The 72,089-nt window shown below is 38.6% G+C and overlaps 2 protein-coding genes across 2 annotated transcripts; both read right to left on the minus strand.

Moving 5' to 3' along the window:
• Positions 1-6,004: 6,004 nt before the first annotated feature.
• Positions 6,005-8,613, minus strand: LOC121980555 (tubulin beta chain-like). Its single transcript, XM_042532642.1, has 3 exons — positions 8,124-8,613; positions 7,341-7,610; positions 6,005-6,870 (listed from the first exon to the last, which is right to left on the minus strand). Exons 1-3 carry the CDS (start codon positions 8,515-8,517, stop codon positions 6,194-6,196), a joined length of 1,341 nt encoding a protein of 446 aa, XP_042388576.1. The 5' UTR covers positions 8,518-8,613; the 3' UTR covers positions 6,005-6,193.
• A 2,429-nt stretch (positions 8,614-11,042) lies between these two features.
• LOC121979618 lies at positions 11,043-11,577 on the minus strand. Its single transcript, XM_042531613.1, has 2 exons — positions 11,485-11,577; positions 11,043-11,384 (listed from the first exon to the last, which is right to left on the minus strand). The coding sequence occupies exons 1-2, from the start codon at positions 11,575-11,577 to the stop codon at positions 11,043-11,045; spliced, it is 435 nt and encodes a 144-aa protein (XP_042387547.1).
• Between the last annotated feature and the right edge of the window lie 60,512 nt (positions 11,578-72,089).

Here is a 72,089-nt window from a genome sequence, read left to right on the forward strand (position 1 = left end):
TTATAGTTATCCTCATATAATTGTTCTCTATTATTGAGTTTAACTATGATGTTCTTATTTGTCATGATCTAACATAAATAAACATATTATTTAATATTCAGTGTAATTCATATGCATGCAATTTATAATTGACTCAATATTAATTTGAGTTGGTTTACAAAATCAAGTGATAACTACGTTTCTACTTATCATTTGTATGGTCCAATCAAATCAATATTGATCAATACTATTACATACATCCCAACAAATGAACTAATCATCGTTCTATCATGATTTCTATAATTAAATGAACTAATCATTTAATAAAATGAATTTATCATTTTTCATGTATCATGTAGAGTAATCAACATATGAATGAACATATCATTCATATAAATATACCGTATATTGTGAACATATAACAAATGGACATGAATTAAATGGACTAATACTGTTCATACATAATGACAATAATAATAATAAAACTCTTACAAACTAAATAGGCTGACACCACTCCCACTAGGACAAACATTAATGCAGTAACCAACATAATCCCCTTCAACCTGGACTCATTTGAGGCAATCTCAGATAGACCAACTTCAAGATTTTCCATTCGATCTATTATCGAAACTTCTTCAAAATCCTCTTTACATTCTTCAGGATCCTCCTCTAGATTCTTTTCAAATTCTTCAGGATCTTCCTCTAGAAACTTATGGTGAAGTAGCTCCACACACAACTATGCATATAAGGTTCTTCCTTTGGAGAGCCTCTATATTTAGTGTGCTACCACTTTAGTATTCTCCGGCAATGAACGAATAAACGCCCAGATCCTGTAATTATCTAGGATTGGAAACTCTTCTTATTCGAGTTTTCAGGACTGGTAATCATTCGTGTCATCTTTAAATTGAAATTAAATAAGTTAGTACAAAACCAACTAACCAGTAAAAAATTAGCTTAATTTAATTTATATAGGCATAGCATCAACATTATTAATCAAGAAAAATAAATCTTCTTGATTTTCAGGAGTCTAAATCGACTGATCTATTTGATCGGTTGATTCGGAATCTAGATCTGAATTCTGTCCAATGTTCTCATTAGAACTAATCTAACTAGACTGAGATTTCTTACTTATGTTCTATTAATCTAAGCCTATTTAAGTCAATCTCTGACTTATTGATCAAACTTAGGTCTATTTGATCAAATCAATATCTATTAGATTAAGTTTGGCCCATTAGAACCAATGTAATTAGTTTAGTTAAACCAACTAATGGTTTAAACTAGATTGGGCTCTAATTAGACCAAAAGATTAGTCTAGTTAAACTAACCTAGTCGGTCTGGTTCAGTGAACCAGATCCAATTTAAATTTGACCAAAAAGTTTAAACTCATCCTAATTAAATCAATAATAAATTGATCTGGTTAAACTAACCAATAGTTTGAACTAGATCTTGGTATTATTGAATCAAAATGATCTGATTAAACCAACCAATGGTTTGAACTAGATTGAGATCCTCATAGACCAACCCAATTTGATATGGTCTATTTCCAATTAACTAGACCGATCTAGTTTGGACCATTAAATAGTCATGCAAATTCAAATACAAGAATTATTAATTGAAAAATTAAAAACACAAAGTTTTAATTTTCAATCAATTTTTGTTAAAAAAAATAACCTTCATTATTGTATTTTTTTTACATGACGTAGCTTTCATTTTTTTTTAATTTAAAAAAAATTCTTTTGACGACCGTAACCAATACTGTTCATCTTACTCAGTTTAATCGATTCCTTGATATTTGAATCGATTAAATTTTCAAAATGACTAACTTTAATTGATTACAAATATGTTTTAATCGATTACCCAGATCGATTAAAAATCTATTTGAATCGATTACACCTGTGCTTGAATCGATTACACAGATTTACTATACTTCAGTTTAATTGATTACACAGATTTTGAATCGATTAAGATCTATTTAAATTGATTAATTCAATCGATTAAACTTCTTCTTCTCTTCTCTGTCGTGACCATGACAGTCTCATCTTCTGCCGCGACGAATGCGATCGTTGGTCTGCCAACGTGGTCACTAGCACTCTCTGGCCATGGAAGTCGATAGCCAACAACTTCTCAGGGCTCGACAATTACGGCAAATAGCGATCCAGTCGCAATCTTGCCTGGCGACGGTGGCAGAGATATTTTTTCAACGAAGAGACAAGTTTCATGTAGTTTTAGAACTAAGACACTACTCTGATACCATTGTTGATAGTTCTAAAACATGAAAAAAAAATAAACACTTACAGTGATCTCCCACAGATCTGCAATCAGCGCCGGCAAGACTTGCTGACGAGAGAACGATTACATAATGAGAAACTTCTTCATGGTTCACAAACCAAATCCCTCTTGTAAGATTGTATAAACCAATCTTGAATGTTCTTCTTTGCTCACCGTCGACTCCGCTGTGCACACACTGATCACCTTCTTCCTTCTTCCGATTGCTCTTGGACGCTTCATTATATAGGAAGAAAGCATTGATTTGTAATCGATACTTTGATAACATATAATGGAGGAAGATGAAGGTGAATGAGCACCCCCTTCATTTTCCTAACGTTACAACTAATGCAACGCCCAACAGATACACTTGGACTTTATCTTTATCAACTCCTTATTAGACTTTCAACTACTAAGTCTTTGATTAACCATGCCCACTTAGGTTTCATCTTGTTAATTTTCTATTGGACTTCTTTTAACTTCCTATTGGACTTCCTTATAAGTGTGACTAGTTTAACGTTTTGCTTCTGCTGTTAATTGTGTTTGTGTTTGACCTTACTAATTCTTTAGCAAGAATATTAGAATCGTATTTGTAGCTGCTAATCACTATTCCATCCCTTCTATCCTGATGCACTAATCCTAACGTTAGGTCCATCTAACAATTTTGACCGAAACTGTTAAATGACCTTTTAAAGACTAAAACAATAGAAATAAAAGCCACTATAAAAAAACTATCATTTAGGGACGAAAATTTAGGACGAATAATATTCGTTGTAAATTTGTGACTGATTTTGCAACGAAAACCTAATTCATCACAAATTAGCAACGAAAATAGAAACAAAAACAATTCGTTGCAAATTAGCAACAAATATATTTTCGTTGCAAAATTCGTTGCCAATCTCCGTCAAAAAATAAATTTCGTTGGGAAATTTATAAAATTTGCGACGAAAAAATTTGTTCATCACAAAAACTAAGATAAATAGATAAATTTTTGCGACAAATCTATGATTTCATCGCAAATTGACAACGAATATATATTCGTCGCCATTATCGTCACAAATTAGGGATGAATTTCCGAGTTCGTCACAAAATTTTTGTTTTTTAAGTGATACTTTAAAAATTTGGAAGATGATCCTAGAGAGTTCGGATTGACACGAAACAAGTTTCTATGAGTTCGTATCGTTCTCCTCATCTTACTAGTGGGCCCAAACAAAATTTTTAACCAATATTCAGATGTTTATAAATTTTCTAAAGGTTCTAGTGAAAAAAATGATTAGGTGATCAGTTTAATCCTATGGAAATTTTTCATCGGTCGTTAGGATAGATCAGAAAGTGCTTATGGTGGATAACCCAAAAGTCCAATATCTCTTGGTTGCAAGACTCATTTGGAGAAAAAATTTCTATAAATACGTCATAGTTGAGAATCAAACCGTTGATATATAAGTGACAACTGAACATCCTTCCACTGTACCATAGCTCCGAGGGCCTAAAGATTCTAGTGAATACAATAGAGAGATCAATTTTGAGATTTGACAAACTTATATCTTTCTAATAATTTTGGATAAACTTCCTCTATGATTTAAACAACAAAACTAAGATTATAGAAACTTCAAGGAAACATAATAGACGAATCATCAAACTCTTTATGAGCTTGAGAGAATCTTGTCGGTCAATATCTAAATAAACAAGGATTGGAAATTAAGTGTAAACGGTTTCTAAGAATAGGTGTAATTGATGAAGGCATATGTAGATTTGGCAGACGAGTTAAACTAATAAGAAAACAATAAGAAAAAAATATATATAATTTTAAAGTAATTCTTTATGAAAAGAAACAAGGTCCTACGAAGAAATGAGATCTTCATATCTAATGCTACAATTGTATAGATTAAAAAAAAAAAATAGCGTAGTTGAAGTAGCAGCAAGGTTTAATATACATATTCAAATATTTACCAACAAACCTCTCATTTTTCTTTCAAATGTTTTTAAATGCTTTTTCAGATAGTTAGTAGACACCCCTTTTTTTTATCAAATGTTTTCAACTAACAGAGGAAGGTACTAACTAGGTCAGTTGGCAAGAACACTACAAATAATTACCAAAGTCTTGAGCTATCTTTAAAACAAAAGAAATTACTATGGGAAGCCATCTTGCTTTATTATGGTCCGATGTGATCATGAGTTTTAATGATTTGGATAAAAAGTTTAAGTTAGATTTATCATTATATTTGATAAGTGTATTTGAGTTATGTAGATTTATAGGATACATATATGACTCATCTTGATGACTTCAGGTCCGGTGAAGAATGGAGCATTCGAGGGACCATGGATAAGGCAACAAGCACAAGAGCCGAGGGAAGCACACTTCGAGGCATACGCGAAGGATGATATTGGGACAAGCCATGGGCTTGAATGCATCCGAGGGATGAAAGCTAAAGAATGAAGATTTGAAGGTAATAGATCAAGGCTACGAAGAAAAGTCAAGTGAGTCGTGAGTAAAGGTGTAATCGAGCCAAGCCAGCTAAACTCTTGAATGTTTGAGTTTAGCTTGTTTATAATCGAGCCGAGCTCAAGCTTTATTTAACGAATATATTTATAACCCAGGAGATTATTTGAACTTTTATCGATCATAAACGAGCTTAATAAATATAAATTATAAATTTAAATATTTATTAAAAATTAAATTATATATTTAGAGAAATTATAATATTCTTATTAAAATTTATAATTTTATTCTAATAAATAAATAAATTTAATAAATTTATCTATATTTTTCATAATTAGAGTGTAAAATCTATAAATTTAATTTTAAAACTATTTTTTTCATATAAAAGTTTATTCATAAGCTTACTAACGAATGTTCATGAGCTAACGAGCCGAGTATTGTGAAGCTTAAACTTGATTTGTTTATCTTAACGAGCCTCATTAAACGAGCTCAAACGAGCTTTTATTGAATCGAGCTTCGAATAGCTCATGAGCAACTTGGTTCATTTACACGCATAGTTGTGAGGGTTCGAGTGCTGAGATATTGTATTCGAGGTAAAACCCTAGGTTTAGGGGTTGTTAGTCGACTGGTGTAGTCGATGACTGCGTAGTCGACGACTGCGTAGTCGACTGGGAGCGAACAGAATGCTTTTATTCGCTCAGCCAATGTGGAACAGTCGATTAGTATCGAGTCGTTGGGATGTAATGATCAAATTTTCACAGAGGGCAGTTGACTGGTATACGTAGCAGTCGATTGGTAGGTGGAGTTTTTCAATTCATGACATATATAACCAAGGCTTTGAAGCTTGATTTAAGATTGACGAAATAGAGGTGGTTAACCCCTATTAGTAGTCTTTCACGTGCCTAGCATCTCAAGTGTTCTTGTGAGAGTTGTGGTGAGATTTCTCCACCTACAAGGAGCTACGTGAGTTAGCCGGAGGTTTTTCGAGGAGTCATCCATCGATGGATCGAGAGCGTCCGTCTTACGGACAATCGTAGAGTAGAAGCTTATTTCTGAGCCATATAAATCGACGTGTTAGCGATTTGGTGTTCTTCCTTATTGTTTAGCTTTGTTTATTTATGTTTCCGCTGTGCAACTAACACGTGTAGAAAGAAAGAATCATGAATTAGGGACACCGACTATTCAACGCCCTTCTAGCTGACTATCGATCCTCAACAAATACACCATTAGAGAATTTTGTGATCAATTTTTCTTCTCAAAACCCCATAGCAAATGACTTAATATCCCAATTAGTAGTGTTTTATGGAAACAAAAGTGCCATTTCTCAAATAAACATTATGTAGCTCAATATTAATATCAAGTCACAGCTCTTAGAACACAAGTCATACCTTAGAAGGGTATCCTCATGTCTTTCATGACAGAAGCACAACTAATATCTCACATCAAGATGGAATTATATTTATAAGAGCAATAATAACCATTACTATAGATAGAAGAAACTCAAGCTTCCTAGCCGACCTCTTCTTCTTCCTCTTCCTCTCCTTCATAATCTTCCGCATCAGCTGTTGCATCCTGGTATTGTTGGTACTCAGCCACCAAATCATTCATGTTGCTCTCTGCCTCAGTGAACTCCATCTCATTCATTCCCTCGCCTGTATACCAGTGTAAGAAAGCCTTCCTCCTGAACATGGCAGTGAACTGCTCACTGACCCTGCGGAACATCTCCTGGATCGATGTTGAGTTGCCGATGAATGTTGAAGCCATCTTCAGCCCCTTGGGTGGAATGTCACACACGCTTGATTTTACATTATTTGGAATCCACTCGACAAAGTAGGAAGAGTTCTTATTCTGTACGTTGATCATCTGTTCGTCAACCTCCTTTGTGCTCATCTTACCACGGAACATGGCTGAGGCAGTTAGATACCGTCCATGTCGAGGATCAGCAGCACACATCATGTTCTTGGCATCCCACATCTGTTGAGTCAACTCGGGGACAGTGAGAGCACTGTATTGCTGGGATCCCCTCGATGTCAAGGGTGCAAACCCTACCATGAAGAAGTGGAGGCGAGGGAAAGGAATCAAATTCACAGCGAGCTTTCGAAGATCAGAGTTAAGCTGACCAGGGAAACGGAGGCAGCATGTGACACCACTCATTGTAGCAGAGATCAGATGGTTCAGATCACCAACTGGAGCAGAAAAGAAACAATGAACAAACAGAACAAGATAATAACTATTTACTAATCGGGAGATTGACATCTGCAATTATGACGGTTTGGAACATTGAGAAAATTACATATCCACCATAATTCTAATTACCATTTATTAAATTTAGACACATAATGACTGTGAAATGGAGCTACATTTACGCCATGTCCAAAGAAAAGAAGAACAAATGGGGTAACCAATTTTAAAAAATGGTTTAAGGGATTAGCACTAATTTAGGACGCTGTCAGCAACAGGAGACGATTTAACAAGAGAAAAGTACTATTGTAGCAAGGAGGGATCAAAGGACATGCAACTAATAGTATGACTAACACTAGTAGCTCTTGAAGTTGAAATGGAATCAGAGTATGTTACAACGATTGAAGACTGTAGTAAAGCTATGAGATTTGAATTAGACAATTAAAGAATTTTAAAAAATGTTGTTTTCACTTACATGTAGGAGTTGCAAGCTTCAGTGTGCGGAAGCAAATGTCATAGAGTGCTTCATTGTCCAGAACCATACATTCGTCAGCATTCTCCACAAGCTGATGTACCGAAAGAGTAGCATTATATGGCTCCACAACTGTATCAGAAACTTTCGGCGATGGAAAAACAGAGAAAGTAAGCATCATACGATCAGGGTACTCCTCTCTGATTTTGGATATAAGGAGGGTGCCCATGCCAGAACCAGTTCCACCTCCCAAGGAATGGCAGACCTGAAATCCTGCAGATTAAAAACCAAGATTTACTAACAGATAGATCAACCTCGAGGGAGTAAACAGGGTATAATTTCACAGATTTGTGCCCAATTGAAGAGTTAAGACTACAGATCTGATCTGGGCTCTTCCTTAGCACACATGGTAGATCTTTCAAATGTGAGAGCAAAAATATAATGCAACTATAACACGCAGATATACTACACTAGGCTACATAGAATCACACAGAACAGAGGAAAGAAAAAGACATGCCTGGCAGTGATGTTTGTTTTACCGCCGATTAAAGAAATGAATTACAAGAGCCGTTTGCAAAATCTCATCTTTGTTTACAGATGTTGCACCTTTAAGAGAAACCTAACGTAGAAGACACATAAATCCGCCAAAGAGAAGCCAACATTACAAGATCAAAAAATGCAATACTGCCCAGATCTATTGATTTATTCACGAAAAAAAAAATCATTTTTCTTAGAGACTAAGAATACCTACACGCAAAATCCAGCAATTATACCCAAAAACCATACCTTGTAAGCAATCACAGTTCTCGGCCTCCTTCCTCACCACATCAAGCACCGAATCAATAAGCTCTGCTCCCTCGGTGTAGTGCCCCTTCGCCCAGTTGTTCCCAGCACCGGACTGCCCGAAGACGAACTTATCCGGCCTAAAGATCTGGCCAAATGAGCCAGATCTGATGGAATCCATAGTGCCGGGTTCCAGATCCATGAGAACAGCTCGTGGAACGTAGCGGCCTCCACTGGACTCATTGTAATACACATTGATCCGCTCAAGCTGGAGGTCGGAGTCGCCGCCGTACCTGCCGGTGCCGTCAATGCCGTGCTCGTCACAGATCACTTCCCAGAACTTAGCGCCGATCTGGTTCCCGCATTGCCCGCCCTGTACGTGCAAGATCTCTCTCATCTTCGTTTCTTTGGAGACCTAAGCTCGAACGAGGCGTTTCGGTTTCCTAGATAACGACGGAGGACAAATGCGCAAGAAGCGGAGGAGACACGAGCCACGAGCCACGAGCCGCGAGCCGCGAGCCAAATTATGAATTACGGGAGACAGCTCGTGTAAAATTATTATTATTATTATTATTATTATTATTTTTATGTTTAATAATTTAGGTGTTCAACTGTCCGATTAATTTTAAACATAGAGTCTTCCCTTAATATGCCTATAAGTAAATTTAAATATTCATTATTTAGTTCAACTAAAAAGATGAGCATGAAAAATGCAAATTTGTTGATTAGATAGAAAATACATGCGCCAAACTAAGTTCATTAAGTTTATTCATATTGATTTATTTATCAAATTTATATATATATATAATCCTGGACACCAAGTTTATTCGAGAATATTCTATTCATTTACTGTCCAAGTAAATAAATTTTAAAGCTAAACTAATATTTTATTAATTGATGTATGATTAATTTTTTTCTTTTTTTTTAAAGTTTTTGATTGTACTAATAGAATTTTGCCAATAAAATTTAGAAGTTAGATTGAAATATTAAATCAAAAAATAAACGAATTTTTTTTAGATGTGGGGTATATTATAGGACTTCTAAAAGAATTTTTATAAAAAGAAATTTCTATATAAGTATCTTGGTATTTTACGTGGGATGTATTCTAATCAAAATAACAAAACACCAATATAGTTCAAAATATCTAATTATATTTTATTAAAAAACAAATGTTTCCTTTACTTGCCATAACAACACATTAATAACAATTTAAAAGGAGACCGGATTAGGGATGACAATTTTCCCCGCGGGTTTAGGGCCCCGCGGGGAAAACCTGAAATGGGGATGAGGATTCCCCATTTTTCGGGGATGGGGCGGGTATGGGAATACTATCCCCATCTCCGAACCCGCCCCGAATATTATTATTATTAATATTAATAAATAATAATATGATTTTTTTTAAAAATATTAATAAGTGTTAATATTAATATTAAATTTTTTGAAAATATTATTAATAATAATATTATTGATATTGATATTAATATTAATATTATCATTAATAATTATTATTAAATAATAATAATAATAATATAAATTAATTTAGAAATGGGGCGGGGATGGGGAATCCCCGAACCCGTGGGTTCAGGTTCGGGGAATCCCCCAACCCAAAAAAATGAAAACGGGGTGGGGATGGGAATGGCGAACCCGCCCCCGCTCCGCCCCGTTGCCATCCCTAGACCGGATCCTCTTATCCAATGTTTTTATAGATCAGGATTGGAGATGGTCTACAATGCAATTACGATCGGATTGTGGCCATGATTTGATCATAATTAGTTATGATTTCTCCCTGTGTTCATCTTTCCATTCAGATTATAGTTTGGGTCGAGATGGACGGTCGAAGGTCGCTCCTCGCTCGATAAACGGTAGCCTGGCCACCCACCCACGCCCGAAGGCCTCTAGGCGCCCTCCGACTGCTTATCCCAATCCAAACTATAATTTTGATGGGAAGGTGAACTTAGAGAAGAATTGTAATTAATTATGATCGAATCATAGCCACGATCTATCTATGATTATATTATAAACTTTCCCCTAATCTATAAAAAATTGACCAAAGGGTCCTCACTCCTTTTAAATAATATGACAAATTCTCAAAGGCTCCACTTCAATTTTAATTTTACCCAAAAGGCAGACTCAAATTTTACTCTTTAGACCATCTCTAACTGGTGCCTTTTTACATCATTTTAATGTAAAAGGGATACTAAATCTCCTCCAATGGAGATCCCAAAATTTACACTAAAATTATGCAAGTACGGATTTTTTAAATATAATATATTATAATATTTAATTTATATTTAAAATATTCTTAAATATTATAAATTAATATTATTTAATTTAATTTAATTTATTATGTAAATTTTATATATTATAAATTTATATTAGTTATTAACTTAAATAATTAATATTTAAAATATTTGTTATATTACTAAGATTATAAATATATTAAAATTTATAATATTGGTAATTTCATAACAAACACACAATTAAACATTTAAAATTTTAAAATACATAACATATAATCCATCATATAATTTAAAGATGCCACAAACACTAAAGTAAACATACATTTAAATAACTACAATAACATTACAATACTAAACAAATCAATGTTTAATATTATGGAAAATCATCTCCTAATAAACCACCGAAATAATCATAAAATTTACCGGAACCATTCAAAGGATCTTGAGATCCTTGTCATTCTTCTTGAGATGAATTGATCCTAGATCCTTCTCCTTGATGTGGAATTGATTGAGATTTTTGGTTTTCAGTTCTCTTTTGCATAATTTTGACTTGTTCACTACAAATAAATTCACACATTATCGGATCAACAATGGTATTCAAATCTTTGAATAAAATTTTATTCTCTTCCTTGAACATAGCAACATTGGTACTTCGATCCAATGCCGCAACAAGTTCGTCATTCTATGATACCATTTTACTGAATTGTTGTTCATTCTTTCTCTTCAGTTTTTCTTTCTTCACCCCAATAAGTCGTTTAGTTGAAGTACCACCATTGTCTGAATCAGCGATGTTAAGATTAAACGAAGAGACATGTGGAGATGAAGGTGAATAAACATCTTTCTCGAGATTATATGATTGAGAATAATCAGCTTGAGCAGTTTGTCGTTGCACTCTCATAGATGCAGCTTTGACGTTGTCACTATTGAATTTCTCAATACCTTGAAGAATGCTCCACACATGTCCAAATTTGAAGCCCTTTGAGCAATTAGGGTCTTGTACTAATAACATTTGAGCACGATTCATCTGTAAGAAAATAATACAATTATGAAACAAAATTAATAACTAAATTAGATATTGAAAGCAACTTAGATAGTCTACAAAAGAAATAATGAAAACAACTTACAATATCTTCCTCTGATGCTCCACTTGGATTCAATTCTTCGATTTGTCGTATGCAACCCTTCAATTTGGAAACAACAGCAATGATAGTATTCATTCTTTTTTGTAATGATCTTCTCGGTCGTTCTGAATTTTTAAAATTTGAATCTTGATTATACTCTATCTCAACTCTTGCCAGATCAATTTTGGTTGATTCCTATGATTGGATTTTGAGAAATATGAAGATAAACATGACATAAATGTTTATCTTCTTCAACTAAGTAGGATGATGAACGGGAATTCGAACTCATGTTTTTAAAGAGTAAAGGTGCATTATGATGGTCATGTCTAGTATGCCATTATATAGGAAAAAAAAATTATATACATTGTATAAGATTTGTGTGTGCATTGTGATGTCCCGTCACCTTTAAAGATAATAGTGTTATGTGTGCATTGTGATGTCCCATCTTCTGAAATAATTATAATAGTGTGTGCATTGTGATGCCCCATCATCTACAAAAATAATAGTGTTGTGTGTTTATTGTAATGCCCCATCTCCTGAAATAATTATCATGGTGTGTGCATTGTGATGTCCCGTCGCTTGTAAAAATAATAATGTTGTGTGTGCATTGTGATGTCCCATCTCCTAAAATAATAATAATGGTGTGCGCATTGTGATGCCCTTTCATCTGTAAAAATAATAATATTATGTGTGCATTGTGATGTCCCATCTCCTAAAAAAATAATAGTGTTGTGTGTTCATTGTAATGCCCCATCTTCTGAAATAATTATAATAGTGTGTGCATTGTGATGCCCCATTACCTGCAAAAATAATAGTGTTGTCTGTTCATTGTAATGTCCTATCTCCTGAAATAATTATCATGGTGTGTGCATTGTGATGTCCCGTCGCCTGCAAAAATAATAATGTTGTGTATGCATTGTGATGTCTCATCTTCTGAAATAATAATAGTGTGTGCATTGTGATGTCCCTTCATCTGCAAAAATAATAATGTTGTGTGTGCATTGTGATGTCCCATCTCCTAAAAAAAATGATATTGTTGTATGTTTATTGTAATGTCCCATCTTCTGAAATAATTATAATAGTGTGTGCATTGTGATGTCCTATCACCTGCAAAAATAATAGTGTTGTGTATATATTATAAATACATACCATAACTAAAAACAATTCAATCACATTCTTATCTCAAAAAATGAGTGCTAGATATGAAGGTACATCAAATTTATCATCCTCAAGTTATGAAGATGATGATATATTTGAAGCACACAGAAGGATTATCACTCAAGCGATCTACCGAAACAATCAGGTCATTTTGAAACATCTGAGTGAAGACAACAACAAAGGCAAACATCAAGGATCTATTCCTAGTCACATAGTGATCAATCGTAATAGAGAAGTTGCTGATCGTAATCTATTCAATGATTACTTTGCCGAAAATCCTACATATAATGCTATAATGTTTCAAAGAAGATTCCGAATGAGAAGAAATTTATTTATGTGTATTTTTAATGAGGTTAGTAATCATGATAATTATTTTGTGTAGAAAAGAGACGGAGTTGGAGAACTTGGTTTGTCAGGTTTACAAAAAATGACAGTTGCATTTTGAATATTGGCATAAGGTGTACCGGTAGACGCTACTGATGAGTACATCAAAATAGGAGAATCAACTGCCATAGAAAGTGTGAAAAGATTTTATCGTGCTGTTGTTGAAGTATTTGGAGGATAGTACCTACGATCACCCAATGCTAATGATGTTGCCAGGCTTCTTCATATTGGTGAGCAGCGTGGTTTTCTTGGTATGTTGGGTAGTCTAGATTGCATGCATTGGAGGTGGAAAAATTGCCCAACAGCATGGGTTGGGTAATATTCTGGTCGCAGTGGAAAGCCAACAATTATTCTAGAAGTTATAGCTAATTATGATCTTTGGATATGGCATGCATATTTCGGTTTACTTAGATCTAACAATGACATTAATATATTGGAGTCTTCTCATCTTTTTTTCTAACCTTGCTCAAGGTATTGCTCCCCCTGCTTGTTATGTCATTCAAGGAAAAGAGTACAACATGGGTTACTATTTAGCTGATGGTATATACCCAAAATGGTCTACACTTGTTCAAACAATTCAAGATCCATGGAGTACAAAGAATAAGTTGTTTTCAATGAAACAAGAGACATGTAGAAAAGATGTTGAGCGAGCATTTGGAGTGATCCAATCACGCTTTGCAATTGTTGCAGGACCTTCACATTTTTGGCAGAAAAATATTTTGCATGATATAATGACTTCATGTATTATTATGCATAATATGATAATTGAAGATGAGCGCGATATGAATACCTCAATTGTTGATCAAGGTGAAGTCTCGTCGGCTGCAGATGTTAATACAACAGTAGATGACAATACCCAATTTCAAGAGTTTCTTGCTAGATATGAAGGAATAAAAAATAAAAATGCTCACTTTGCCCTTAGAAATGCATTAATTGAGCATTTGAGGGAACAATTTAGTAATTCTGATAATTAAGGTTCATAATGATGTATTATTGATGAAGTATTATTTGTTTTGTGAAAATATTTTAAAAAAATATCTAAATTGTTTATGATTGCGTATTATATATCTTTAAATATTAAATATTAGTATGTTTATTAAATTATTTCTAGCAAAATTACAAAATACTAATTTTAATTTTCTTGTAACTAAAAACATAATATCATAAAAATTAGTTATCATGTACAATAAATTTTTTAATTTTAATAGAAATTATTATCGTAATAAAAATATTTAACAAATTAATATGTATGTTGAATAATAAATTATAAGATGGAAAAATAGAATATTCTAAAGAATATTCCTTTTAGTGTAGGAAATGGTGTGTATTGGTTGGAGTTGGAAACATTTTTGACGGTCAAATGACACCAAATTGATGTTGAATGTGTACCAAATAGGTTTTGTGGTTGGAGATGGTCTTACAAAAGATACTTGATTTCAAGTTTACCCCTGATAACTTTTCACATTTTTTTATCTTTCCTCTCTCATTTACCAGTAACATTTAATTAATCCCTTCTCATTCATCTCTCCTAATTTTCCTCTTTTATCTTTCTTCAAAAATTAATTTAAACACTCTAAATTTATTTATTTTTAATTTTAATTTTAAAACTTTAATAAATATTTTAAAAAATATAAATAAAATTAATAAACCATCAAATAATATTTTTTTTCTATTTTTAATATTTTCTACCGAAAGAATTTAGATATCTATATAATGGTATGATATTACCCACTTTGGATCTAAGTCCTCGTGATTTTAATTTTGAGCTTTACTTAAAAGATCTCATACTAATAGAGATATTGTAGGATCGAAAAAAATTTAGATATCTCCACAATTGCATGATATTGTCCACTTTGGGCCTAAGCCCTCATGGTTTTGCTCTTGGGCTCTACCCAAAAGGTCTCATGCCAATGGAGATATATTTTCTCTTATAAAACTATGATCTTTCCCATGTGTTTTCAATGTGGGACTATGTTTGCAACCTTGCAACCCCAACAATCCCCCCTCAAACAAAGGATCACAGGCTTCCCCCGTCTGATCCTCGACCCACCAGATCTTCTTGCCCTTGGTCCGCCCGACCTACTAAGACTTCCTTGCCTAGCCACAACTAGGACTTCCTGCCTGGTGTCTGGTCCTCTTGATTTGAACATAGAAGCCCTCACTTTCTTTATTCAAGGTCAATATTGTACTCACATGGCTCAATCAGACCATAGCTCTTGTGCACAGTCGGCAGTTAAACCTTCTGGCAGTCCGGGCTCTGATACTAATTGTAGGATCGAAAAGAATTTAGATATCTCCACAATTGCATGATATTGTCCACTTTGGGCCTAAGCCCTCATGGTTTTACTCTTGGGCTCTACCCGAAAGGCCTCATGCCAATGGAGATATCTTTTCGCTTATAAACCCATGATCTTTCCCATATGTTTTCAATGTGGGACTATGCTTGCAACCTTGCAACCCCAACAGATATATCTTTCTCTTATAAGCTTATGATCTTTCTCAATTATTTTTAATATGGAACTTTGTTTGTAAACTTACAACCCCAACAATCCCCCCTCAAATGAATGACCACAAGCCCCTCTCAAGTGGAAAGTCTATTTGTTTGACGTTCGATCCTCGATCCACCAGGTCTTCCTAACCCTCAGTCCAACTAACCTAATAGGTCAACTAGAACTTCCTTGCCTCACATAACTCAATTAGACCATAGCATTTGTGCACAGTCGACAATTAGACATTCTAGTAGTCCAAGCTCTAATACCAATTGTTATGATCGAAAGAATTTATATATCTTTACAATGGTATAATATTGTTCACTTTGGGCCTAATCCCTTATGATTTTATTTTTGAACTTTACCCAAAAAATCTTATACCAATGGAGATATCTTTCCCTTATAAGCTCATAATTTTCCCATGTATTTTTAATGTGGGGTTGTATTTGCAACCTCAACAGGAATGAGTCTGACCAAAATCCATTGACGGACCTAGAGGACTCAGATTTCTAAAAACTTATAATGAGATAGAAGAGATGAGTGTGTAGAAGGGAGATATGGTGAGAAATCATAGTCCTGAGTCTCCTACACAAAGTTATAGACTTGTGCTAATTGGCACAAAGTATGAAACTTTTTAAACCTTTTGAGCAATATTGGAAATCTTTTATGATGATAACGAAGGACACCCTTGGACTCTAGGGTACTACAGAAACCTATAAGAGTTGGAATGAGTCCGATAAAAGTTCTCTAGATCTATCAATAGATTTTGATTAAAATCCATTGATGGACCTAGATGACTTGGATTTTTAAATTTTTATAATGAGATGGAAGTGTAGAGTATATAGAAGGTAGATATGGTGAGAAATCTTAGTTCTAAGTCTCTTATATAAAGTTATATGCTTGTATCAATTGTCACAAAGTCTGAAATCTTCTAAACTTTCTGAGAAATATTGAGAATCTTTTATGATAATAACGGAGAACACCCATGAACTTCAGGGAACTGTAGAAACTATAGGAGTTGGAATGAGTCCAATCATAACTCTCTAAGTCCATCACTATAAATTCATTGATGAACCCAGACAGCTTAAATTTTTAAAATTTTATAATAAGATGGAAGTGTGGAGTGTGTAGAAGCTATATATGGTATCCAATCTTGGTCTTAATATACATAGACAAAGTTATGATCGCATGTCAATTAGCACAGTCTATGGTGCTGGTCTTCAAAAACCAACACCATAGTCTGTATGCACTAGCATACGATCATAACTTTGTTTATGTGTATTCGGACTATGATTGGACACCATATATATCTTCTACCTGTTGGATTTTTCGGGCCGCGAAAACTGCTTTTTCGCGTCGCGGAAACCCCGAAACCCCCTAGCCATTGGATCCGTGCAAAGAAAATTTTTGAAAAGTACGAGTACATGTTTCAAACTTCGATCTACAGTAGATCTAAAAAGGAAAAACATTTTTATACCTTCGATGCGTGCCCTTCATAATCCCGCAAGTCCAAGGTACGCCGGATCTCGAAGTTGTCAACGTAGACAACTCTCTAGTGATATCCACACGAACAAGAAGTATTCTCTAACACTCAAGGATGGAGAAGAGAGTACCCCAAGTGTGCTAGCACTTTCTAGGGCTCTCGGGTAGGATTTGAAAGGAAGAAAAAGAGAGGATGCAAAAAGAAATCTCATACACTCAAGAAGTAGTATCCTCCTTTGTGACCTTCACCCTTCCTTATTCTTTTGGACTCACTCAACCACCTTCTCCTTTGATGAAAGCTCACGGCAACCACAGCAAGGAGGAAGAAAGGCCAAGGAAGAAGATGATAGAATGAATGCACACATCAATACACAAATTCAAAAACTTCCACACTACATTAGTGTGGCCAGCCACACCATGTAACCTCCCTCATTAATGTGGCCGGCCACATTAAATGGCATGAGATGTGTAACCTCCATTAGGTGGCATACCTCATGAGGTGGAGATGATGTGGCAATGTTAGTCATGCCATGTAGGATGAGTCAACCTTCATGATGTGGCAATGCATCAAGTCAAACTTGATGTTTCAACTTCCATTTGGTCAAGTCAAAATTGACCAATTTTCTTCCTTGTTGAGTTAAATCCAACCTTTGATTCAAGTCAATTTTAATTTAATGAATCTCAATTCATTAATATAAATTGACTCAATGAATCAAATTTAAATTAGACTCATTAAACAATTGAATCTAATTGAGTCTAACTCAATAAGTCTAATTTGAATCCAATCTTTGGTGCATCATATGAACCTAATCCAATTGGTTCATCATATGAACCCAATCTCCATCCACTTGTTCTTTGTGTGTGACCCAATAGGTTCTTGTAATGTTGGCAATGTTTCTAAACTCCTTTAGAAACATAAGCAATGAGCGGCATCTAGCAATACATCATTGCTACCCAAGTTACAAGAAATGTTGAGATCCAACATCACCTTGTGACTACTAATTGTGACTCCTCACAAAATACGACAAGTGTCCTTCTATCCTAGACATCTAGATTGATCAATGTGAGGCATAGACCGTGTCATCCTCTGATCAATCTAAATCTTGAACTCCAAGTAGACTCACTAAATCAAATGAGCTCAATATCTTATATTGACTCATTTGGGCATGGCCATGCACTTCGTAGTCTTACTCTATCAAGAATACCGATGTCTCTCCCGTCATATAGGAGGGATAGATCCCATCTACATCACTCACATCCCTCCGCATAATTTGTTACATACCCAGTAATCGCCTTTATAGTCCACCCAGTTACGGGTGACGTTTGACGAAACTAAAGTACATAACTCCTTATGTAGGGAACCATGGTGACTTCAGGTCTAAGGACTAGTAGTCATACTAATAGCCACATGAGAAAGTATATGACACTCATATAACGATCCATGATACTTTCTCATGGCGGGTCATTCAGTATACATTCTCTAATGCATACCCATGTGTCAACTTGATATCTCTATATCCATAACTTGTGAGATCAAGTCATCGAGTTGACCTACATGCTAGTCTTATTGCGTTAACATTGTCCCTGAATGTTAATACTCGACTAGGAATGATTTAGAGTAGTGTTCCCTATATCATCTCACTATCGATTCAACCAATCGATTGATATAGGTAAGAACCTTCTACTCAAGGATGTTATTATACTTAGTTTATTTGGCACCAATACAAGTAAGTATAATAACCAAAAACCAAATGCCTTTATTTATATAGAATATGATACAACAAGTCCAAAATACAATCATCAAATGATTGGCTCTAGGGCTCTAGCTAACACTACCCACTCTATACTTCCATCTCATTATAAAATTTTAAAATCTAAGTTATCTAGGTTCATCAATGTGTTTCGATCAAAATCCATTAATGGGTACTTAGAGAGCTCTAATCGAACTCATTCCAACTACTGCAATAACAACCCGGCCCCTCGATCTCGTGGGCGACCCAACTGGCGGCCCAACTAACGACCCCTTATGTCGTCAACCGACGACCCTCGGCCGTGCTGTTACTCACTAGGTCTTCCCACCCCTGGCCAGTAGATTTTTACCTTCCACAGGATTCGAACTCTAGACCTCCAGGCTAAGTACTAGAGTTTATGAATCCTAGTAGCCAAGTGAGCGGTTGCATGCTTGATTGTTTACTGTTTGCATTCATGTTTATACCTTCAAATTACTTATGATCATAAAGGTAATGACATACCATGCCATAGGATATACCAGGCTTATTTGATACCATATCTGACCTGTGTACCTAGATCTTTTGATATGATCCATCTATATTTTTGGTACATATTTTATGAAGGTAGATATGGTCAGGACTTCCATGCTTAGTGTCATGCATCATCTCGCATGATTGCATGCTGCACGATAGTCGGCTCCATTATTATTGAGCACATTGCTAGTTTCATGGATCTGCACACACAACCACTCATGGGTTAGTGGTATATCAGGCAGGGTGTGTGGCAGTTTGCTCTGTCAGTGATCCGCTGGTCCACTCATGGGTAGCGTGACGTAGCGTGGTAGCACGTCAGGGATCCCTCCTCTGGATTGTCTCAGGGAGATGAGAGCATTGCGCTCCCCCACTTTTGATTTGGGGTAGGAGGATAGGTGTACTCTGACAGTATCCTGTCCACTCGGTCACTCATCAGGAGCAGTGACGGTAGAGTGCACGGTTGTCACAACCCTACCCACTTGGTCTCACCGTTGTGTGTGAGACGGTTGACTGGAGAGTAGGGGTGACCAGGACATGCTATTGGCATCATACGCATTGATGCATATATTGCTTGTGTTAGCTGCATTTATTTGCTACATATTGGTTGGATGCATATGTTTGACATGTATACAGGATTTTGATACCTCTCGGTCTGACGACGTTGTTATACTTATACCTAGGTCCTGGTTAGTACAGTTCTCTCCTATTTATTTCAGTTGCATTTTATCTTTCTTATATCAGGAGAATGTACGCATGATTAGTGCTAGTTGTTATTTTCCTACTATGCATGTCAATATTACCCGCTAAGGAGTTGACTAACCCCATGGTTATTATTACTATTTCAGGTTGAGACTGTCTGGAGAGTTCCAGTCGCTAGTCCCCTGCAGGTCGCGAGGATGTGTTGTTTCAGACTTTTAGTTCTTATTTTCTTATTGCACTATCTGGACTTGTATTAGTTTACTTTATGGATGTTGTCAATGAGTTTTATTTGGATTTGTTTTACTACATGCCTGCCTGGACGGTAGAAGAGTTGAGTGGATTTTGTTTCGTTGTGTTTTGAGATTTATGGGTGTAGTTGAGTAGGGTTGTTTTTGTGAGTTTTCTTATCACTACTTTAGTTTGTTTACTATTAAATTATGTGGATGCTTGGTTGTTGCATTTTTATTATTGTTATTGTTCCGACCGTGTTGGCCAAGGTATATGTGGCCCTGAGGGTAATGTATAAAGTTTCAGATTATCACCCGTATAGGGGAGATGCTGCCGAAATTTCTTCTACCAAGGACTCTCCCGGGGTGTGACAATTTATTTGGTATCAGAGTCAAGTTGGCGATACTTGTTGTTTTTCGTGTTACAAATTTTTGAGAGTATCTGATACCAATTTATTTGGTATCAGAGCGGGTTACGAATACCTGCTTTTGGTGTTTTGGATTTTTAGGTTAGCCCAAGTTTGCCAGTAAACTTGGGTACTTATTTTCGAATTTGTATGGATTTCTGTTGGTTTTCTTGTACGGAATTTCGAGGTAACACGGGGACTGGACAGCGACGGAACATCTTCAGATAACAAATAGGTATAAAGGTAATTTTAGTAATTTTTATACTTGTAGTGATATTTGTGTTATAACTGAACAGATATGAGGAGATCTACACGAATAGCTGCGAGATGTGGTGCTGGACGGCCACGTACGAGGACTTTGGAATCTCTGGACTCGCCAGAGATCCCTACTGGGTTTGAGCCTGTCAGTTAGGGACAGACTCAGGATACTGCAGGCGCGTCGGGCTCTCAGACCCTGATGACTCCTTTAGAGGTACCTACCCACCCCTACCATATTTACGATACCACCAGGGGTACCACTGGCATACTCGACACCTGCTCCAGCAGAGCCTGCGGCGTACTCGGCACCACCGCCACTTGGACCTATCGTGTACCCGACACCAGCCGTGCCCGTGCCCCTAGTGGCTACAGTGTACACAGCAGCACCTGCACCAGCGGTACCGGTTGCTCCACATTCAGTACCACCCACCATACGTCCAGTCGTGGCCACCTATGCTGACCCTGCAGTGCCAACGGTGACATATGCCCCAGTTTATGCGGCAGCACCGGGAGTACCTCCCTCGGTCTATTCAGCGGTACCCCCTGTAGCTCCAGCTTCAGTGTTTCCGCTAGTTCCAGCAGCTATCCCTACCGACCTCCCAGCACTACAAGAAAAACCCTCATAGACATCGGTGGAACAACATCGATTTAAGCAAAAACCGATGTCTTTGAGTATTTTACACCGGTTTTTCCAAAAATTGGTGTCTATAAGCGCAAATTTTTGCTCATAGACATCGGTTTTTTAAGCCGATGTCTATGAGCGTCTTTTTTTTTGTTAATAGACATCGATTTTAACAGTGGTTTTTAAAACCCGGTGTCTATGATAAAATAAAATAATTTAATTTTCCCACCAATACTTAGTTGAAATTTGCAACACTTCACTCTTCTCTCCAAACTTAAACCTATATCGCGCCATGCACCGTATACTGTCGCGGCACCACCACCACTTTCCTCCTCCTCCCTCTTCCCCTTCTTAGATCGACGCCTCTTCCTCTCCCAATCAGGATTCACTCACGACGCATCTCCTCCACCTCCTCCCTTTGGGTAAGAAGAGGAACCCTTCGTCGCATTTCGAGAAAGGAGAGGTGACGAGTTAGTCTTGTTGTCTAGGGTTTCAGAATAGTAGCAGCGGAGGGAGGCAAGATGAAGATGACTAGGGGGAGACACTCAGAAGAAGAACATAGATTCCCCTGGGAACCCACCACCTACCTTGATTCTAGCACAGTAATATTCATCTCGGAATTCCAGAAGCCAAAGCAAAGGGTGTCTTTATCTTTTTGTTCTTTTAACTGCTGCTTCCTTTTGCTACGGTAAGTCTCTCCTCCACGGAGAAGTGTACGTCAAGTTGACCTAGGACAGGGGCATATGCCAATTTTTCTTCTATTTATATATTTTTGTTATTGTTTTTGTAATAGTTTAGTGCATTTCCCTGTTTAGGTTAGCCTTGGATTTGGTCTGAAGATCACCAAGAAAAGGAAGAACGCAAGGCACAATTTATGCACTTTATTCTCTCGCTCGCTTGCTCACTCACAAATGGATGCATTCTTTGCTGCGTTATGAGATGGGTTGAAGGTTTACAGCTTGAAGATGAGAGAGTGTCATCCCGTACATGCTGCTGCTGTTGCTGTTGCCTTCTCTTCCGCTCGTATTCTGCTGCTACTGCTATTTTGGCCCTTTAGCCTGCATTGTTCCATTGCCTTCCTCATCGGATTTTGAGCTTATTTAACTTGGCTTTGGATCGAACCGCAGATTCTGGATTGCTTTGCTTCAGGCTCATGGTTTTAGATCTCAAACCTTGTGAAGAAGGGTTAAAAGTTCCCTTTGTTTCCCTTCTGATTTGAGTAGCCGACTGTGTTAATAATGTAGTACATTCGGAAGATCATAGCACAGCTCCTTGTTATCTTCATGTTTGCCTACTTTTCTCGACGAGAATAAAGTGCACTTGTTTGCCTGCTTTTCTCCCTAGTTGTCTTCATCTTGTCAACGAGATGATTTATTTGTCTATTTGCTGGAGAAAATGATACAACAGATAGAGGACTCTCATGTAGCTTGTTGGCACTTGTTTGCCTGCTTTTCTCTCATTTTTTTTTTCTATTCCTAGCTTTCAAAGCATTTGTCTATCTTAGACTTGTTTGTTTGACAGAATCAATATGCAGTGTAGTCTGTCCATGAATGTGGCAGAAGAAAGCTGTTAGAACACATCTGCCTCACTATTTTTCAAAGAAGAAAAAAATTGCTTTAGAATTTTTACCTTATATTCTCAAGCAACATATTTGACTCCATTCTAGAATGTGTTCCTGCTCTTTCTTCTTGTTTTCACATTTGCTTTTCTGTATCTAATTCTTCTTTTTGTTATCTTCATGTTTACATTATTTCTAATCCTTTTTTATTTGTCTTATTTTTGCTTTCGACTTCTTGTTTTATCTTATTGTAATGAAAATTTCCAAAGTTTGTATAATGTGGTTTACAATTTACACTGCTGATTATGCTAAATCTTTTGCAGGTTCTATCTGTTGTTGGAATACTTCAAGATGAAGTGGATTCTATGGTTTCTATTATGAAAGTTGAAAAGGCTCCTTTGGAGTCTTATGTTGATATTGGTGGCTTAGATGCTCAAATCCAAGAAATTAAAGAAGCTGTTGAACTTCCACTTACTCATCCCGAGTTATATGAGGATATTGGAATTAGGCCTCCCAAGGGAGTAATATTATACGGTGAGCCTGGAACTTCCACACCGCATCTCCTCCAAATCCTCCCTTTGGGTGAGAAGAGGAGCCCTTCTTCGCATTCCGGTAGTTTTTCCTTCATCCATCTCCGGTCCAGCATTCACTGCCACCGCTGGAGTCCTTCTTCGCATTCCGTTAATTTTTCCTTTATCCATCGTCGCTACTAACACCCACCCTCTAGGATGAGGTTGGGGAGGCCCAACTGTTTGGACCTCATAGAGCTCAGCATGAGGCAGAGTTGGTCCGTACTATCAGACGGAGGATGTCAGAGGCGCAGGACCGCCAGAAGAGTTATGCTGATCGGAGATGTAGACCCCTGGAGTTCTCTACTGGCGACCAAATATTTTTGTGAGTTTCACCCACAAAAGGGGTGAAGAGATTTGACCTCAGAGGTAAGCTAGCTTCGTGGTACACTAGCCCTTTCCAGATCCTGGAGAGGATTGGAGCAGTAGCTTATCGGCTGGCACTACCACCGTTCCTGGTAGGCGTTCACGACGTATTCCATGTATATATGTTGAGGAGATACATACCCAACCCGACACATGTGCTGACAGATATCTCAATTCCCGTTTAGCTTGACATCACTTATGAGGAAGTTCCGATACGGATTCTGGACAGGAAAGAGCGTCAGTTGCTAAACAAGACTATCTGACTGGTTAAAGTCGGATGGCAGCATCATACCGATGAGGAGGCTACCTGGGAGCTCGAGGATATTATCCTAGCTCGATACCCCCATCTTTTCACAGAGGTATGTGGGTTATTTTTCGTTAAGCATTTATACTTTCTATCTTGTTGTTAGTACTTGCTGATGGTAGATAACGAAATTTGGGGGACCAAATTTTTATTAGTGGGGGAGAATGTAAAATACTGAAAAAAGGCGAATAACCATAAGGGAAATTTCCGGAATTTTTAGAAATTTTTCGGAAATTTTTCATAACTCGTATGGATGAGTTTACGGGGATAAAAACGGGGTCCCGGGAAAGCCTGTTTAGGCTACCCCTTTAAGCGAGGAAATGTTTATTTTCTTAATTCCTTTTCTATTTTTCTTTTCTTTATTTTTCTTTCTTCTCTTCCTCGCTGAACTCGTGGCGCTCGAGTTTTTCTTCCCCGTCGCGACCCGTGCCCTAACCGTCGACGGTTTTCCTCCTTTTATTTCTCTTCTTCTTCCCATTCATCTTCTCCTACCTGTGCCCTAAATTTGCCGCCCACTTCTCTTCTTCTACCTTCGTCGACAGCCACTTCTCGCCACCACAGCCGATCGCCGGTCGCCTCCTCTGTGCTCGTGCCCTAGCTAGCCATCGACCATTAGAATCGACGCCGACTCTCTCTGCCTAGCACTATCGGCGACCACTAGGTCCGACCCAGCGCCGATGTCGCCTGTGCCCTAGCGCCGGCAACCGATTTCACCCATGCCCTATCATTGTCGCCGGATCCTTGATCACCTCCGACCAGTGGAGAGGAAGAAGGTAAGATTGGTTGGAATTTGGTCGTTGTTTGATTTGTTATCTCCATTTCTTGATCTCAACTTGATCCGACCAGTGGGAAAGATTCCAGCAAGGAGATTGTGCTTTGTGGGGTGTTCTTGGTCCGACCCATCTTGTTCCAGTGTCAACAATGGCTAGGTAGTGAGGTAAGGAGTAGAGAATTGTATTCTGGTTGTAGATTCTGTGTTGTTTGGACTATTATGATGATAGATTTGATTTAGGTATGAGGTAATCAATTTATACTGATGTATTTCTTGATTTAACGATCCATACTCTAGGTTAACTTGAGGTGTTTGGTTTGGAACGACAGCAGGTGCCCTCGGCAGCAGCTGTGATTTTCCGGCCACAATTTCCAGCAACATCCCTGGCTGTGATTTGAGGTAAGGCATAAGGATTTGAAATATTTTGTAGGTGATTGCTAGTTATGTTAGCAAGAAGTGTTAATTTTAGGTGGGGTGAATGATCATATTGATTAGGGTTCCTGGTAAATAAGGATTTGGGTTTGGCTATTTTGTTTACAATAAAAACTTAGCTAAACCACACAATTTATTACAGGATTCGAATTCAGGATGAGCACTTCGACATAGAGGTTGATTAGCTCGATCTATATTGGAGGCGGGTACCTTGACTTATCTTTTAGATTTGTCATTTGATATGCATAGTAATGTTTTTAACAAATAGTAATGATTATGCTTTATAAATTAAAATTTTCTTATTAAAACATGTAGATGATTTCCAAAAAGGAAAGTTATCTTTAAAATTAAAATCTCCTTACAATGTACAAATAAGGAAAGATATCAAATCTTTTCTTAATCTTTTGTAGAAACTTATAAAAGGGAATATTTAATTTTAAACTCTCTTTTTAAATCATGAATATGGTTACAAAAAAGGAAAGTTTTATCAAAATTAATGTCACGCCCCGGAGGAGTCCCTGTCCGAAGAAATTTCGGTAGCATCTCCCCTGTACGACGGACAATTTGAAACTTTCTACATATCGATATACCTCAGCCACATGTGGCTGGAATAATAACAGTAAATAAACAATCACCCACGCAGTTTAATAGTAGACAAACAGAGCAGTAATAAGATGACTCGAAAACAACCCTACTCCACTACACCCATAAAACTCAAATCCGATTTTTCCTACTCCACTATACTCATAAAACACAAATCTGACAAACTCACCTCTTCTGCCGTCCAGGCAGGTATGTAGTAAAACATATCGAATAAAAATCCATCGACAAATACAATCCATAAATTATCCAAGTATCAAAATAAACCAATTCTAAACATAGTCAAATAAGAAGAAAAACTAAAAGGTCAATAAATCCTCATGGTCTGCAGGGGACCATCAACTGGAACTCTCTCCTGACAGCATCAACCTAAAAAATAACAACAATGGAGGCGGGGTGAGTCCAACACTCAGCATGTACAACTGATATGCAAAGTAGGGAAATAACATCTAGCACTAATCATGCGTACAGTCTCCTGATATAAAATGATGAAATGCAACTGAAGTAAACAGGAGAAAAACTGTACTAACCAGGACCTGGGTATAAAGACAAACAGTCCGAGTGGCATAGAAATCCTGTATGCATGTCAAACATAGGCGTCCAAACAATATACAGCATATAAATGCAGCAAGCATAAACACAAGCAATAAATACATCATGCATATGATGCCAATGATGCGTCCTGGTCACCCCTGACGCCAGTCGATCATCTCACACACAATAGTGAGGCCGAGTGGGTAAGGCTGTGACAACCGTGCACTCTGTCGTCACCGCTCCTGATGAGTGACTGAGTGGACGGGATGCTGTCGGAGTGCGCCTATCCTCCTACCCCAAATCATAAATGGGGGAGTGCAATGCTCTCAACTCCCGGTACACGATGGCTGGGAGGAATCCCTGCCGGCTACCACGTTGTGTCACACTACCCATGAGCGGACCAACGGAGCCAAACAAAGTCCCTGCTGCAACACACTCTGCCTGAATCGACCACTGACTCATGAGTGGTGGTGTGTGCAGATCCATGTAACTGGCGATGTGCTCAACAATAATGGAGCGGACTATCGCACAACATGCAATCATGCAAATGGTGCATGGCACTAACCACAAAATATCCTGAGCTAATCCATATATATATAAAAGTTCACCATAGGTCAACGAATCAAATCAAAGGTACACTGAAGGTATAAAACCTAGGTCCTGAACATGGTGAAACATGGTATTTCACTACCCCTATAAGCATGTATCAACAGGTAAGGAATACATGAGATGCCAAACAAGCAATCAACTAATCATGTAACAGGTATCGGGTAGTGATTAACCGAAACAAATAAGAGAACATAATTATTGCTACTTGTTAAATTCACTACTATGCATGTCAAAGACATAAAGTCAAAAGTACCCGCCTCCAATCGAAAAGTACAATCTGGTCCGAATACGACGTCGAGATACTCGTCTCACGTCAAAGTCCTGTGTCAAACAAATAAATCATTTTATTTAGCTACACTCCTATAAATAGCTAAACAAAAATCTCCTACACTAGGTTAGGGCAAAACCCTAATAAAAAATCACATAAACCTAACCTAGAATCCAACTCATACCAAATACAAAACATAACCTAAATTAACATTCCTTGTTGACCTATCAACCAATCATCTACAAGATGATCAATTCTTTACCTCTTACCTCAATTCACAACTGTAGTTGCTGCTGGATCTAAGGTAAACAACCACTGGATTAAATTGCTGGACCAGGAAAACCCCACAGCAAGTCACACTTCACCTCCCGATCAAAATTACAACCTTGATTGTTAATCCACAACATAAAACTTCAACTCATGGATGGGATCACTGCTAGAATCAAACTGATCAAGAAAAAGATCAAGCAGTGGAGATCACATATCATACATAACCCAACTCACCTTATTTGCTCGGATTTAGGGCACAATGCTGCTGAAGTAGATCCGGTCAAGGCAGAGGTGCTGCTCGAGTTGAGTGAGGACAACGGCGTCGACAGAGAACAATGGCCACAGCCGGTGCTAGGGCAGAGATGGAAACTTGACTGGCGCTAGGGCAGAGGAAGACGACGGTGGTGGCATCGGCTAGGGCACAGCGACTGGTACCGGACCTGTTGACCGGCGGAGGTGAATCGGCCAAGAGAAAAAAAACTTGGCTGATGGTGGCTCGGCGAATCTGGTGACCGGCGCTCGAAGAAGAGAAGGGAAAAGCAGTGGCCGCCGGCTTCAGGCTAGGGCACATCGGCGAAGAAAGGGAATAAGAAGAGGGAACTCGGGTTCGGCAATGTTCCCGTGAGTCGGCGGCGGCAGAGGAGGGCTTCGTACGCGGGGAAGGCGGCGCCGTCGGGTGGAGGACAAAGGAAATTGGGGAGAAGAGCTCGGTGAGGAAAAAGGGAAGGAGAGACGAGGGGTTTGGAACCGCCGCGTGAGAGAAGAAAAAGGGGCGGCATCGGGAAAACGAAGAAGAATAAAAGAAAAGAAAAAAACAAAAGGAAAATAAAACATTTCCTCACTTAAACGGGGTAGCCTAAACAGGCTTTTCCGGACCCCATTTTTATCCCCGTTAACTCGTCCATACGAGCTCCGAAAAGTTCCCGAAAAATTTCCAAAAATTCTGGAAAATTTCCTTATTAATATTCGCCTATTTTCGGTATTTTACAATTAAAATCTTCCTTTCAATCTACAATAAGGAAAGATATCAAATATTTTCTTAATCTTTTGTAGAAAGCTATAAAAGGAAAGATTTAAATTTTAAACTCTCTTTTAAAACAATGGAATCCACATAAGAAAAATTTTAAAAATAAAATCCTTTTAATTTTATTGTGGTCGACCACCTAAGCTTGGAGTCAAGCTAGGGCCGGCCACCACTTGGTTCATCCAAGGATTAACTTGGCCGACCCCTTGCTTGGGCTCCAAGCAAGGCTTGACCGGCCACCTTAGGATGGGTATAAAGGTGGGTATAGGTGGGTATAATACTTTATAAATAAGAGGCTACGATAGGGACCGAGAGGAGGAATTAGTTTTGGTCTTCTGATGAAATTAAGCTTACCGTGTTCGCCTCAAACACCCAACTTAATTTCATCAATAATAATTCATACCACTAAAGAATTATTATTGAACTACCGCACCAATCCCAAATTATATTTTGGGCTCCTTCTTATTATGAGTGTTTTAGTCTCCCTGTGTTTAAGATGTCGGATGTCCACTAATTAATTGAGTTACTGAGAACTCATTTTAATTAATGTCTTAGTCCAAGAGTAGTACTACTCAACCTTATCGTCATGTCAGACTAAGTCCACCTGCAGGGTTTAATATGACAATCCTTATGAACTCATCTTGGGGACATTATCAACCTAGATTACTAGGACACAGTTTCCTTCTATAATCAACAACATACACTATAAGTAATATCATTTCCTAACTTATTAGGCCTATTGATTTATTGAGCTAAATCTCACCCTTTGGTAAGTCAAAGAAATGAATACTAAATATATGTGCTTGTTATTATATTAGGATTAAGAGCACACACTTCCATAATAACTAAGGTCTTGTTCTTTTATTAAGTCAGCATAAACAGAATTTGCCTTAAATGGTCTTGCTCAATACACTCAGAGTGTACTAGTGTAATTTTATAGTTAAGATAAAATAATACCAAATTACACTACGACTATTCCAATGGTTTGTTCCTTTCCATTTTAGTCGTGAGCTACTGTTTATAATTTATAAAGAACCAATAACATGATCTTCTGTGTGTGACACCACACACCATGTTATCTACAATATAAATTAATTGAACAACTATAGTTAGCATATAAATGTAGACATTTGACCAATGTGATTCTTATTTCTAAATAAATGTTTATACAAAAAGCTAGGCTTTTAGTATACACTCTAACAATCTCCCACTTATACTAAAAGACTATGCTGTCATATACCCTGCCATACATCTGATTTCCAACCCTTTAACATGACCATCAAAAACTCTTGCCTTAAGGGCCTTAGTGAAAGGATCTCTCAGGTTATCATCTGATGCAATTTAGGCGGCAACAACTTCTCCTCGTTATACAATGTCTCTTATTGGGTGGTACTTGCGCTCTATTGTGTTTACTTACCTAATGGACTTATGGGTTTTTCGAGTTTGCTACTGCACCACTATTATTACAATAAATTGTAATAATTTTTGGACAAACCAGAAATCATATCTAAGTTCATCATGAAGTTTCTGAGCCATTCAGCTTCTATGGTTGTCTCAGAGGATGCCACATATTCAGCTTCTATGGTGGAGTCTGAAAAACATCTATGATTAACACTCCTCCATTGTTATGGTTTTACTTCCTAAAGTAAATACAGAACCCCGAGGTCAACTTACTATTGTCCCTATCTGATTGGAAGTCAAAATCTGTGTAACCCATAGGGATCAAATTATCTGCCTTGTAAACTAGCATATAATCTCTAGTCCCACTAAGGTACTTTAATATATGCTTTATGACATTCTAGTGTCCCGATCCTGGGTTACTTCGATATTTGCTAACTATGCCCTGGGCAAAACAGATATCCGAACTCGTACACAGCATTGCATACATTAGGCTTCCGATAGCTGAAGCATAAGGAACTGCCTTTATGTCCTCTATCTCCTTTGATGTCTACGGAGACATTTCTTTTGATAAAGATACTCCATGCCTGAAAGGTAGAAAGCCTTTCTTGGAGTCATGTATGTTAAAACAAGCTAGGATAGTATGAAGCTCGAGATAAGCACAACATTCTTTTCTAGTGATCCCTTTGATCCCCAGAATATGTGCGCATTCTCCCAAGTCCTTCATATCGAATTGCTTGGACAACCATACCCTTACTTCCAACAACACTTTGATATTGTTTCCAACTACCAAAAATTCCATCTACGTATAGTACAAGAAATACCACCACGTTTCCATCACACTTCTTGTATACACAAGACTCATCCGGATACTGAATAAATCCATAGATCTGGATTACTTCATTAAACCGGATGTTCCAAGACCTTGAAGCTTTGCTTCAGTCCATAAATAGATCGATTGAGCTTACATACTAGATACTCTTTGTAATTTTTAATGAACCCCTCTGGTTGCTTTATTTGGATGCTTTCTTCAAGACTTCCATTAAGGAAAGCTGTCTTGACATCCACTTGCCAAATCTCATAATCCATATGAGCAATAATAGATAAAAGAATCTGGATAGACTTAAGCATGACTACTGGTAAAAGGTTTCCTCGTAATTGATATCCTTTTTCAACAAGCCTTGCTTTAAAAGTTTCCACCTTCCCATCTGTCCTTCTTTTTCTATTGTAGACCTAATGGTTTTTACATCATTTGGTGATTCTACAAGCTCCCAAACTTTATTAGAATACATATATTCTAATTCTGTATTCATTTCTCTTTGTAAAGATGTTGCATCTTTATCTTGGAGTGCTTCATCATATGTTCGGGGATTAGGTTCATGTTCACCAGAGATCAAGTCCAAAGACTCTCCCAAAACATAAATCTTTCAGGTTGCCTAACAACCCTCCCACTATGACGAGGCATATTGTGCAATTATGTATCATTTGTGATATGTGTTACAGTTTCTTGTTATATTTCATCTTGTACAGTTGGTACTAGATTAGACGTGTCCTTTATTATTTCCTTAAGAACAAATTTGCTTATGGGCTTGTGGTTTATTACATAGTCCTCTTCTAAAAATCGAGCATTGGTGCTTACAATGACTTTCTGATTTTTAAGAACTATAAACCTCCTTTCATTTCTCTAGGATAACCCACAAACAAGTGAACTCCTGTCCAACTTATCAGTGTCTCCCTTCATCACATGTGCTGGACTACCCCAAATCCGAATATGCTTTAGACTAGGCTTACGCCCATTCTACAATTCTATGGGAATAGAGGGTTCTGACTTTAGAAGGTACTATGTTCACTTCCGTTTCCAGAGTATATCCTCAAAACGAATTTGGTAATCATTGATCTAACTATTTCCATAAGAGTCATATTCCTTCATTCTACTACACCATTCTATTGGGGTGTACCAGGTGCAGTCATTTGGGATTGAATCCCAACTTCTGATAAGTGACTCCTAAACTCTCATAAGAGGTACTTGCCACTACGATCTCACCATAGTGTTTTGATACTTTTACCTTGATGTTTCTCCACATTAGCCTTGTACTCTTTGAACTTATCAAAGCACTTAGACTTGCGACACATCAAGTAAATATACCTGTATCTCGAATAGTTGTCTATAAAAGAGACAAAATATTTGAAACCACCTCTTGCCTGGATAGTCATAGGTCCACACAAATCAGAATGAACCAATTCCAATACATCTTTGGCTCTATACCCCTTAGACTTAAAAAACCTCTTGGTCATTTTTCCTTCCAAGTAAGACTCGTAGGTTGGAAAGTTTTTCACCACCAATGAACCCAAAGGTTCATTGGCTATTATCCTTTGAATCCTACTCAAGTCAATATGACCTAGCCTTAGATGCCAAAGATATGATTGGTTCATCTCCGAAGGTTGCTTTCTCTTAGAGTTAGAAGATGTGTTATTAATTTCCATTTGTTGCATCGTGGGAGTTATTGGATTATAAATTGTCAACCAACATACCAGAACAGATAACTTCCCTATTATTCTTGATAATAACTTTGTTATCAAAAGAGACAGAATATCAAGTTCTTTGATAGTTTAGAAACCGAAATCAAATTCTTTCTAAACTTGGTACGTAAAGACAATTTCTTAAAATCCATATTTTATTCCTATCAGAGGATAAACATCTCCCACTGCAATAGCTGCTACGTCTGCAGTAGTGCCCATGTAGACAGTGTTTTCCCTTTCATATAGTTGTCGAGTTTCCTGGAACCCTGCAATGAATTGCAAACATGATTAGTGGCTCCTCGTATCTACACACCAGGTATCAGTAGATAACACCACTAAACATGTTTCAACAACTAATTAATAAAATACACCTATATTGTTCTCATTTCTGAGAGGACAGTCCACCTTAGAGTCCAAGTTTTGTTTCCAATCATAATTGGGACTACTAAGTTTATTCTATACTATAACAGCTAGGGGATTGACTAACATTTGAAATCCTAAGAATCACAAAAATATTTGGTCAAGACCAACACCTTAAAATCCCTGTGAATTTTGTATGCCACGATAATGTGAGCGTATACAAAATCAAAGAGGAGATTTTGTCCATTAATTTTATTATCTCGTCAACCTAACTTTATGATAAATAAAATTAATAGTTGGTCTATCTCCGATCAAATATTTGGTCAAAACTTTGAATTTAAAATAATATTGATTCCTAAAAAAAATATCATTTAAATTCACCAACACCTCAAACACCGTGAATTTTGCATGCCACGATAGTGTGGACGTATACAAAATCAAACATTTGTAAGAGGAGGGTTTTACTCATTAATAACCTTGTCAACCTATCTTTATGACAAATAAAATTACCTCAAACACCGTGAATTTTGTATGCCACGATAGTGTGGACGTATACAAATCCAAACATTTGTAAGAGGGGTTTTACCCATTAATTTTATTATCTTGTCAACCTGACAAATAAAATTACCTCAAACACCATGAATTTTGTATGTCACGATAGTGTGGACGTATACAAAATCTCAACATTTGTAAGATGGGGTTTTAATTTTATTATCTTGTCATCCTATCTTTATGACAAATTAATAGTTGATTTTTCTTTGGCTACACAAATAATAGCAGTGACTCCGATGGGGAGGATACTATTAAATGTGCCTAAGTGTATACCATTACTTGATACTTAGTCCATTAAATAAGATTATTCCCCTTCCGATGGGGAAGATCACACGCTCCTAATTAATTTCCTATAATAATCCAAAATGGAAGTTTGATCTAGTGATCCGCAAACAAACTCATCCGATATGGAGGAAGGCACTCAGAGCCAACGCGCAAGTTTGTTTGCATCACTTACAAACCAGTAATGGAGACCGTGAAATTTATTTTAAAAATTCATCTCCCACTTAGTTATTTAAGGTGAGGAATTTTAACCTAGCAAGCACACATCACACACATCACAGTAAATAAAAGCAATAAATATGGAAATTAATTTTCCAACTATTATGACCTTTTCCATCACTATCCTTCGTGTGTTGCCAGCCCTAGGTTTCATGTCGTCGGGTCCATCGAGCTTCCTTTTCCGCTGCGCCTCTGGTCCTTCAATAGCACCACGCCTTGCAAGGATACGATCTGCGACAGAAAAAATAAAATTTTACATACATCGATCCTATATTCCACAAGGGAATGTACATCAAGTCTAGATCCAACATAAATGTAAAGTCCTAGGGCTAATACAGCTCCTGCTGTATTAGTTAAATACAATCATGCACATACAATAAAATGCCCTTGACATGTCCAAGGGTCCAATCACACACAATAACCATAAGCTATAATAGTTGGAGCCTGCAACCATAGAGTTAGCATATCCTACTATTATCCTACCTAATTATGTATGACATGTGCATAATTAAACTGAAAACCAAACACACAGAGGCAAACCCTAGCTCTGATACCAATTGTTGGTTGGTCCTAGGAAGATCGTACCGGCTCCACTGTACAAAAATTTTATACAAGTGTGAAACCTTTCCTAAACAACCTATTGTGTTCTTTAGAAATTAAATTAGGAATCACAAACAGAATTAACATTATAGATTTCAAATTTAACTTATCTGTTCTTAATGGTTTAGATTTGGATCGCAAATGATGCTTAATATTATTGATCCAAATCCACCTTTGTTATAAATTTAATTAAATATTAATTTCCAAAATTAGCTTCCAGGATTGCATGGTGAGGCACTAGTCCTTCTTGGGCATGAGATCATCCACCACCGCCTAGACAAAGCCTTTTAAGGAAATCTAATATTTAATTTCCTTATATAACTCTAGGTTTAACCAAAAGGAACAATCGAATCACAAATTTGAAAAACAAAAAAAACACAAACTCGGATCTCAAATTCGAAAATCTAGAATCATATGCCTCTTGTGTTTGGAATTCATACAAAGAAAAAACTAGCATGATGCGGAAAATAATTACTAGTTATACCTTTCTTTGTATGCAACGACCTCTTGATCTTCTACCGTATTCCTCTTCTTATCTCGGACGTTGTGTGGGAAACAATCTACCGAGATGAGAACAACCCAAGCCCTTCTTCTTCCTCACCAAGTTTCAGCCACCAAGACTCCTCCAAGGATGTAGAGGTTCGGCCACCACCACCAAGCTCCAAGGGATGCAAGAAACAAAACCTCCTTTCTCTCCTTCTTCTCCTAGCTAGAACTGGCCACCAACAAGTGCTCCAAGAGAGGGATGAAAATCGACCACTAAGGAAGAAGAGAAGAGGAGAAGAAGAAGCTCTAGGGCCGACCACCACCAAGGAAGAGAGGGAGGAAAATAGAATAGAGATGTTAGCCATGAAGACACCCCAACCTCCTCTTTTATAATCCTTGGTCTTGGCAAATAAGGAAAATTTAAATAAAAACTTCCTTATTGCTTTTCCATGAAAAGAAAATTTTAATTAATTAAAAAATAATTTCCTTTTCATGAATCAAGTGGTCGGCCACCTCATAGCTCCTAAGCAAAGAAAGTTTTAACACAAAATTAAAACTTCCTAATTTGTTTCCAGAAATTTTAAAATAAAAATTTCTCTAATAATTTTTCCCTTCAAGGTTGGTTATAAAAGGAATTTTATAAATTAAAATTTTCTTATTAAAACATGTGGATGATTTCCAAAAAGGAAAGTTATCTTTAAAATTAAAATCTCCTTACAATCTACAAATAAGGAAAGATATCAAATCTTTTCTTAATCTTTTGTAGAAACTCATAAAAGAGAATATTTAATTTTAAACTCTCTTTTTAAATCATGAACATGGTTACAAAAAAGGAAAGTTTTATCAAAATTAAAATCTTTCTTTCAATCTACAAATAAAGAAAGACATCAAATCTTTTCTTAATCTTTTGTAGAAAGCTATAAAAGGAAAGATTTAAATTTTAAACTCTCTTTTAAAACCATGGAATCCACATAAGAAAAATTTTAAAAATAAAATCCTTTTAATTTTATTGTGGCCGACCACCTAAGCTTGGACTCAAGGTAGGGCTGCCCACCACTTGGTTTATCCAAGGATTAACTTGGCTGACCCCTTGCTTGGGCTCCAAGAAAGGCTTGGCCGACCACCTTAGGATGGGTATAAAGGTGGACATAGGTGGGTATAATACTTTATAAATAAGAGGCTACGATAGGAACCGAGAGGAGGAATTAGTTTTGGTCTTCCGATGAAATTAAGCTTCTCGAGTTCACCCCGAACACCCAACTTAATTTCATCAATAATAATTCATACCACTAAAGAATTATTATTGAACTACCGCACCAATCCCAAATTACATTTTGGGCTCCTTCTTATTATGAGTGTGTTAGTTTCCCTGTGTTTAAGATGTCAGATGCCCACTAATTAATTGAGTTACTGTCAGCTCATTTTAATTAATGTCTTAGTCCAAGAGTAATACCACTCAACCTTATCGTCATGTCGGACTAAGTCCACCTACAGGGTTTAACATGACAATCCTTATGAGCTCATCTTGGGGACATTATCAACCTAGATTACTAGGACATAGTTTCCTTCTATAATCAATAACACACACTATAAGTAATATCATTTCCCAACTTATCGAACCTATTGATTTATCATGCTAAATCTCACCCTTTGATAAGTCAAAGAAATGAATACTAAATATATGTGCTTGTTATTATATTAGGATTAAGAGCACACGCTTCCATAATAACTAAGGTCTTGTTCTTTTATTAAGTCAGCATAAAGAGAACTTACCTTAAATGATCCTGCTCAATACACTCAGAGTGTACTAGTGTAATTTTATAGTTAAGATAAACTAATACCAAATTACACTATGACTATTCCAATGGTTTGTTCCTTTCCATTTTAGTCGTGAGCTACTGTTTATAATTTATAAAGAACCAATAACATGATCTTCTGTGTATGACACCATTCACCATGTTATCTATAATATAAATTAATTGAACAACTACGCTTAGCATATAAATGTAGACATTTGACCAATGTGATTCTTATTTCTAAATAAATGTTTATACAAAAAGCTAGGCTTTTAGTATACACTCTCACAGAAGCACTTAGCTTGATAGTCATAATTGCCAAATATATTTTATACGAGACCTCTGATGCTTGCATTATACTGTATGTGTTGGTGCAGATTGCGCTAAAAATCTAACTTAGGTTTTGATGAATGACAAAGTAAGTTAAGTTAAGCTTAATGTGATCTAACAATTTAACTAAGCGTGCAAGAGAAGTCCAGATAGGTCGACGGGCTGACCTGATATCTGGTAAGAAATTCAACTAGGTCGACAGGCTGACCGAATAGCTGTTATAAAGTCCAGATAGGTCGATGGGCGGATCGAATATCTAGCACGAAGTCTAACTTGGTCAACGGGCTGACCAGATAGCTGGCATGAAGTCCGGACAGGCCAATGGGCTGACCGGAGGTCTGGTAAAGTGGTAAATTAAGGTAAATCACTAGAGGAGAGTGACTTGATGAGGACGCGCCCCTGTTTGAGGGAACAGTAGGCGTCAATCCAACTTAGATCCATTTGAAAAATCTAAGTTGATATCCTCACTAAATTTTGGTCTCGAGAAGACAGAATCTAATTACTACTCTTGACTATAATTGTGCTAACACTTGTTTTACAGGGTAATATGAGTTTTATTGTCTTGGACTAACTTCATTTTATAGGAAATAAAAGCTACTAGAAAAGTTAGTCCGGGCACCCGAAAGGGATCCAGGCACCTGGAGTGGTCTGGGCACCCGGAAGCTGTCCAGGCGCCCGGAATGCCAAAAACCAATCTTGTAGCCAACATGAAGCACATTGATTGGATGGATGGCGTCACGGTCCAGGTGCCTGGAAGGGATTCAGGCAACCAGAACTACCTATATAAGCAGCCTTCCACCAGGAGCAAGATAACAACTTCTCTCTGTAATTGCTTTCTTGCGCGCTACTCCAAAGACGCTCCTGCGATGCTATGAAGCTTCTCCGACAACTTGCGACTCAATTTTTATTTTCCTTGTTGTCGGTAACTTATAGTTCTTGTACTTATTTTGTAACTCTTTTGCGAACTATTAGTGGATTGCCCAACGAAAGCACTCTCATGTGCGGGCCTTGGAGTAAGAGTCGACGAAGGCTCCGAACCAAGTAAAACTTGGTGTGTTAGCGTTGTTTTTGTTATTATTTTCCGCTGCATACTTTGACTCAATAATGATTTTTCAACGATCGCTATTCATCCCCTTCTAGCATTCTTTTCGATCCAACAAGTGGTATCAGAGCAGGTAACACTTTGATTTGATGCAACCACCAATCAAGCAAAGGGGGTGAAATTTTTTTTCTTATTTTCAATTTTAAGTTTTTCGACATAATCCAAATTGGTACAATTGCCTCTTTGGAAACATTTTCTTGTAGCAAACAAATCTAAATTGGTGCAACACTAATTTAGTCTTAATATTTTTATTTTTATACCACACCACTAATCCAAGACCAAAATTCTTGGGACCGTCTCTATTTTACTTTATTGTATGCAAGAACAATGGCCCAAAACAAGGGATACAATACTGTCCATCCTCCCCTCTTCAACGACGACGACTTCCCATACTAGAAGAAGTGAATGAAGGTCTATCTGAAGATCGACTTCAACCAGTGGTTCAGCATCATCAGAGGCTACAAGGCTCCAGTCGATAACGCCGGAATTCCGATGGACCTGGAACAGTGGAATCCAGAGATGAAGAAGAAAGCCCGAATAGATTTCAAGGCTCTCAACACCCTCCAGTGTGGATTAACAAAAGAAGAATTGAACTGTGTCAGCCCACACATAAATGAGAAGAAACTATGTAACAAGCTCATTGAATCGCACGAGGGAACTAGCAACGCGAAGGTAACCAAAAGAGACCTCTATCTCAATAAACTATTTAATATAAAAATGCCGGAAGGAGAGACTGCAAGTCAACTCCATGCGAGGATAAAGGACATCCTCAATGGACTCCACAACATCAACCACCAGATGGAGAACCATGACCTGATAAGGTATGCCCTTAAGACATTTCCTCAAAATGCACTATGGGTATCCATCATGGATGCTTACAAGATTTCAAAGAATCTTTCCAAATTAAAGTTAGATGAACTATTTTGTGAACTTAAACTCCATGAACAGACTAACTTAAAATAGGTCGAGAAAGGAATTGCCCTTTTTACAAGTTCCTCCAAAGACAAGTCAAGAACCAAACCTGAACCTGAAGGTGAGTCTGACCAAGACCTAGAAGACGAAGAATACCCGGTGAACTTGGTAAGAAAAATGTTCACTAGGAGAAAGAAGAACTTCAGCATAAATGACCTGTAGAAGATCAACTCCACCATTGATCCTAAAAACAAAAACGTGACCTGCTTCGGATGCAACAAGAAGGGGCACGTTAAGAACGAGTGCCCAAAGTTGAAGAATGACAAAGCCAAGAAGAAAGCACTCAAGGCGACGTGGGACAAATCATCTTCGGATGAATCAAACGCTGAAGAACAGAAGCACCGAAGTTACCTCATGCTGATGGCCTATGAGTCAGAATCAGAAGGTGAATCGGAAGATGGGTCCGAACCCGAATCGAGCAACGAGTCCGTACTCGTTTCCGAAGGTTTCGATAAGGTATACCTTAATTTAAGTAAAAGAATTTTCAAAATCATTGCATGCTTAAATAAAAAATTAGCCAAAAATGAAAATTAAAATAAAATGCGCCTTGAGGAAAATCAATACCTCTAGGAAAAAATAAAAAATTCTAATCCAAATCAAGTTGTAAAACTTGAGGAGGAAAACTTAACATTAAAAATTGAAATTAGCAAACTTAAAGGGCTGTTAGAAAATTTTACATCTAGATCTAAAAACTTGGATCTAATCCTTAAAAATCAAAAAGCTGTATACAATAAATCTGGGCTTGGATACAAGTCCAGTTTAACAAATAAAACATTCATATCACTCGTAACTCAAAATAAAACACAAACTAAAGCTTGGGTTCCAAAATCATGCCTAACCATGTAAGTAGGAATTAACCAATGTTATATACCCAAAAATAAAATATATTATGTAAAATCAAATAACTCAAATCAAAGTTCAAAACATAAAACTAAATCAACTAAACAAAAGACAAATCATAAAAGAACTATAGAACCAACTCAAACCCAAACTATCATCAAGTTTATTATAATTACAAAAGTAACCGACATAAACCCAAAACCAAAACTTAAGATATCCAGATCAATAATTCAGGGGAGGCTCCAAACTAGTTGGTACCTCCAAAAATAACCTATCCGGTAGGGTAATTAGGATTAGAGTAAAAAGGGACAAAAGTTTAACTTGACCTACGGTACTAGTGAAGTTTTGGATGATAGTAGGTTAGGAAAGCTCTGTCTATGCATGTCTAGGAAGATATGACTTCGAATTGGTGCATTAGACTTAGTGGAACTAACTGAAGCTACCCCTTATGAATCCTAGTTAGACTAAGATTTTGTACTAAGTTCAGTGGATGAGAGTATTTGGAAAACCTCGAAGGCATGGTTAATCTAATGATGTTCAGGTGACTCACCGTAGCTCAGAAGTTTATCAAAAAAATGCTTGTTTGTTGAACCCAAAGCAAAACCTGAATCTAACACAAAGTTAAATCAAACCCTGAAATTGAATCAAACTCATCTCACAAAATTATAGGATTCCCTAATTGAAAACATAGATCGGGTGAGATGACTAAGAAATTAAAACTTAAACTTAAAAATTAAATTAAACTTAAAATTTAAAATTAAAATTAAAATTTAAAATTAAATTAAAACTTAAAATTAAAAATTAAATTAAACTTAAAAATAAAAAATTAAATTAAAACTTAAAATTAAATAAAATTAAAAAAATTTAAAATTAAATTAAATTTTAAATTAAAAATTAAATTAAAACTTAAAATTAAAAATTAAATAAAATTAAAATTAAAACTTAAATTAAAAATTAAAATTAAATAAAACTTGAAATTAAATTAAACTTAAAATTAAAAATTAAATTAAAACTTAAAATTAAAACTTAAATTAAACTTAAACTTAAACTAAACTTAAAATTAAAAATTAAACTAAACTTAAAATTTAAAATTAATATAAACTTAAAATTAAAAATTAAATTAAACTTAAACTAAACTTAAAATTAAAAATAAAAATTAAATTAAACTTAAACTTAAATTTTTTTTTTAAAAAAACTTAAAATTAAAATTAAAACTTTTTAAAAAAATGAAATTAAATTAAAATTAATTGAAATTAACTTAAAATTAACTGATATTAAACTTCGTTTTTTAAAAAAAGAAAAAAAAAATCAGGGGCGGGCGCCCCTGGTATTCGACTCCGGGAGCCCGGAACATGCTCCGGGCGCCTCGCCCCGCAGCCCTACTCCAGGCGCTCGGACTTTGTCCGAGCGTGAGCCCTGTACTGCTAGTACTGACCCTAGGTTTCCTACTGAGGAACTTAGGATTATGTTTGCCACCACTTACTATATGCCTATATGGACTAGGTGTCTAGATAGACAGTTTTTTATGTGTTCATGTATTCCTGCTGTAGAGGTCATTGACTATTATAGTTTACAGCGTCTGGTTTACTCTATCAGTTCAGTTAACATAGATTTATGTGCTGAACTGTACAACAACCTAGTTAGAATAGATGACCTTACATACACCACTAGGGTAATCGGTACTGATATCACACTATCCCCTACTGTCATCCAGACCTTTCTAGAATTACGTCCATCTGCATGCACTTTTTAGTGCTATCCCCCTAGGAATCCACCATTTGGTAATCCATACTCACACATTAGACTTGATACGATCTATTCATCTTTTTTTTTTGGGGAGAGCGAGTATCCACAGTTACCCTATTTATGTCAATCTCCCTTACAATCCAGGACTATGTCCTTTATAGGGTCTTAGTCTCTTGCATTTTACCGTTGACCACTCATGATGTCGCAATGATGTGTCCCTTTCACTCATTTTTACTGTATGTCTTCTGTCATAGATTAGATATAGATATTAGTTTACATATTTTTCATGCCATTATTTACTCAGCTAGACTCATCACCAGCAGACGAGTTCACATGCCCTACTGTCACATCTTGACCGCATACATTGCCTCTTTAGATATTGATGTCACAGAGGTGATGTCAGAGCCCTGACTCAGTTTGACATGGTAGGATCTAGGAACTTTTCTTTAGGTGGTATTCATACAGATGATGAGGGTGTCTTGTCCTAGCGGAGGGGGCCTAGCACCAACTTGACCCGGACGTCGAGCCACAGCCAGATGCCGAGGGGGAGGAGGCAGGGGTGGAGCACTTTTTGGTGCTCCCCTGTAGCACATCCCGCCCCTCGCACTCTAGCCGACTGAGTTACCAGCCTTGAGTCAGTTGTGACTAGCCTTCGGCAGGATGCCACCGATCTTCGATGGGATATGCAGCAGGAGATTTCTGATCTTGGACGGGACATGCGGCAGGATGTCTCCGATCTTCAACAGGACCTATCTAGCTCTCGCGAGGATGACCAGACTCATCACACTGAGCTGATAGAGATGTTGTGCTCTCTGGGTTCTAGACCACCCTCCTTATCATCATAGTAGATTAGGTTACTATTCTCTACTTGTATTTGCGTTGATTATTGTACATTTTTTGACTTACTAATTATAGTCAATTTTTCTCAATTACAATTTGGAGTGTGCTTAATAGACTAGGACTCTTAATTTCAAAATTGCTTTAAAAAATTAGTTTTAAAACATTCTAGGGTAAAATTATTTTTTATTTTTCTCAATACTTCTCTTATTTTTAGAATTTTCAAAATTACTTTTAGCCTTAGTCTAGATCAAACCCTTAGCATGCTCCTATAGATCTAGGACTTGAGCATCTCACCAACACACTAGGAATACCTTATTTGTGTATTGCTAAACCTAGAAAGAGGTGAGATGCATAGGCAGATTGCTTGTACTTAAGATGCTTATATTAGTGCATCAATACAAGTCTGAGCGTTAAATATCAAACTAATAGTAATCAGGTTAAGTTTTTTAGCTTAGTCAAATACTAACTGGATAAATTAACTTAACCTGACTAACCAAGTGAAAACTGCTATCTTCTAATAGTTAGTAAGTAACTAATGGTTAGACAGTTAAGGATATTTTTTAGTTGTCTATTTTGAAATAATGTCAGGTTCGGGGGAGCATTAATAACTTAAAAATTATTTTGAAAATTGCTTCAAATTTTTTTCTAGCATTTTCAAAATTGTAAAGTTTGTAAACACTCCAACTTTATCACCCTTAGTGTTTTTAAATGATAGCTTTGTAAATCAGTTTGCCCACTATTTAAGTTTTTGAAATATTATTTTCAAAATATTTCTTGTTTTTATTTTGAAAAATAATTTTGAATTTTCTAACCTTAAAGTTATTTTTGCAAAAACCTTTCTTTAGAAAACCTTATGAAAAATTAGTAGATTTTGAAAACTAATTTTCTAATCTTTAAAGTTATTTTTACAAAAAACTTAGAATTATCAAATTTTTGTATCTTTTGGAAATTTTATATTTTGAAAACTTTGTAGATTTGGAAAATATTTCAAAATCACCTTATTTTTAGAAATCCTGACATAACATTTTTACTTTTAAAAATCACTTTATAAGAGATCTTTAAAGATTTTCTTCAAGTTAATTAACTTATTTTCTAAGCTGGTTTTAACTCTCCCAAGTAATCCTGAAAATTTTCTATTGTCAAAGTTTTTTTTGATTACTTTACTTAGCAAATTTTTTTTCCATGTATTGTCTATTCCTATTTTTTTTTTGATGAATGTCAAAGGGAGAAGGTTAAGTGGATTAAGTTAGCAAAATACCAAGTATAACATCAAAATAAGACTAACTTAAAAACCATGGCATTTATTTTTTTTCATATTATTTTTTCCTAACCTAACCTAGGTTATCATTGCATCAAAAAGGGGAAGATTGTTGGTGCAGGTTGCACTAATGGTCTAACTCAGGTTTTGATGAATGACAAAGTAAGTTAAGTTAGGCTTAATGGGATCTAACGATTTAACTAAGTGTGCAGGAAAAGTCTAGATAGGTCGACGGACAGACCTAATATCTAGCAAGAAATCTAGCTAGGTCGACGGGTTGACTGAATAGCTGGTACGAAGTCCAGATAGATTAATGAGCTGACTGGATATCTAGCATGAAGTCCAGCTTGGTCAACGGGTCGACAAGATAGCTGGCATGAAGTCCAGATAGGTCGACGGGTTGATCGGATATCTGGTAAGAAATCTAGCTAGGTCGATGGGTTGACTGAATAGCTGGTGCGAAATCTAGATAGGCCGACGAGCTGAATGGATATCTAACACGAAGTCCAGCTTGGTCAACGGGCCGACCAGATAGCTGGCATGAAGTTCAGGTTGATGGGTTGACCGGATATCTGGCAAAGCGGTAAGTTAAGTTAAGTTACTAGAGGAGAGTGACTTGGTGAGGACGCGTTCCCCGTTTGAGGGAACAGTAGGTGTTGATCTAACTTAGATCCATTTGAAAAATCTAAGTTAAAATCCTGACTAGATTCTGGTCTTGAGGAGACATAATCTAATTACTATTCTTGACTAAAATTGTGCTAACACTTGTTTTGTAGGGAAATATGAGTTTTATTGTCTTGGACTAACTTCATTTTGCAGGAAACAAAAGCTGCGGGAAAAGTTGGTCCGGGCGCTCGGAAGGGATTCGGGTGACTAGAGTGGTCTGGGCACTCGAAAGCGGTTAAGGTGCTTTGAATGCCAAAAATTAATCTTGTCGCCAGCGTGGAGCACATTGATTGGATGGCTGACATCACGGTCCAGACGCCCGGAAGGGATCCAGGCACCCGGAACTGCCTATATAAGTAGCCTTCCACCAGGATCAAGATAACAACTTCTCTCTGCAATTACTTTCTTGCGCACTACTCCAAAGACGCTCCTGCGATGCTGTGAAGCTTCTCCAACAACCTGCGACTCAGTTTTTATTTTTCTTGTTGTCGGTAACTTTATAGTTCTTGTACTTATTTTGTAACTCTTTTGCGAACTATTAATGGATTGTCCAACGAAAGCACTCTCACATGCGGGCCTTGGAGTAGGAGTCGACGAAGGCTCTGAATCAAGTAAAACTTGGTGTGTTAGCATTGTTTTCATTATTATTTTCCGCTGCGTACTTTGACTCGATAACGATTTTTCAACGATCTCTATTCACCCCCCTCTAGTGTTCTTTTCTATCCAACAATATGTCTAGGGCCCGATGTAACGCCCGAAAATTCTCAAAGTAATTTTAGAAATATTCTATGATTTTTTCTGGAATTTTAGAATATTTTTTTTATGGAATTTTTGGAGTAGCAGAAGTAGCAAAATTAAATAAAAATGTAAAATAGCCTAAGCGGGAATTGAACCCGAGACCTATTAGACTCTACGACTTATAGATGACTCTAGTAACCAAGGGGCCCCAGCAGGGGTGTGCTGAAAGGAATGGAGAACAATTATACTTAAGGTTTAGTAGGGGGTTTTTACCACTTAATATAAATAGGAAATTTAAGTGGGGAGTTATTATTTTTAATGACAACTTCTCATCTCCCTCAAACCCTCACCGCTGAACCCTCTTCTCCTCATCCTCTCGGCGCACAAGTCCAAGGAAAACCTAGGGTTCCACCCTAGGGCCATAGGAGCACCTTCCGGTGACAATTCTGGCACAAGAACGTTCCCCTCCCCGAGAAGGAAGCATAGACGCAAGAGGATCGCCGAAACGGTCATCTTCTCCAGAAACCTAGCGATCAGATTGTAAGAAAAATTAGCGCAGGATGTAAGTAACCCCTCACCTGCAGTATAAGTAGCTAATTGGATGTTTCCATGCCTTAGTTCGCATTTATGTTCTCAGTTTAGACATATGCAGAATTAGAGCACACAAAGTGCTCGATAAAATGCCTAGAATAGTTAAATGCTACAGTAAGCATTTTTAATTGCTCAGTTAAATGCCCTAGATGCATTTTAATTAGCAAATATTGCCTTGCTTCAGTGATATAGGACTACAATCCAATGGGTGGGCTCCCGCAGTCGCCTCTAGGTTCAGATAACCTAGCTCTAGGTTCAGATAACCTAGTAAAAGCAAGATATGATAAATCAGTTTATAAACAGTATTTTACTTTATCAGTGGCACTGTACTGGACTTTGGTTGTCCTTGGGTTGGGCTCCCATAGTCGTCCCTAGGTTTAGATAACCTAGTAACCCTACTAGATTCAGGACTTGCTACCTCGGGCCTAGTTAGGGATGCGCGCACAGCAAGTACAGTTGCCGGGCCCATCAGCAACATGTTTAGTATTTTTATCTATTTATGAAAATAGTTTTCAAACTTCACGAAACAAATATGTGGATGCAGCTTAGTTTCAGTTTAGTTCTTATTGTGATGATAATTAGCTTACCTTATGTATCAGTTTAGTTCTTGTTGAAACACAAATAGGCGTGTTTCGAAGTTGACTACCATTTTTCAGTATTCTAGTATGATTTTCATCATGTTTATTAGCACAACATATTTTAAAAGAAAGCATGATTTCGTTGAATGCATGTTTTTGTGAGGTAGATGGTTTCTTACTAAGCTCCCAAGCTTATAGTTTCATTTTCCTTATACTGCAGATAAAGGCAAAGGAAAGATAGATTAACGGAGGCTGGAGGACAATGCGATAAAGATGTGTGTGAGCAGGAACTTGGAATAAAGATCTTTTGGGGGAGACTAGCAAATTAAGAACTTAGTACTTCTATAGTATTACTTTTCTGCACTTTTAGATGTTTAAATGTCTTGATTCATGAAAGTATGCACCAAGTAATGCTTAGATTGTTATTTGTAGATAGCTAGCTATGAGTAATGGCATGTTCAGTAGTAGTGTTATGGTTGTAGTTGAATTTCTGAAAATTCTGTACGAGATCGGGTCTGATTTCTACGGAAATCAGAAACCCAATCGATCAGCCGATCGATTGGAAGAAGTCCCCACGTACAGAATGCTAGGGAGTCGATTAGCTGATCGATTGGGGAACCCTCGATCGATCAGTCGATCGATCGAAACGCGATCTGTCACGTACAGAGAGCTGATGAGTCGATCAGCCGATCGATCGGCCATGGATCGATCGACCGATCGATCGGGATTTTAATTCCTGCAAATAGAGAGCCTCTGAATCAATCATCGGATAGATTGGTCAGGCTGGATCGATCAGCCGATCGATCCAGACTTGACTCCGCGCACAGTAGCGAGTTGAGTCGATCAGTGGATCGATCAGCCAGCTCCAATCGATCAGTCGATCGATTGATGTGTCTGATTTCAGCCAGAAGTACCTAACTTCAGTTTTCGACCAAATAGAAAGTTAAGTTCCCTTCTTTAGCATATGTATAACTTCAGCAATGTATCCCGAACACAAAGTTCAAATTTTATAGCACACAGCATAGAGTTTTAATTAGTTCAGTTCATTTCCGCACAAGAATAGTTAGCATAATGTAACCCCTGACCTCACAGACTAGACAGTAGGAGGTGGGGCGTTACAGAGTAGTATCAGAGCAAATTCCATACTTCCTCACACACACATCAGCATTGAACCTGCAGCTTCCAAATAAGGATACCTCTCACTTTATTTATGTTTTGTTGCTTTCATGTTTATAGATGACTAGAGCTTGTTTATATATGATAACATCTAACATGATAATAGTAGTTATGTACCTATGATGGTATTAGTTATGCATGTCCTTTATTCTCTAGAAAATAGTATGAGGACGCCCAGCTAGAAAGACACCAGCTATTGAGCCCCAGTATGAGGCAGGCAGCTCAGTGCCTCCCCCAGACCTTACAGAGGTAGTGGCTCAGTTACAGAAGCAACTAGCTGAACAACAACAGGAGATAGCCACTTTAAGGGCTAATCAGTAGAACACTCCCACTGTCACTCCAGAACCTAACTTAGCAACCCCAGTAGTGATAGAGGTTCCACCAGTCCAACCGGCAGCACCAGTAGTCCCAGTAGCAGGGGCAAGGAGAGAAGCCTATCTGATCCAGTGGCAGAAGATCATGCCTGAGAACTTCTCAGGCACTAATGAACCATGGGATGCCCAAGCCTGGTTCAAAACACTGGAGAGTACGATGGAGCTTCTGGACTGGCCAGAGTTTGAAAAGGTGAAATGCGCCTCATTCTGCCTGACAGGAGACGCACGTATGTGGTGGGAGAGAATTAAAGTGAAGCGCCCAGTGAACCAGATGACATGGGCCGACTTCGAGAGAGAATTCTTTGAAGAATTCTTTCACATGCGGGTCACAAACCGCCACTACGATGAGTTCACTGAATTTCGTCAAGGCAATCTTTCAGTTGAGGAGGCCGTGAAGAAATTCAACAGATTGCCTCGTCTATGCCCGGAACTAGTCAGCACTGAAAGAGAACAAGTCTGGTTGATGCTCAAGATGTTAAGGCCGGAGATAGCAATGAATGTGGCCAGCGGCGTTCATAGGCCACAAACTACAGAAGAACTAGTAAGCAGTGCTCTGACCACTGAGCACTACCAGAACAACATCAAGCAGCAGAAGCAAGCCTTCTCAGAGTCTAAAGGTCAAGGAGGCTCAGGTACTCAGAAACATCAGGGCCACAACTCTAACTGGAAAGGGAACTCCAGTAACAAATGAAAGCCAGGGAGTTACCCAAAAGGAGGACCAGCTAGCAAACAGCCTAGTTATCCCAAGTGCGCTACTTGTGGGAAATTTCACCCCGGAGTTTGTCGCAAGGGCACGCGAGGATGCTTTGAATGTGGCCAGGAAGGGCAAATGGCTAAACAATGCCCAAACAAGACCAGTTTCCCTCCACCGCAGCCGATCCAGTACGGAGGTAACCCAGCACAGTTACATTAGATGCAGGCTACTATAGATGGACCACACATCAGTCAGGGCAGACTAGAAGCCCCCTCAGCCATGACGAATGCGAGGATCTACTCACTCACCAGAGAGGACGTAGCGAATGCCTCGACAGTTGTTACAGGTCAGATCAGTATTTTACAGCAAAGTGCAACTGTCTTATTCGATACTGGGGCAACCCATTCTTATATATCCAGGGCATTTGCCGAAAAGTTAGCAATATCTCCAGAGGTACTCAGTGGTCAATTTTTGACGACACTACCTTCAGGAGAAATTATGGCATCCACGCACTGGTTCCGAGCAGTGCCAGTCATTATAGCAAATAGAGAGCTTTTTGGTGATCTGATAGTGCTAGATATGATGGACTGCGACATCATCTTGGGAATGGACTTTCTGATCAAGTACGGCGCCTCCATAGAGTGTCGTAAATAGAAAGTTGTATTCCAACCTGAAGCAGGAGTACAGTTTGGGTACATCGGAGAACCAAAGAGAAAGGCTAAGAAGTTTCTCTCAGCTTTGAAAACGCAGAAACTACTGGATTTAGGATGTACGGGATTCCTAGCACATGTAGTCAGTACCAGTCAGGATAAGGACCAAAAGCTAGAGGAGGTCCGAGTTGTATGTGACTACCTAGCAGTCTTCCCTGAGGAGTTACCAGGCCTAGCACTAGACAGGGAGATTGAATTTGAAATAGAACTTATTCCCGGTACGAATCCCATCTCCAAAGCACCCTACCGCATGGCTCCAGCAGAACTAAAGGAACTTCAGGAGCAACTACAGGAGCTGCTTGACAAGGGCTTCATACGCCCTAGTCACTCACCATGGGGAGCGTCTGTATTGTTCGTGAAGAAGAAGGACGGGAGCATGCGCCTGTGTATAGACTACAGAGCACTAAACCAAGTCACGATTAAGAACAGGTATCCTCTTCCGAGGATAAATGACCTGTTTGATCAGCTAAAGGGAGCAGCAGTGTTCTCTAAAATAGATCTCAGATCAGGATATCACCAGGTTAGAGTTAAATAAGGAGATATACCCAAGACATCTTTCAGGACCAGATACGGACATTATGAGTTCGTAGTCATGCCCTTTGGTGTGACGAATGCTCCAGCTACTTTCATGGATCTCATGAACAGAGTATTTAGAGAATACTTAGATAAGTTTGTCATCGTGTTCATTGACAACATTCTTATTTACTCCAGAACTCAGGAAGAACATGCAGAACATCTAAAGATAGTATTGTAGACCTTTCAGCAGAACAAGCTATACGCCAAGTTAACGAAATGTGAATTCTGGCTCGATTAGGTATCCTTTCTGGGTCACATCATCTCCAAGGATGGTATCATGGTAGACCCCAGTAAGATAGAAGCTATGATTAACTGGAAGAGACCTAAGAACGCTAGTGAAATTAGAAGCTTTTTGGGACTAGCAGGCTATTACAGAAAATTTGTAGAGGATTTCTCCAGGATAGCCTCCCCACTGACAGCTCTCACCAGGAAGAATAGGAAATTTCAGTGGACAGAGGAGTGCGAGAATAGTTTCATGGAGCTTAAAAGAAGATTGACCAGTGCTCCCATTCTGACTCTGCCAGAAAACACGAATAGCTTTGATATTTACAGTGACGCCTCTAAATTGGGATTAGGAGCAGTACTGATGCAAGAAGGTAAGGTGATCGCCTATGTCTCCAGACAACTCAAGGACTATGAGAGGAATTACCCTACTCATGACCTTGAGCTTGCAGCAGTTATGTTCGCCCTCAAAATTTGGAGACATTACTTGTATGGAGCTCAGTGCAGAGTGTATACAGATCATCAGAGTCTGAAGTACTTCTTCACTTAGAAGGATCTGAATATGCGACAGCGCAGATGGCTCAAGCTGGTCAAAGACTACGACATAGACATCCTCTACCACCCAGGAAAAGCTAATAAGGTAGCAGAAACACTTAGCAGGAAGTCCAGTGCTACCTTATTATTCCTATTAGCCATGTCACCACCCCTACAGAAGGAAATTACAGAGTTTGGTCTCGAACTTATAGTATGACAGCTCTCTACTATGACCTTAGCATCTACCCTACTTTGTGACATCCAGACAGCTCAGGATCAGGACCCTGAAATTCAGAAAATCAAGCAAGGATTAGCAAACTCAGAAAGTGGAGAGTTCAGAGTGTCCGATAGAGGGGTAGTGTATTTTGGTGACAGATTATGTGTTCCAGATCAGGAGGAACTACGAAGGAAGATCCTAGACGAGGCTCACAAGACTTCTTATGCGATGCATCCTGGTTCCACCAAAATATACCAAGACCTAAAGAAACGTTTCTGGTGGTCTGGGATGAAAAGAGACATCGCCAGGTATGTTAGTACATGTCTGACCTGCCAGAGGGTCAAAGCAGAACACCAGAGACCAGGAGGAGTTCTGCAGCCTATTCAGATCCCAGAATGGAAGTGGGAGGATATTTCTATGGATTTCATAGTGGGACTACCCAGAACCACGAATGGTTTTGATGCCATCTGGGTAATAGTCGACAGATTGACTAAGTCAACCCACTTCTTGGCTATCAGGATATCCTATTCCATGGAGCAGCTAGCTCAGTTGTATCTCAAGGAGATCGTTAGACTACATGGAGTCCCACGGACTATCATTTCAGATAGAGACAGTAGATTCACATCACACTTTTGGGAGTTTGTACTGTCAGCGTTGGACACCAGGTTAAAATTTAGCATAGCTTTCTATCCTCAGACAGATGGTCAGACAGAGCAAGTAAATCAAGTACTCGAGGATATGCTCTGAGCGTGTGCCCTAGACTTCAAGGGAAGTTGGTGCAAATATCTGAGTTTAGCAGAATTTGCATACAACAATAGCTATCAGGCCACTATCGGTATGGCACCCTACGAGGCTCTCTATGGGCGAATGTGTAGATCTCCAATCTGCTGGTATGAGAGTGGTGAACAGAAAGAACTTCATACAGCAGATCCGCCAGAGGATAGAGACAGCTCAGAGCCGCCAGAAAAGCTATGCTGATACACGGCGTCGACCCTTAGAGTTTTCAGTTAGGGATACAGTGTTCCTCAGAGTAGCTCCCATGAAGGGATACAGTGTTTCGGGAAGAAGGGCAAATTTTGTCCCAAATATGTGGGACCATACCTTATTACCAGAAGAGTTGGCAAAGTAGCATATGAGCTAGAGCTACCCCAGGAGATGTCAGCTATCCATAATGTATTTCATGTCTCTATGCTGAAGAAGCATATCCCAGATGCCACCCAGGTGATTGAGCCCCAGTCGGTACAAGTCCGCGAAGACCTCAGCTATGACAGTCGGCCTATTCAGATAATAGACCGAGCAGTTAAGAAATTGCGAAATAAGGAGGTACCATTAGTAAAAGTCATTTGGCAAAATCACACAACAGAAGAGGCAACTTGGGAGACAGAACCTAATATGAGGCAGAAGTACCCAGAGTTATTCTAAGTTCGAGGATGAACTTTTTATAAGGTATGGGGGATTGTAACACCCGAAATATTCTATGATTTTTTCTAGAATTTTAGAATATTTTTTTTATGAAATTTTTGGAGGAGCAGCAGAAGTAGCAAAATTAAATAAAAACGTAAAATAGCCTAAGCGGGAATTGAACCCGAGACCTATTAGATTCTACGACTTATAGATGACTCTAGTAACCAAGGGGCCCCAGCAAGGGTGTGCTGAAAGGAATGGAGAACAATTATACTTAAGGTTTAGTAGGGGGTTTTTACCACTTAATATAAATAGAAAATTTAAGTGGAGAGTTATTATTTTTAATGACAACTTCTCCTCTCCCTCAAACCCTCACCGCCGAACCCTCTTCTCCTCATCCTCTCGGCGCACAAGTCCAAGGAAAACCTAGGGTTCCACCCTAGGGCCATAGGAGCACCTTCCGGCGATAATTCCGGCACGAGAACGTTCCCCTCCGCGAGAAGGAAGCATAGACGCAAGATGATCGCCGAAACGGTCATCTTCTCCGGAAACCTAGCGATCGGATTGTAAGAAAAATTAGCACAGGATGTAAGTAACACCTCACCTGCAGTATAAGTAGCTAATTGGATGTTTCCATGCCTTAGTTCGCATTTATGTTCTCAGTTTAGACATATGCAGAATTAGAGAACACCAAGTGCTCGATAAAATGCCTAGAATAGTTAAATGCTACAGTAAGCATTTTTAATAGCTCAGTTAAATGCCCTAGATGCATTTTAATTAGCAAATATAGCCTTGCTTCAGTGATATAGGACTACGATCCAATGGGTGGGCTCCCGCAGTCGTCTCTAGGTTCAGATAACTTAGCTCTAGATTCAGATAACCTAGTAAAAGCAAGATATGATAAATCAGTTTATAAACAGTATTTTACTTTTTCAGTGGCACTATACTGGATTTCACTTGTCCTTGGGTTGGGCTCCCATAGTCGTCCCTAGGTTTAGATAATCTAGTAACCCTACTAGATTCGGGACTTGCTACCTCGTGCCTAGTTAGGGATGCGCGCACAGCAAGTATAGTTGTCGGGCCCATCAGCAGCATGTTTAGTATTTTTATCTATTTATGAAAATATTTTTCAAACTTCACGAATCAAATATGTGGATACAACTTAGTTTCAGTTTAGTTCTTATTGTGATGATAATTAGCTTAGCTTATGTATCAGTTTAGTTCTTGTTGATACACAAATAGCCATGTTTCGAAGTTGACTGCCATGTTTCAGTATTCTAGTATGATTCTCATCATGTTTATTAGCACAACATATTTTAAAAGAAAGCATGATTTCGTTGAATGCATGTTTTTGTGAGGTAGATGGTTTCTTACTAAGCTCCCAAGCTTATAGTTTCATTTTCCTTATACTGCAGATAAAGGCAAAGAAAGATGGATTAGCGGAGGCTGGAGGACAATGCGATAAAGATGTGTGTGAGCAGGAACTTGGAATGAAGATCTTTTGGGGGAGACTAGCAAATTAAGAACTTAGTACTTCTATAGTATTACTTTTCTGCACTTTTAGATGTTTAAATGTCTTGATTCATGAAAGTATGCACCAAGTAATGCTTAGATTGTTATTTGTAGATAGCTAGCTATGAGTAATGACATGTTCAGTAGTAGTGTTATGGTTGAGGTTGAATTTCTGAAAATTCTGTACGAGATCGGGTCTCATTTCTGTGGAAATCAGAAACCCAATCGATCAGCCGATCGATTGAGTAGTCCTCAATCGATCAGCCGATCGATTGGAAGAAATCCCCGCATACAGAATGCTAGGGAGTCGATTAGCTGATCGATTGGGGAACCCTCGATCGATCAGTCGATCGATCGAAACGTGATCTGTCGCGTACAGAGAGCTGATGAGTCGATCAGCTGATCGATCGGCCATGGATCGATCAGCCGATCGATCAGGATTTTAATTCCTGCAAACAGAGAGCCTCTGAATCGATCATCGGATCGATTGGCCAGGCTGGATCGATCAACCGATTGATCCAGACTTGACTCCGTGCACAGTAGCGAGTTGAGTCGATCAGTGGATCGATCAGCCAGCTCCAATCGATCAGCCGATTGATTGAAGTGTCTGATTTCAGCCAGAAGTGCCTAACTTCAGTTTTCGACCAAATAGAAAGTTAAGTTCCCTTCTTTAGCATATGTATAACTTCAGCAATGTATCCCGAACACAAAGTTCAAATTTTATAGCACACTGCATAGAGTTTTAATTAGTTCAGTTCATTTCCGCACAAGAATAGTTAGCATAATGTAACCCCCGGCTTCACAGACTAGACAGTAGGAGGTCGGGCGTTACACCTGAGCAAATAAACTTCTACTTATCAACTTCATCTATGAGTCGTTTGATTGTATTGATAATATGAAGGACTTAAACTGGTGGATGTTACTTTTTCATTGTATTTTCTTACAATATGTATGAAAAGTAGAGCTTTTGTAAGAGGTTGAAGCACTAGATGTCATTTAATTCTGTAAAACAAATACTTAATATCTTGGTTATAAATTATAATGTTAGTTTTGAACAATAAAATGATATTTCAGCTAGTTTGACTAAAATGTTGTAGCAGCTATGACCTAATAGATGCTATAATGTGCTTAGAACACAGTTTAAAACATTATAGTATCTACAATTTTGTAGCTGCTATAATGTGGTTAGACCAAAATATTATAGCAACTACAATTTCATATCTACTATAGCATGCTTAAACTAGAATGTTGTAGTAATTATGATTTCCATAGCTATTGTAATGTAATAGAATAGAACATTATAGTAGCTATGAAATTATATCTGCTACACGTGCTTAGACCACAATCCAGAACATTGTAATAGTTAAGAAATCGTAGCTTCTATAATGTGATTAGACCATCACATTATAGTAGTTACAAAATCATAGCAACTGCAACATGCTTAGACCACTGTCTAGAACGTTGTAGCAGCTATGATTTTGAACTTGTAATGTGCATAGACCATAGTATAGAACGTTGTTGCAATTATGATTTCGTAGCTACTTTAACGTGCATAAACCAGAACATTGTATCAGCTACGAAATTATAGGTGCTACAACGTGCTTAGACTATAATCTAGAACGTTGTAGTAGCTACGATTTCATAGCTGCAACAACGTGCTTAGACTAGAATGCTATAGTAGCTAGGAAATTATAGTTGCTACAACATATTAAGAGCACAAACAAGAACATTATAGAAGCTATGATTGAGTAGCTGCTATAATGTTGTATCTGTTACAATAATGACAATTGAATGGAAGTGGAAGATGTTCGGGCTGTCGAATAGGAACTGAACTATACTAAAATCTAAACCCTAAATAATAAGATAAGACAATAGCAGATAGTTAAAAGATAATTAATAGAAGATGGACATGTGCATGGGGGAAGACACTATAGATGAACGATGACAGGTAGGCGAGGCGGTGCGATGGAGTTGATTAGCGTAGATGATGAAGGGAGAGTGAGGGATTTCAAGGGAGGAGGGTTTAAAATATTTAAACTTTTTCAAGAAGCACAAAACTTTAAATGTATTGGATTTTTTTTCTACCGACCGTCCTTGCCAATCTACCAGTTTAAAGTTTAATGTGAATCCATCTACAAACTAATCAAATCTGGACGAATATTAAATTAAGGATAGAAGGGTAAATGTACTAGGGAGTTGTAACGACCCGCCTTCTACTAATTAGGCTGTAAGGCCGGACCGTCACATTATGCTGTGCTAAACTATATCCATGACCATCACTAAATCTAGATGCAAAAGCTGTACTAATTAAAAGTTTGCTAAGCTTTTATCATTTCTTTATTCTATATGTGCTAAGGGGTGTAATCTAAACTATTCATGACATATTGTACCTCCCCCATGGTCAAGGAACTGAACTAAGGGTCTTCCGGCTGTCGTCAGGCCTCCCAATCGATCCATGGATCGATTGGAATGGTCTAATCAATCCAGTGATCGACCCAGCATACTACTGTATGCGGAACTTAAGTTGGATCGATCCAGTGATCGATCTAGCACGCTACTGTGCTCGGGGCAATATTCTGGATCGATCGGCTGATCGATCCAGGCTAGCCAATCGATCCAGTGATCGATCCCAGGGCTTTCTGTTCGCGACAGAAGGCATCCGAATCGATCGGCTGATCGATCCAGGAGCTTACTGTTCGCGGTACGAACTTCTCAATCGATCGGCTGATCGATTGAGAAGCCTCCAATCGATCGACCGATCGATTGGGGTTTCTGATTTCGTACCAGAAGTCTGATTTCAGCACTGTTTCGTGCCTCAATCACACATACAAGTTCTAAATCAACTGAGAAACATTCTAACATCACATAACCAATGTTCTAAGCATGGTAGAGTGCATAATCTGCTAATTCATGGCATTTAACATACTAAGGTGCGGAATACTAAAATGCTAACAGTTCTAATGTTCAAAACAAAACTCGCTGCAATTCCATAAGATCTTTGTTCCAAGTTCCATCCACACACATCTTCATCATTGCATTGACCTCCAACCTCCGCTAGTCCATCTTCCCTTTACCTTTATCTGCAGTATAAGGAAAATAGTATCTGTAAGCTTGAGAGCCTAGTAAGAAACCATCCGCCTCACTAAAACATGCATACGATGCAAATTATGTTTTTAAATCATGCTATTTGAAATACATTCTGAATATGCTAAGCATGGCATGACATACAACACATAGAAGTAAAACTGATCATGGCAATAAAGCTAATTTTAAACTATCATGTTGTATCAACAGAAAGCTAAACTGGTACCAAAGCTAGGCTAGGCTAATACTAATCTGGTGCTAAAGCTGTACTAAATCCACATAACTATTTGTGAAGTTTTGAAAACTATTTTCATAGATAGATTAAAATAATAATCATGCTGCTGTTTGGGCCCGGCAACTGTACGTGCTATGCGCGCATCCCTAACTAGACCCGGGTTTGCAAGTCCCGAATTTAGTAGGGTTACTAGGTTATCTGAACCTAGGGACGACTATGGGAGCCCAACCCAATGGATATCTAATCCAGTACAGTGCCACTAATAAAATAAAATACTGGTTATAGCTGAATTTTTTGCTGTTCTTGCTATTTCTAGGTTATCTGAACCCAGAGCTAGGTTATCTGAACCTAGAGGCGACTATGGGAGCCCACCCATTGGACCGTAGTCCATATAAGCTGTACTAAAGCTAAACATACTGAATGAATGCTTCTATCACATTTAGCTAAGCTAGTAAAATGCTTAAGTTACATTTTAACCGTGCTAATAATTTAATCGAACACTTGGTATGCGCTAATTCACATCCTTTGTGCCGAAAATCTACATACTACTAAACTGAAGTATAAAATTCACACGAAAGCTACTTATACTGCAGGTGAGGGGTTTCTTACCTCCTGTTCAGATTTTCTTACAAATCTAATCGCTAGGTTTTCTGGAGGAGAGATCTCTTCGACGATCTTCTCGCGTCTATGCGTTCCTCTCGCGGAGGGGAGCGTCCTCGTGTCGGAGTCGTTGCCGGAAGGTGCTCCTAGAGCCTGGGGGACGGAACCCTAGCCCTTGCTTGGTGCACCGAGAGGAGGAGGAGAGGGAGGGGGCGGCGTGAGGTTAGGGTGAGGAGGAGGAAAAGTTACGTTAAAAATAACTCTTCACTTATTAATTCCCTATTTATATTAAGTGGTTAATTTCGCCCAACTCTAATATAAATTTAATTGTCTCCCTTTTCTTTCAGCACGGCCCTGCTGGGTTCACTTGGTTACTGGAGTCCGTTATAAGTCATAGGATCCCATAGGTCTCGGGTTCAATTCCCGCGTAGGCTATTTTATGATTCCATTTATTTTTGCTACCTCCGCTACTCTAAAAATTCTGTAAAAATATCCTAAAGTTCTAGAAAAATACTAGTATATTTCTAATAATTATTTTGAGAATTTTTGGGCGTTACAATCCCCCATACCTTATAAAAAGTTCATCCTTGAACTTAGAATAACTCTGGGTACTTCTGTCTCATGCTGGCTTCTGTCTCCCATGTTGCCTCTTCTGCTGTGTGATTTTGCCAAATGACTTTTACCAATGGTACCTCCTTATTCCGTAATTTCTTAACTGCTCGATCTACTATCTGAGTAGGTCGACTATCATAGCTGAGGTTTTCACGGACTTGTACCGACTGGGGCTCAATCACCTGTGTGGCATCTGGGATATGCTTCTTCAGCATAGAGACATGAAATACATTATGAACAGCTGACATTTCCTGGGGTAGCTCTAGCTCATATGCTACCTTGCCAACTCTTCTGCTGATAAGGTATGGTCCCACATATCTGGGACTTAGTTTGCCCTTCTTCCCAAAATGCATTACTCCCTTCATGGGAGCCACTCTAAGGAATACTGTATCCCCAACTGAAAATTCTAAAGGTCTGCACCGTGTATCAGCATAACTTTTCTGGCGGCTCTGAGCTGTCTCTATCCTCTAGCGGATCTGCTGTATAACTGCTGTGGTATCTACTACTAGATTTGTCTGGAGTTCTAGTTCCTTCTGTTCACCACTCTCATACCAGCAGATTGGAGATCTACACCTCCGCCCATAGAGAGCCTCGTAAGGTGCCATGCCGATAGTGGCTTGATAGCTGTTGTTGTATGCAAATTCTGCTAAGCTCAGATATTTGCACCAACTTCCTTTGAAATCTAAGGCACATGCTCGGAGCATATCTTCGAGTACCTGATTTACTTGCTCTGTTTGACCATCTGCCTGAGGATGGAAGGCTATGCTAAACTTTAACTTAGTGCCCAAAGCTGACTGTACACACTCCCAGAAGTGTGATGTGAACCTACTGTCCCTGTCTGAAATAATGGTTCGTGGGACTCCATGTAATCTAACGATCTCCTTGAGATACAACTGAGCTAGCTGCTCCATGGAGTAGGATATCCTGATAGCTAAGAAGTGAGCTGATTTAGTCAATCTGTCGACTATTACCCAGATGGTATCAAAACCATTCGTGGTTCTGGGTAGTCCCACTATGAAGTCCATGGAAATATCTTCCCACTTCCATTATGGAATCTGAATAGGCTGCAAAACTCCTCCTGGTCTCTGATGTCGGCCTTGACCCTCTGACAGGTCAGACAGGTGCTAACATATCTAGCGATGTCTCTCTTCATCCCAGGCCACCAAAAACGTCTCTTCAGGTCTTGGTACATTTTGGTGGAGCCAGGATGCATCGCATAAGGAGTCCTGTGAGCCTCATCTAAGATCTTCCTGCGTAGTTCCTCCTGATCTGGAACACAAAGTCTGTCACCAAAGTACAATACCCCACTATTGGTCATTCTGAACTCTTCACTTTCTGATTATGCTAACCCTTGCTTGATTTTCTGAATTTCAGGATCCTGTTCCTGAGCTATCTGGATGTCACCAAGCAGGGTAGATGCTAAGGTCATAGTAGAGAGCTGTCCCACTATGAGTTCGAGACCAAAATTTGTGATCTCCTTCTGTAGGAGCGGTGACATGGCTGCTAGGGATAGTAAGGTAGCACTGGACTTTCTGCTAAGTGCATCTGCTACCTTATTAGCTTTTCCTGGATGGTAGAGGATGTCTATGTCATAGTCCTTGACCAGCTCTAGCCATCTGTGCTGTCGCATATTCAGATCCTTCTGAGTGAAGAAATACTTCAGACTCTAATGATCTGTGTACACTCTACACTGAGCTCCATACAGGTAATGTCTCCAAATTTTGAGAGCGAACACGACTACTGCAAGCTCAAGATCATGAGTAGGATAGTTCCTCTCATAATCTTTGAGTTGTCTGGAGGCATAGGCGATCACCTTGCCATTTTGCATCAGCACTGCTCCTAGTCCCAATTTAGAGGCATCACTATAAATGTCAAAGCTACCTGTGTTTTCTGGTAGAGTCAGAATAGGTGCACTGGTCAATCTCCTCTTTAGCTCGCTAAAACTGTTCTCACAGTCCTCTATCCACTGAAACCTTCTATTTTTTCTGGTAAGAACTGTCAGTGGGGAGGCTATCCTGGAGAAGTCTTCTACGAACTTTCTGTAATAACCTGCTAATCCCAAAAAGCTTCTTGGGTCTTTTCCAACTACTCACAGCTTCTATCTTACTGGGGTCTACCATGATACCATCCTTTGAGATGATGTGACCCAGGAAGGACACCTGATCTAACCAAAATTCACATTTCGTGAACTTGGCGTACAGCTGGTTCTGCTGAAGGGTCTGCAAGACTATTCTCAGGTGCTCGGCGTGTTCTTCCTGAATTCCTGAATAGATAAGGATATCATCGATGAATACGATAACAAACTTATCTAAGTATTATCTGAATACCCTGTTCATGAGGTCCATGAAAGTAGCTGGAGCATTTGTCATGCTAAAGGGCATGACTACGAACTCGTAGTGTCCGTATCTAGTCCTGAATGCTGTCTTGGGTATATCCCCTTCTTTAACTTTCACCTGATGATAACCTGATCTGAGGTCTATTTTCGAGAACACTACTGCTCCCTTTAGCTGATCAAACAGGTCATCAATTCTGGGAAGAGGATACCTGTTCTTGATTGTGACTTGATTCAATGCCCGGTAATCTATACACAGGCGCATGCTCCCGTCCTTTTTCTTCACGAACAATACAGGCGCCCCCCATGGTGAGTGACTAGGACGTATGAAGCCTTTGTCAAGCAGCTCCTGTAGTTGTTCATGAAGTTCCTTCAGTTCTGCTAGAGCCATGCGGTAGGGTGCCTTGGAGATAGGATTTGTACCGAGAATGAATTCTATCTCAAATTCAATCTCCCTGTCTGGTGCTAGACCTGGTAACTCCTCAGGGAAGACTGTTGGGTAGTCACATACGACTCGGACCTCTGCTAGCTGTTGGTCCTTGTTCTGACTGGTATTGACTACATGTGCTAGGAATCCCGTACATCCTGAATCCATTAACTTCTGTGCTCTTAGAGCTGAGAGAAACTTCTTGGCCTTTCTCTTTGATTCTCCGATGTACTCGAACTGTACTTCTGCTTCCGGTTGGAATATGACTTTCTGTTTATGGCACTCTATAGAGGCACCATATCTGATCAGGAAGTCCATTCCAAAGATGACATAATAATCAGTCATTTCTAGCACTATCAGATCACAAAAGAGTTCTCTGTCTGCTATATGACTGGCACTGCTCTGAGCCAGTGCATGGATGCCATAATTTCTCCTGAAGGTAGCGTCATCAAAAATTGGCTACTGAGTACCTCTGGAGGTATCGCTAACTTCTCGGCAAATGCCCTGGATATATAAGAATGGGTTGCCCCAGTATCGAATAAGACAGTTGTACTTTGCTGTAAAATACTGATCTGACCTGTGACAATTGTCGAGGCATTCGCTACGTCCTCTTTGGTGAGTGAGTAAATCCTCGCATTGGTCGTAGCTGGAGGGGCTTCTAGTCTGCCCTGACTGATCTGTGGACCATCTAAAGCCGCCTACATCTGGTGTAACTGTGCTGGCTTGACTTCATACTGAATCGGCTGTGGTGGAGGAAAGCTGGTCTTGTTTGGGCACTACTTAGCCATATGCCCTTCCTGTCCACACTCAAAGCATCCTCGTGTACCCTTACGATAAACTCCAGGGTGGAATTTCCCACAAGTAACACACTTGGGATAACTGGGTTGTTTACTAGCTGGTCCTCCTTTTGGGTAACTCCCTAGTTTGTGCTTGTTGCTAGAGTTCCCTTTCCAGTTAGAGCCGTGGGAGCTGTGGCCCTGGTGTTTCTGAGTACCGGAGCCTCCTTGCCCTTTGGACTCTGAGAGGACTTGCTTCTCCTGCTTGATATTATTCTGGTAGTGCTCGGTGGTCAGAGCACTGCTGACTAGTTCTTCGGTGGTTTGCGGCCTATGAATGCCGCCAGCCACGTTCATCGCTATTTCCAGCCTCAGCATCTTGAGCATCAACCGAACTCGTTCTTTTTCTGTGCTAACTAGTTCAGGGTATAGGCGAGCCAATCTGTTGAATTTCTTCACGGCTTCCTCCACTGAAAGGTTGCCCTGGCGAAACTTTGTGAACTCGTCGTAGTGGCGGTTCGTGACCCGCATGTGAAAGAACTCCTCGAAGAATTCTTTCTCGAAGTCAACCCATGTCATCTGGTTTACTGGGCACTTCGCTCTAATTCTCTCCCACCACATACGTGCATCTCCTGTCAAGTAGAAGGAGGCGCACTTCACCTTCTCATATTCTGGCCAGTCTAGAAGCTCCATCGTACTCTCCAGTGTTTTGAACCAGGCCTGAGCATCCCATGGTTCACTAGTGCCTGAGAAATTCTCTAGCTTGACTCTCTGCCACTGGATCAGATAGGCTTCTCTTCTTGCCTCTGTTGCTGGGGCTACTGGTGCTGTAGGCTGGACTGGTGGAACCTCTGAGACTACTGGCGTTGCTAAGTTTGGTTTCAGCTAGCTGTTGCTGTAACTGAGCCACTAATGCTGTAAGGTCCGGGGGAGGCACTGAACTGCCTGCCTCGTGCTGGGGCTCAGTAGTTGGTGCCCTTCTAGCTGGGCGTCCTCTTGCCATTTCTAAAGGAAAAGAGGACATAGATAACTAATACTATCACGTTTAACTATTTACTATAATCAACCATGTCAAACACTATCATATATCAACATGCTTTAGCTATCTATAAACATGACAGTAAGAAAACATAAGTAAGAGGAGAGGCGTTCTTACTTGGAAGCTGCAGGTTCAATGCTGATGTGTGTGAAGGAAGTTTGGAACTTGTTCTGATACCACTCTGTAACGACCCGCCTTCTACTAACTAGACTGTAAGGCCGGACCGTCACATTATGCTGTGCTAAACTATATCCATGACCATCACTAAATCTAGATGCAGAAGCTGTACTAATTAAAACTTTGCTAAGCTCTTATCATTTCTTTATTCTATATGTGCTAAGGGGTGTAATCTAAACTATTCATGACATATTGTACCTCCCCCATGGTCAAGGAACTGAACTAAGGGTCTTCCGGCTGTCGCCAGGCCTCCCAATCGATCCATGGATCGATTGGAATGGTCTAATCGATCCAGTGATCGACCCAGCACGCTACTGTATCCGGAACTTAGGTTGGATCGATCCAGTGATCGATCCAGCACGCTACTGTGCTCGGGGCAATATTCTGGATCGATCGGCTGATCGATCCAGGCAGGCCAATCGATCTAGTGATCGATCCCAGGGCTTTCTGTTCGCGACAGAAGGCATCCGGATCGATCGGCTGATCGATCCAGGAGCTTACTGTTCGCGGTACGAACTTCTCAATCGATCGGCTGATCGATTGAGAAGCCTCCAATCGATCGACCGATCGATTGGGGTTTCTTATTTCGTACCAGAAGTCTGATTTCAGCACTGTTTCGTGCCTCAATCACACATACAAGTTCTAAAACAACTGAGAAACATTCTAACATCACATAACCAATGCTCTAAGCATGGTAGAGTGCATAATCTGCTAATTCATGGCATTTAACATACTAAGGTGCGGAATACTAAAATGCTAACAGTTCTAATGTTCAAAACAAAACTCGCTGCAATTCCATAAGATCTTTGTTCCAAGTTCCATCCACACACATCTTCATCATTGTATTGACCTCTAGCCTCCGCTAGTTCATCTTCCCTTTACCTTTATCTGCAGTATAAGGAAAATAGTATCTGTAAGCTTGAGAGTCTAGTAAGAAACCATCCGCCTCACTAAAACATGCATACGATGCAAATTATGTTTTTAAATCATGCTATTTGAAATACATTCTGAATATGCTAAGCATGGCATGACATACAACACATAGAAGCAAAACTGATCATGGCAATAAAGCTAATTTTAAACTATCATGTTGTATCAACAGAAAGCTAAACTGGTACCAAAGCTAGGCTAGGCTAATACTAATCTGGTGCTAAAGCTGTACTAAATCCACATAACTATTTGTGAAGTTTTGAAAACTATTTTCATAGATAGATTAAAATAATAATCATGCTGCTGTTTGTGCCCGGCAACTGTACGTGCTATGCGCGCATCCCTAACTAGATCCGGGTTTGCAAGTCCCGAATTTAGTAGGGTTACTAGGTTATCTGAACCTAGGGACGACTATGGGAGCTCAACCCAATAGATATCTAATCTAGTACAGTGCCACTAATAAAATAAAATACTGGTTATAGCTGAATTTTTTGCTGTTCTTGCTATTTCTAGGTTATCTGAACCCAGAGCTAGGTTATTTGAACCTTGGGGCGACTATGGGAGCCTACCCATTTGACCGTAGTCCCATATAAGCTGTACTAAAGCTAAACATACTGAATGAATGCTTCTATCGCATTTAGCTAAGCTAGTAAAATGCTTAAGTTGCATTTTAACCGTGCTAATAATTTAATCGAACACTTGGTATGTGCTAATTCGCATCCTTTGTGCCGAAAATCTACATACTACTAAACTGAAGCATAAAATTCACACGGAAGCTACTTATACTACAGGTGAGGGGTTTCTTACCTCCTGTTCGGATTTTCTTACAAATCTAATCGCTAGGTTTTCCGGAGGAGAGATCTCTTTGACGATCTTCTCGCATCTATGCGTTCCTCTCGCGGAGGGGAGCGTCCTCGTGTCGGAGTCGTCGCCGGAAGGTGCTCCTAGAGCCTAGGGGACGAAACCCTAGCCCTTGCTTGGTGCGCCGAGAGAAGGAGGAGGAGAGGGAGGGGGCGGCGTGAGGTTAGGGTGAGGAGGAGGAAAAGTTACGTTAAAAATAACTCTTCACTTATTAATTCCCTATTTATATTAAGTGGTTAATTTCGCCCAACTCTAATATAAATTTAATTGCCTCCCTTTTCTTTCAGCACGGCCTTGCTGGGTTCACTTGGTTACTCGAGTCAGTTATAAGTCGTAGGATCCCATAGGTCTCGGGTTCAATTTCCGCGTAGGCTATTTTACGATTCCATTTATTTTTGCTACCTCCGCTACTCTAAAATTTTGTAAAAATATCCTAAAATTCCAGAAAAATACTAGGATATTTCTAATAATTATTTTGAGAATGTTCGGGCGTTACAATGATCTCACTTGGTTACCAGGATTCATAAATTCTAATACTTAAGCCTGGAGGTTTAGAGTTCGAATCCTGGGGGAGGCAAAAATCCACTGCCAGGGGTGGAAAGTCCTAGTGAGTAACGGCACGGCCAAGGGTCGTCGGTTGACGACATGAGAGGTCACCAAATGGGCCGACGACATAAGGGGCCGCCAATGGGCCGCCGCAAGGGCCGCCCAAGAGGCTAAAGGGTCGGGTCGTTACAATAAAAAGGCGCCTTTTATTGTAACGACCCGACCCTCTTGGCCCATTTGGCGGCTCATTTAGCGACCTGTCATGTCGTCGACCGTCGGCCCTTATGTCGTCGGCTCATTTGGCGACCTCTAATGTCGTCGACCGACGACCCTTGGCCGTGCCGTTACTCACTAGGACTTTCCACCCCTGGGGGTTTAGAGTTCGAACTTAAGCCTGGAGGTTTAGAGTTCGAATTCTGGGGAAGGCAAAAATCTACTGGCCAGGGGTGGAAAGTCCTAGTGAGTAACGGCACGGCCAAGGGTCGTCGGTCGACGACATTAGAGGTCGCCAAATGGGCCGATGACATAAGGACCGACGGTCGACGACATGAGAGGTCGCCAAATGGGCCAAGAGGGCTGGGTCGTTATAGGAGTGTAGCACCTTTTTAATAATAAATTAAAATAGAGTGCTCCTTTGACGATTCATTAAAAAAGAGATACCTTTTGATTTTTGTTCATTTTTCTTTAGATGGCTTAGTGAATTTATAGAAATATTTGTTTTTAAATTGAAGTTAGTTTAAATCATATAATAGAAATTGTTATAACTCTTAAATGAAAATAGTTTTTCTTTTAAAAAAAAAATTATAAATCATGAATCCAATATTTTTAAAACTTTATGATAGAATTTATATTACTTTACTTTTTTATTTTTTTTAATTTTTTTTATATATTTTTTAAAATTTAGGGTTTATGTAATAAATTGGTCCAAAATTACAGTCAAAACTGATATATAAGTTTGCTTAGGAGTCAGACCATCAGTTGCATGACCGATTGGATCTTTGTAGGCAGTCAAGTGAAGTTGAAAGGTTTTCAATGGAAAATTTAGAAAAAAAAAATACAAGAGGATAAAATAAAAGAGACATCTGTTAAACAATATTCTTTTAAAAAAAAAAGAAGAATATTTTAATTTTGGCAGTAACTTTCAGCTGGCACTCTCATAAAAATAATAAATTAAAGAATTAGGATCAACGAGAATAAACTTAAAAATAATAAATTACATGCATGAACAAACTTTTAGTTTCTCGTAGTCTCCTCTCACGCTATTCCTATATTCAAAATAACTTAGATACACTAGTCGGGGTCGTCCACTTAAGCTCAGGTCCACTTAAGCTCGGGAATACTACAGTACTCAGACTCGTCATCCACTTAGATTTGGGAATGCTATGGTGATTGGAATTGTCACCGATTCAGGTTCGAGCACTCAGTAGTGCTACTCACTCAGGCTCGGACTTGAACACTCAGGAGAACTATTTTGGATTTAATCTTCATTTGATGGGCTAACAAGTCATTTGTTAACATACAGATTCATGTTTTTAAGAATCTAAACTTATTAAGTATAGTGAATTTAAGTTATTATTATAGTGGTTTTAAATTAATGGAGGTGGATTTAGATGTGTAGAACCTTTTAAGCTACACTATTATTATTGATGAGCAGATAATGGATACAGATCTATAGTATATATGAGTTTGGTCCCTATTGAATTAGAGTATTATGACCATTCTCTTTGCTCCCATTGGCGAAGAGATTTCAGAACAGTCACCCCAATTCCTATGGAAGACCACCCCCTTCTTTCCACATAATTTTAGGATCAAGAGCAAATCACGAAGAATAATGGCAATTTCACTATATTCAGGTTCTTCGTAAATTTTAGTTTATGTATTTATTTCCTGCCATAGATTGATGAAACTAAATCCTTGTTTTGTATTTTCTATATTTGAGTTCTTGTATGTCATGTGTGTAGTTCATATAGATTTTTATCGTAGTTTGACACACATCTTATCTCATTTTATATGCTTATATTTCATGTTTTCATATTTGTGTGTTTCTTTTTGTTACTTTTAGTTCAAAGAACTGCTCTTTGCATGTATTTATTAACAGGGATACGAATCAGAGTAAAATCGGAAGGAGATCAAGAAGTGAAAATATAACGACCACCCTTCTTACTACTACTATTCTCTAAGAATGACCGTTACTTAACTACTAACTCTACTTAACCGGTATGATCGAAACCACGAGGAGTCTCTACCGAAAAATTTCGACAGAATCTTCCCTGTACCGGTGACCATAAACTTTAATACATACATAGTATACAACAGCTACAGGCGGCTGGAACATATATCAAACACTCACGCAGTTCATATATAACCAAAATAATCAACTCTCGCAAAACACGATAAAACGATCCATAGAATAGCATGTACAAGTTCTAAATTCTTTAAACAATTTAACGGAAACAGTCTTAATAAATTCTTGGCAAATTCCCAGATCTCTCCCATAGTCCTGGCATCACACATCATCGAATACCTCCTTGTCGCATTCCTTTGCTATATCATTTCCTTTCCTTTATCTGCAGTAAGAGGAAATGCAATCTATAAGCAAAATTACTTAGTAAGCGCTATCTAACTCACAAAATCTCGATATGCATGTACATATATCTCTAACATAAACTAACTGAATGCTTACTGAAAAGTACTCATGCTCATCTGATAGTAAAGGAATCAAATAGGCTGAAATGCTAAACATGTAAAGCTACTCATGCTCTTCTAATAGTAAAAGAATCATAACAAACTGAAATGCTAAACATGTAAAGCTACTCATGCTCTTCTAATAGTAAAAGAATCATAACAAACTGAAATGCTAAACATGTAAAGCTAATCAGAATAACATGCTAGCATAAGGAAAACTAAAACTTGCTGAGTTTTAAACACTTTCTGAATCTTATTTCACTTGCTTAAAAACTTATTCTTTTATTTCACTTGTTTAAAGCTTATACTTTAATACTTTTATACTTATGTGAAACTTATTTTACTTGTTCAAAAGCTTATACTTATAATACTTCAAAATAGTAATCAACTTCTCTTGGGCCCAGGCGTAGTACCATCTTATGCGCGTTCCCTAATAGGTTGGGGTAGCGAGCCACCAATCCTAAAAGAGCAGACCTCGGCCTACCAGGACCAATGCCTTGGAATTGGACACCTGGATTTGTTTAACGACAACCTCGGAAGTCGGGTACTAGCCTCTTCAAAGTAAAATATCTTAATTACTTCTTCCTTAAATGCCTTGGCATTTTAATAAGCACCTTGTGTGCCAAAATCCCCAAAGTGTTGACTTTGGGATCTATTTAAGGCCTTGGCCTTCTTCTTTCTTTTCTTTATCTTTCTTATACTTGTTAATACTTCTAAAAGAATAGTTCTTTAAAAAAAACTGAAATGTTTAAGAAAATTCTAACTTTGAAATGCTTAAACAAAAAATCTGTCTACTATGCTAATAAAATTCTGCATATTAATGCTCAATAGAAATCTGCACTAATACTTAATAAAATCTGCACACTAATGCTTAATAAAATCTGCACACTAATGCTTAATAAAATCTGCACTGAAATGTTAAATAAAACTGCATGCTTATAAACAAAACCGTTCATGCATATTGAGGTGGCAAGAAACTTAATTCTGAATGCTTGAAGTAAATAACATATATATATAGCTGCTCATGTTAATCTAATAGCATAGGAAAACTAGAAAGTATACCCATGCATATCTCGTGGCAAAGGAAACTGATCATGCTCAACACATAGCAAACAAAACTAGGAATTAAATCAATACTGCTCATGCTATAATCAATAGCAAATGAAAACTAAAGAAACTGCTCATGTATATCTAGTAGTAAAGAAAACTGGTCATACTCAACTCATGGCAAATAAAAGTTGCACGTGCTCAATAATAGCAAATGAAAACTAGAAAATCTGCTCATGTACATCTATTGCTACACAAACAGAAATGCAAATAAAGAAAGGCTGTTCTAAGCCCTATACAAATTATTGTTGCTTTCAAATATGCAATTAAAGAAAAGCTATTCTAAGCTCTAAACAGAGCTGTTCGTGCTTGCAGAAATACAAATAAAACTGGGATGCTAAAACTGAGATACTAATTAAGGTAACAAAGAAATCTAAGTTTGATATGCTAACTTCAAGGCTGTTCTTTTCATTGCAGCAAGGAGAAAAACAGCAAGAGCTATAAATCTACAGCTTCATGCTCTAATAATTCAACACAAGGTCTATAACTGATATGCAACAGGGATCTAAAATCTGAAATGCTAAAATTAATTGCAATGCTATAAAACAACTTCAGGTCATGCAGATAAGCAAGAATCAAACTGGAATAACCAAATAGAATATGTGCCACAAGCTTCAGCCATTTATTGATCATGTACATGGATGGTAGGATAACTTTTATGAACTTTGAACTGATATAATAATCATGGCAGCAAGGAAAAACAAAAACAACACTTTAAATTCGGAATTGAGTTCATGGCAGCAACCAATAAAAACTGAATTACTACTTTCTTCCTTTGTGATTCATGGTTGCTAATTCAAAACACAAAATCCTTTGCTCTGTTTGAAACTAAAGAGATCTAAACCACATGCTTAACCCATACTATTTATTTCCCTTCTTGGAAGTACACGACAGCAAGTTCCAAACAACAACCTTTACTACACGATTCAAAAACAAGGAGAAGCGAAATCCGAAAACCACTCCTACCGCAGGTGAGAAGCTACTTACATTGGTTTCTTGGACTTACAACCGAAGGGAAGACTTCTAATGCTGCTAGGGTTTCGGAGAGGTGCTTCCTCAATGATCTCCTTGTATCCACTTGCTCTTCTCGACGAGGGGATCACGAAGGTAGGAAGACCTCACGGAGAAGCACCCTCGCCGGCCGCCGGAAGTGATGCCCTAACCTTGCTGCGTTTCCGCCCGAGACCAGAAGAGCCGATGCACGCGTGAGGAGGAAGAAAAGGAATTAGGGTTCGGGAAAGAAATTAAACCCTTTTAAACTATTCGGTATCTTCGGTTCCAATTATAACTTATATATATCTCATTCCATTTTCGTTCACGAAACTCTTGCGGAACAGTTGGCTAGCTGGATTGGGTCAAGGTTTGGTTTGATCGGAGGTTGCTGGTTCGAATCTCGGCTTGGACATTTTTTTTTAAAAACTTCTTTCGTTTAGTAAAAATACCAAACGCCCTCCAAAAATTACATAAAAATACTCTAAACATTTCTAAAAATCCCTAGAATATTTCTATAGCATTTTTAAATTACTTTTGGGACTCGAAATGAGGAAATTTGGGTTGTTACAGAAAACCCTATAGCCGGACACGGGTGCCCGTGCCCAGCAGCATGGCCCGTGCTTGACTCAGCTTGCTCTCCACGACCGCCCGTGCCCCGCTCTACTACTTTTCCATGGCTAGCTCATGCCCAGGGACATGGGCCGTGCCCCATTCGAGTGATTCACCATGGGCCATCGTGCCTAGTGGCACGATCTGTGCTCGACTCTACCTCCTTGCCACGGGCGTCCTTGCCCAATAGCACAAGCCATGGCTACGAGATCTACTCCTCAACGTCTGACACGGGAACCCATGCCCAGCGGCATGATCGTGCCCATCTCTACTACTTTGCCATGACTAGCTCGTCCCTAGTGGCATGGGTCATGTCCCGTTCGGGTGCTTCACCATGGGCGATTGTGCCCAGTGGCACGATCCGTGCCCGACTCTGCCTCCTTGCCATGGATGCCCATACCCAGTAGCACAAGACATGGCTGCGAGATCTACTCCTCAACGCATGACCAGGCACCTATGCCCAACGGCACGACCCGTGTTAGGTAACTACCGTCTTCAATGCCTATATAAGGGGGACTCACTTATTTGGATAGGAAATCTTTGGTTGGGGGCTCCACCCCTTTCTTGGAGGAGACTTCTCCCCATCTTGTGGGAACCCTGGAACTTCTATATTCGCCAATCCATCCACCTCTAGAGTAAAAAAGCATTCCAAAGACACCGACAAATTCCTCGATAAACATTTTATCTTCTCCTTTCTTAGATTTGGGGTTGTAAGTATGCTTTATTTTGTGTCTTTGGTTTGTAAATCTTTCATGATGGATTATATTTCTAGATCTAGGATTTAGCAAGTAGTTACGATGTGATGTGATATATAAACTATGTAATTGGATATTTTCTTGAGCTATGATATGTTTATTGATATATTCTATATGTGTTATGTCTTGTACGTGTTTGATTAAATATGTGCAAGTTCAACTCATGTAAATATAGAGTTTTGTTCACTGTGTAGAGGAGGGGGTTTAGAGTGTATGACCGAGGAACCCTGTGATAGAGAATATCCTTACTT

Source organism: Zingiber officinale, chromosome 5A (assembly GCF_018446385.1).
Source record: "Zingiber officinale cultivar Zhangliang chromosome 5A, Zo_v1.1, whole genome shotgun sequence".
Taxonomy (NCBI): Eukaryota; Viridiplantae; Streptophyta; class Magnoliopsida; order Zingiberales; family Zingiberaceae; genus Zingiber; species Zingiber officinale.

What these genes read in the sequence shown, in the direction of transcription:
- LOC121980555 (XM_042532642.1), bottom strand. Translation starts at nt 8,517, where the DNA reads ATGAGAGAGATCTTGCACGTACAGGGCGGGCAATGCGGGAACCAGATC. An exon ending in GAACTGTGATTGCTTACAAG is followed by an intron (nt 7,611 to 8,123) that starts GTATGGTTTTTG and finishes TTTAATCTGCAG; the next exon opens with GATTTCAGGTCTGCCATTCC. An exon ending in GAAGCTTGCAACTCCTACAT is followed by an intron (nt 6,871 to 7,340) that starts GTAAGTGAAAAC and finishes TTTCTGCTCCAG; the next exon opens with TTGGTGATCTGAACCATCTG.
- LOC121979618 (XM_042531613.1), bottom strand. Translation starts at nt 11,577, where the DNA reads ATGAATACTATCATTGCTGTTGTTTCCAAATTGAAGGGTTGCATACGA. An exon ending in GAGCATCAGAGGAAGATATT is followed by an intron (nt 11,385 to 11,484) that starts GTAAGTTGTTTT and finishes ATTTTCTTACAG; the next exon opens with ATGAATCGTGCTCAAATGTT.